The sequence below is a fragment of the Rhododendron vialii genome, chromosome 11a (assembly GCF_030253575.1).
Source record: "Rhododendron vialii isolate Sample 1 chromosome 11a, ASM3025357v1".
NCBI classification, from domain to species: Eukaryota; Viridiplantae; Streptophyta; class Magnoliopsida; order Ericales; family Ericaceae; genus Rhododendron; species Rhododendron vialii.
In genome coordinates, this window is record NC_080567.1 from 37,399,633 (window position 1) to 37,471,721 (window position 72,089).

At 39.5% G+C, this 72,089-nt stretch overlaps 2 protein-coding genes, 2 long non-coding RNA genes and 4 other non-coding genes across 8 annotated transcripts; 2 read left to right on the top strand and 6 right to left on the bottom strand.

Annotated features, from left to right (window-relative positions):
* Positions 1–12,326: 12,326 nt before the first annotated feature.
* On the bottom strand, positions 12,327–13,881 carry LOC131307973 (uncharacterized). The gene is made up of 2 exons (XR_009194260.1): positions 13,770–13,881; positions 12,327–13,094 (listed from the first exon to the last, which is right to left on the bottom strand). It is a non-coding gene; the product is annotated as an uncharacterized LOC131307973 (long non-coding RNA).
* Positions 13,882–14,513: 632 nt separating this feature from the next.
* On the top strand, positions 14,514–16,315 carry LOC131307974 (uncharacterized). The gene is made up of 2 exons (XR_009194261.1): positions 14,514–14,676; positions 15,829–16,315. It is a non-coding gene; the product is annotated as an uncharacterized LOC131307974 (long non-coding RNA).
* Positions 16,316–17,089: 774 nt separating this feature from the next.
* Positions 17,090–19,525, bottom strand: LOC131307180 (uncharacterized). The gene is made up of 3 exons (XM_058333590.1): positions 19,451–19,525; positions 17,830–17,884; positions 17,090–17,523 (listed from the first exon to the last, which is right to left on the bottom strand). Exons 1-3 carry the CDS (start codon positions 19,523–19,525, stop codon positions 17,090–17,092), a joined length of 564 nt encoding a protein of 187 aa, XP_058189573.1.
* A 397-nt stretch (positions 19,526–19,922) lies between these two features.
* On the top strand, positions 19,923–23,643 carry LOC131307181 (dolichol-phosphate mannosyltransferase subunit 1-like). The gene is made up of 6 exons (XM_058333591.1): positions 19,923–19,994; positions 20,083–20,116; positions 20,172–20,260; positions 21,940–22,011; positions 23,207–23,327; positions 23,525–23,643. Exons 1-6 carry the CDS (start codon positions 19,923–19,925, stop codon positions 23,641–23,643), a joined length of 507 nt encoding a protein of 168 aa, XP_058189574.1.
* Positions 23,644–27,696: 4,053 nt separating this feature from the next.
* LOC131308986 (U2 spliceosomal RNA) lies at positions 27,697–27,901 on the bottom strand. Its single transcript, XR_009194660.1, has one exon. It is a non-coding gene; the product is annotated as a U2 spliceosomal RNA (small nuclear RNA).
* Positions 27,902–36,700: 8,799 nt separating this feature from the next.
* LOC131308990 (U2 spliceosomal RNA) lies at positions 36,701–36,904 on the bottom strand. Its single transcript, XR_009194663.1, has one exon. It is a non-coding gene; the product is annotated as a U2 spliceosomal RNA (small nuclear RNA).
* A 25,558-nt stretch (positions 36,905–62,462) lies between these two features.
* Positions 62,463–62,662, bottom strand: LOC131308988 (U2 spliceosomal RNA). The gene has a single exon (XR_009194661.1). It is a non-coding gene; the product is annotated as a U2 spliceosomal RNA (small nuclear RNA).
* A 9,148-nt stretch (positions 62,663–71,810) lies between these two features.
* Positions 71,811–72,008, bottom strand: LOC131308989 (U2 spliceosomal RNA). Its single transcript, XR_009194662.1, has one exon. It is a non-coding gene; the product is annotated as a U2 spliceosomal RNA (small nuclear RNA).
* Positions 72,009–72,089: the final 81 nt, after the last annotated feature.

The window sequence follows — 72,089 nt, forward strand, 5'->3', positions numbered from 1 at the left end:
GTATGCCCAAGACATGGCTTTTATATTTACAAAGCCAAATTTTGGTTTCCATACCCCAACAATAGCCCTTGACCACTACAACCAATTATAAGACATGTTACTCATAAAGGTTTACGAAAGAAAATTCAGAAATGGTTCACTTCAAATTCTAGGTGTAATATTCTCGATCTCAAAATGGAGCTTCTTACTACCCGCGTTTCATAAACTCAACTTTACTACTATTTATAAGGTGTGATTACACACAATCTTTTAGTTCTTTGAAAATCGTTTTTACTCATATATAATAGGCCTTTATTGGATTTAAAATGAAAGAGATGCGAGCATTTTACAGAATTAATTTATTTTTTGGCACGTTGAGGGTAAATTCGTCATATCTTTTGATGCAAATATAATCATTGATCAAAACTACTTGGGTTAGAATCTAGACTCAACAAGCTTTTTTATGGTACAAACCTTGCGAAAAACGGAGTTCCGGGGCGCCCTATACACACCCACGAAGTTTGACTACAGTTCTAATGCGCCCTAGGCGCATCTGTAAGCGCCCCTGTGGCACTAAATTGCGCCCGAGCGCATCCTCAAAATTTCAAAAATTTACCAAACTTTGGGGTCTTGCCACAGACACTCTCGAACTCCGATTTGCACATGGTTGGAACCGTAGAAAAGCTTGCCTAGCATACTTTCTATCAATTTAATTTGGCTCCAAACTTATTTATACATTAAAAGATATGGCAATTTTACCCTCAACTTGTCACGCCCTCGATTTTCAACATAATAAAGTAATACATTTCAATAAAAGAGAAACCTCGCATATCATATACGTTACCCAAATGAGTTTCCCACCTGTTTAATTTACAAACAAGTCCTTAAGTTTAGATAATTACAACTTTAGTCAAAAGAAAATTCAGTAATAATTAGTTACAAAACCACCTTTAACAAAATGAGATCTTCACAAAGATGACGAAATAACCAGTGAAGTCAGCTTCCAAAAGTCTTTTACTGTCAAGCACACAATGCATGCAATAATTTGCCCGGCATCAGAACCTGAAAAGAAAGATTTGGTTGAGCTACACTAGCCCAGTAGAAAATTCTAAACTCAAGCTATATGTAATTTGAATGAACCATGCACCGAGAATGGATGAGTACTGACAGATACTCCTATACCACAAATGACTACCAACAAGCTGCGTATTATCGCCTAAGAGTCCTAGACTTCAGATCAATGTCACTATCCGTTTACTTCTTTAACTAGTTACGTTATTAAACTCACGTCATCCCACATTTGTCTATAATCAAATCAAAATATCTTATTATTCTTCGTATGGTAGTACAATCTTTCTCGTGTCCACATTGATCTTCATTAAATCCCTTAATTGCAACACCTTTCTTTTCCTTTAATCCGGTATTTCCCATCAAATAATCACTAGGGTCACCTCGGGTCTAGTTCCCTCGAGCGCAGGGTCACCCCGAGTCTTTTCCCTCAATAACAATAATCAGGTGGGGTCACCTTGGGTCTAGTTCCCTCGAGCGCAGGGTCACCCCAAGTCTTTTCCTCCAATAATATGAATCAGTTGGGTCACCTCGGGTCTAGTTCCCTCGAGCGCAGGGTCACCCCGAGTCTTTTCCCTCAATAACGACCACTTGGGTCACCTTTCACACTTTTCACAATCGACATCATTTCATAATCAATTTCATCATCCCTTTAACGGTTATACCACTGAATTTTAATTAGTCATTATGTGACTCCACAAATATACATGTTCATGCCTCCTCTTTTGTTTACATACCCGCATCTTACATGACGTACTAAGCCCATACATAAATTCCTACAATACTCTGTCCATTAGTTATTCACTTTCATTCCGCTTCCCATTTCACAAACATCCATTCATTCAATTAAATCCAAAGACCATTTAATCAATCGCATGGTATTATAAGACCAACAATCTACCATATCGCATATACTCAAATACACACGTCCTCACCGTACCCCTAAGTACACCCCCGTACCTTCGCATACCACATATCAACCCACGACTAGACTCTACGATGCCCGATTATCTAGTTTCTATACTCGGAGTCTGTAAAAGCATGCACTGTGGGAATCTAAGAATCTTACGAGTTAAGAGAGAAAACGCATTGCAAAACTACTCATCAAATCCCTAGACATGTTCACTCTAGTCCATTGAATGCCACTCTAAGTGAGGAACGAGTAATACTCACCAAAACACTTGGAATGATGCGTAAACAAACTCATAAGAGTCAAAGAAAAGCTTCGACATACGAGTTGAAGGATATAGGGAAGCAGCTGAAAGATACTGCAGCAGCTCAAATAAGCAGGTGAAAGCAGGTGAAACTTCTAGTCTCCTACCGGTAGGCAAGCAAGTCCTACCGGTAGAACTTGAAAACAGAAAGGCTAACATTCCGGTAAAACCTAGACCTACCGGTAGGTGAACAAGTCCTACCGGTAGAAACTCCAATTCACGTAACCTACCGGTAGGCAAGCAAGTCCTACCGGTAGAACTTGGGAACAGAAAGGCCAACGTTCAAATTTGTGCTTGACCTACCGGTAGGTAAGGAATCCCTACCGGTAGAAGTTCGATACGTTGAGCAGCTTTTGAGCTGCTGCTGTACGTTTGAGCTGGTTACGAAGGAATTTCTCAATCGTTCTACCGGTAGGTGAAGAGTTCCTACCGGTAGGGAATCGATTTTCTGGTAAAGTAACAACGTTCTACCGGTAGAAGGGACGGGCCTACCGGTAGGAAACCAGGAAAAACAGACAATTCTGACAGCAACTACGAATTTTCAATCCAAACTCAAACACAACATTACAAGCACGATTTATGCACTAAATCACTCATAAAACATATAAAGAGAGGTAGAATTCCCTACCTCAAGTGATTCGATCGAAACCCAAGCGATTGATCAAGCCCTAGACTCCGAAAACTTCAAAATCAACCGAATCTCCTCCTCCGAGCGAAACCCACGAAATTTCAAGCTCAACAACGTGAATGGATGAAGGTTTGGAGGTTATTTACCATGGGTTTTGAGTCCGGGTTGGAGAGGGAAAAAGAGAGTGTGTGTGTCGAGAGAGAGGGAGAGCCGAGAGAGAGACAGCCGAGAGAAAGAAGAAGAAAAAAAAAAAATGAAAAGGGGAAAGATGTTCCCTGGGAATAATAGAGGTGAGGGAAATAATCCCATGCCCTCACACCACACACTCACACATGCAACTCTCATCTATTTACCTTTATATCCTTCCACAAATACGCCATTCCATATATCCACACCGTTTATCTCGACAAGCCGTACAATTATATAAAAAAAAAAAATATAGGCCTAAAATACGGGTCTTTACACCCTACCCTCCTTAAAGAAATTTCGTCCTCGAAATTAGATAAGGCAAGCCTAATCATGCCAAGCATCACATCAACATACTCCAACTGTAACACTATCCATTATACAACAATTCAATAACCATCGAAGTCTACGTCTAGATTCATATCAAGCAGACCACAACAAACACACGTATATCTTTCGAACTTCGTACCCCCATTTCCACGTAACCATGCACTAACAACATCAGCTTACCTTTCAACAATGGACTACGCGAGTCTAAGGTACGCATCGGTTTCTCATCATAGGACACTTGAACTTCTAATTCAATTTCGGACCTTTCTAACACATGCAATGGATTTATTTCATACCTCCTCAATCTCCGTATACAGAATGCGTCATATATTTTGAAAAAGTTAGGCGGCAACGTCAAACGGTTCACAGTTTCTAAACTTTTCTTTATTATACAAATCCTATACACAATTATCTATCTCACTATAGAGATCTTACCTCCTAAGTATAACCGGATAATCCAATTGACTTCCCGAGACTTCCATCTAGAATGGGCGGTGATCAAGCGCCTCTTCCAAGTGGATTTCACCGGTTGTCGCCTGGGTATCCCAAAACATGCACATAGTGTCCGACACTTAAACTATCTTTCTTACGGTGAACGCTTCCTTTCTGCCCAAAACGAGACAAACCCCAACGCAACTATGCTTTACGAAGTTCATGATTTCCCTTCTTCAAATAACATTGGGTGACGTTGACAGTCAACACAATCCTTTGGTCGGCCCTCCGCAGTTAGCAATCTTTGACGATCTTTACCTTTCTCTTTTCGGTCATTCTCCCTCGAGCTTCCAAATATCGTTGGCGAATCGAATTAATTGTTTTAGCGGGTCCATAACACAAGCCAGTTCTTCTAAAAGTCGCACAAAATTTTCATTCTAGGTTGGGTGATTCTATATCATGAGAAGGATTCGATTTGTCATCTCAAACGAAACGAATAAGCTACAAAACTCAAGTAGTGTCAATCAAGAATTGGAAGAATGGTAACGAGGCATCCGAAATTCAAAGAACACGTGGAATCTTCAGGACGGTTTGGCAACAATTCAAAATACCTTTTTATGACAACCCAAGAAATTTGAAATGACTGATCATAACTTTCTTATTGCTTTTCGAGTCAACAGAGTCAGTGAATAACCTTTAGCAACTGAACGATGTCGATATTAAGGATAAATACAAGAAGTGAAACAAATCTCTAGTAAGTTAACTGATACAAGATCAAAAATTTGTCCAATACCGGGAAGGGTAAGACCTTCCAACAAGTTAAGGCTGAGTGTTACAGAATGAGTCATGTGCCTCCAAAGTCAAGGAACCACGACAGAGTAAAATAACACTTAAAGTAATTTCCACAATTGAATTTGTATTGAACGGTGTCAATGAATAGACATCAATAGGTATGTCACCACAAGATTGACTCCAACCATGGAAATTCGAACCAACCGAATAGGCAAGGGCAAACAAATAGATACAAAGCGGATGTGAGTTCAAATCATATGACTTCTTAGTCATGGGACCAAAATGGATGATGGCCTAAGCAGGCAATAATGGGAACAAGGTCTAAATTTTGATAATGCTAACAAATTTGTATTTCATACGGTACATAGCCAAAGGTTGGGTTCAATAGATTGATGTTGCAAATTAAATACTTATATGGAATAACGGTTACAAGCAAACGACGAAAATGGTAATTGCATCAAGGAAATCCAAACTGACCAATGAAAATTTATCTCAAGCAGGGTAATGTCAAAATAAGACCTTGAATAGGGAACGAGGAACATTTGTCAAATTTGATAGCAACAGTGTCATAAGATACTTCGCTACAAGAATTTAAATATGCCCAAGAAAAGCTAGGAAGGGATCGCATGATAATTGACTCAAATACTAAGAATTATAACAGGTCATCTACACGCTGGACTACACGGAAGAATAAATTACGATACAATTCTAACAATATTCAGCTTGGCCAATGAAAGATGGTAATAAAAGAAACAACTCTTCTAAAATCACATTTGAGATGTCACCACTCATTATGGATACGAACAATCCCTGTCCAAATCAAACCAAATCTCGATATAAGCAATTTAAAGAGGTCAAGGACAACACTTCAATATGGAATGATTAACCTCTAATCTCGGCAAATATGATCTATCGAGATTTCTCAACACGCGTGGACCAAGATTTCTTATTTCTATCCCAAACATGGATAAGAATAGGATTCTCAATGAGTGAAATGCTTCCAAATCAAAAGTATTGTAGAGAACGAGTAGAACAACTAGGAATAAATGATACCTCAAACAAGTGACGCTTCTAAGAGTTAGAGAATAGGGGGGGGGGGGTGGTAGTTTAGCGGCGGAACTGCATCTGTTGTTGTTTCGACGTATGTGTTTCCTGCTGCATTGAGCTCGACTCACCATGTACTCCCAATCCCCGAGGACAATTCCTTGCCATGTGGCCACGTTCATCGCAAGTATAACAAGATCCCCCACGCCGTGGACATTGAGAACGAATATGGCCAAACTGACGACATCGATAACACATAGTCTGACACTTGAGAAGAGCTCTTGGAGTCCCGATATAAAGAGGTGGCTTAAAGCCCTGCTGGTCCTGAGTAAAGTGATTTGATACTCTAGGTTTCTTCCTTTTTGAACCCTCAACACTCTCTGAAGATGATCTGGTGCTAACGACTCGATGCCTAGTTTCTCCCACATTCACACCACCTTGCGCACCTTCCAGAATGTCAACACTCTTCGCACACTCAACGATCTCAGGAAACATCGCTTCATCCCTGGTACATTGGCTCGCTTCATTCTCCCCGTTGCACTACAGCCCTGGTGCTCACGATCCCCGGTCTCACCACACCTATCTCCACGTCTCGAAGACATCCTACTATGGAAGCATAACAAATGAAATCATCAACATTAGCCACCTAATTATGTGCTACAACTCTCCAACCTTTCCAACCGAAGTCAACAACTTTGCGCCACTCTATTGTGATATATATATATATGCAATGTCACATCGACATACCGACTCTTCATGCAAGCACACATGTGATTTTGTAAAAAGATGCAGCAATGTTTGAACCCATGAGACTAAAAGTCTCCCCACGGTCTCGAGGTATTCTAAACTTATGCTCTGATACCAAGTTGTCACGCCCTCGATTTTCAACATAATAAAGTAATACATTTCAATAAAAGAGAAACCTCGCATATCATATACGTTACCCAAATGAGTTTCCCACCTGTTTAATTTACAAACAAGTCCTTAAGTTTAGATAATTACAACTTTAGTCAAAAGAAAATTCAGTAATAATTAGTTACAAAACCACCTTTAACAAAATGAGATCTTCACAAAGATGACGAAATAACCAGTGAAGTCAGCTTCCAAAAGTCTTTTACTGTCAAGCACACAATGCATGCAATAATTTGCCCGGCATCAGAACCTGAAAAGAAAGATTTGGTTGAGCTACACTAGCCCAGTAGAAAATTCTAAACTCAAGCTATATGTAATTTGAATGAACCATGCACCGAGAATGGATGAGTACTGACAGATACTCCTATACCACAAATGACTACCAACAAGCTGCGTATTATCGCCTAAGAGTCCTAGACTTCAGATCAATGTCACTATCCGTTTACTTCTTTAACTAGTTACGTTATTAAACTCACGTCATCCCACATTTGTCTATAATCAAATCAAAATATCTTATTATTCTTCGTATGGTAGTACAATCTTTCTCGTGTCCACATTGATCTTCATTAAATCCCTTAATTGCAACACCTTTCTTTTCCTTTAATCCGGTATTTCCCATCAAATAATCACTAGGGTCACCTCGGGTCTAGTTCCCTCGAGCGCAGGGTCACCCCGAGTCTTTTCCCTCAATAACAATAATCAGGTGGGGTCACCTTGGGTCTAGTTCCCTCGAGCGCAGGGTCACCCCAAGTCTTTTCCTCCAATAATATGAATCAGTTGGGTCACCTCGGGTCTAGTTCCCTCGAGCGCAGGGTCACCCCGAGTCTTTTCCCTCAATAACGACCACTTGGGTCACCTTTCACACTTTTCACAATCGACATCATTTCATAATCAATTTCATCATCCCTTTAACGGTTATACCACTGAATTTTAATTAGTCATTATGTGACTCCACAAATATACATGTTCATGCCTCCTCTTTTGTTTACATACCCGCATCTTACATGACGTACTAAGCCCATACATAAATTCCTACAATACTCTGTCCATTAGTTATTCACTTTCATTCCGCTTCCCATTTCACAAACATCCATTCATTCAATTAAATCCAAAGACCATTTAATCAATCGCATGGTATTATAAGACCAACAATCTACCATATCGCATATACTCAAATACACACGTCCTCACCGTACCCCTAAGTACACCCCCGTACCTTCGCATACCACATATCAACCCACGACTAGACTCTACGATGCCCGATTATCTAGTTTCTATACTCGGAGTCTGTAAAAGCATGCACTGTGGGAATCTAAGAATCTTACGAGTTAAGAGAGAAAACGGATTGCAAAACTACTCATCAAATCCCTAGACATGTTCACTCTAGTCCATTGAATGCCACTCTAAGTGAGGAACGAGTAATACTCACCAAAACACTTGGAATGATGCGTAAACAAACTCATAAGAGTCAAAGAAAAGCTTCGACATACGAGTTGAAGGATATAGGGAAGCAGCTGAAAGATACTGCAGCAGCTCAAATAAGCAGGTGAAAGCAGGTGAAACTTCTAGTCTCCTACCGGTAGGCAAGCAAGTCCTACCGGTAGAACTTGAAAACAGAAAGGCTAACATTCCGGTAAAACCTAGACCTACCGGTAGGTGAACAAGTCCTACCGGTAGAAACTCCAATTCACGTAACCTACCGGTAGGCAAGCAAGTCCTACCGGTAGAACTTGGGAACAGAAAGGCCAACGTTCAAATTTGTGCTTGACCTACCGGTAGGTAAGGAATCCCTACCGGTAGAAGTTCGATACGTTGAGCAGCTTTTGAGCTGCTGCTGTACGTTTGAGCTGGTTACGAAGGAATTTCTCAATCGTTCTACCGGTAGGTGAAGAGTTCCTACCGGTAGGGAATCGATTTTCTGGTAAAGTAACAACGTTCTACCGGTAGAAGGGACGGGCCTACCGGTAGGAAACCAGGAAAAACAGACAATTCTGACAGCAACTACGAATTTTCAATCCAAACTCAAACACAACATTACAAGCACGATTTATGCACTAAATCACTCATAAAACATATAAAGAGAGGTAGAATTCCCTACCTCAAGTGATTCGATCGAAACCCAAGCGATTGATCAAGCCCTAGACTCCGAAAACTTCAAAATCAACCGAATCTCCTCCTCCGAGCGAAACCCACGAAATTTCAAGCTCAACAACGTGAATGGATGAAGGTTTGGAGGTTATTTACCATGGGTTTTGAGTCCGGGTTGGAGAGGGAAAAAGAGAGTGTGTGTGTCGAGAGAGAGGGAGAGCCGAGAGAGAGACAGCCGAGAGAAAGAAGAAGAAAAAAAAAAAATGAAAAGGGGAAAGATGTTCCCTGGGAATAATAGAGGTGAGGGAAATAATCCCATGCCCTCACACCACACACTCACACATGCAACTCTCATCTATTTACCTTTATATCCTTCCACAAATACGCCATTCCATATATCCACACCGTTTATCTCGACAAGCCGTACAATTATATAAAAAAAAAAAATATAGGCCTAAAATACGGGTCTTTACACAACTGGTCGAAAAACAAATTCTTTTGGGAAAATCTGTAAATTACACCTTATTTAAACCGGATCGAAATCTATTGTATGTCGAGAAGAGAGGCTTTTCAAAGTCCCGAAAGTTGGTTTGATCGAAACTTAAAAATAATATATTTTGGTTTATGAAAAGTTGGTCGAAATTAGACCAATTCAAAGATCGTCAGAACCACTAAGGCTAAAACAAGTTTTCGCACCCTCCCACTCATTCTAATTTCTATTCAGTACTCCCATTCCTAGTTCTAAGGTATTCGCTTATTTTTCTTAAGAGTTCTAGTGAGTTCATTGGGTTTTTCGCACTTCATCAAAGCACACAAATATTGCTTAATGATCGGGACTCACTTAAAACGTATGCCCAAGACACGGCTTTTATATTTACAAAGCCAAATTTTGGTTTCCATACCCCAACAATAGCCCTTGACCACTACAACCAATTATAAGACATGTTACTCATAAAGGTTTATGAAAGAAAATTCAGAAATGGTTCACTTCAAATTCTAGGTGTAATATTCTCGATCTCAAAATGGAGCTTTTTACTACCCGCTTTTCATAAACTCAACTTTACTACTATTTATAAGGTGTGATTACACACAATCTTTTAGTTCTTTGAAAATCGTTTTTACTCATATATAATAGGTCTTTGTTAGATTTAAAATGAAAGAGATGCGAGCATTTTACCGAATTAATTTATTTTTTGGTACGTTGAGGGTAAATTCGTCATATCTTTTGATGCAAATTTAATCTTTGATCCAAACTATTTGGGTTAGAATCTAGACTCAACAAGCTTCTTAATGGTACAAACCTTGCGAAAAACGGAGTTCCAAAGCGCCCGATACAAACCCGCGATGTTTGACTACAATTTTAATGCGCCCTAGGCGCATGTGTATGCGCCCCAGGCGCACTAAATTGCGCCCGGGCGCAGCCTCGAAATTTAAAAAATTGACCGAACTTTGGGATCTTGCCACGGACACTCTCGAACTCTGATTTGGACATGTTTTGAACCATTGAAAAGCTTGTCTAGCATACTTTATATCAATTTAATTTGGCTCCAAACTTATTTGTACGTTAAAAGATATGACAATTTTACCCTCAACAGGTCGAAATTAAAAACAACTTATTATTGGAAAATCTGTAAATTACACAAAGTTTAAACCGGATCGAAAATTATTTGTATATCCAGAAAGAGGGTATTCAAAGTTCCAAAAGATGGTGAAATCGAAACATAAAAATAATATATTTTGGTTTCTGAAAAGTTGGTCGAAAGTAGACCAATTCAAGGATTGTTGGAACCACAAGGCTAAAACACGTTTTCGTGCCCTCCCTCCCACTCATTCCAATTTCCATTTGGTACTCGCACTCTTAGTTTAATGTATTCATTCATTTCTTATGAGTTGTAGTGAGTTTATTGGGCATTTCGCACTTCACATTCTACATCCCTGGTATCATTCCCTGTTTGAATTGGATCCACATCACAATCAATTTCTGGCACATGAAGTAGCTTTTTGGTATATGTGGTCTTTATCTCAGCAACTATTTATCATCACTTAAGAATAATCGAAGGTGTTGGAGTGATACAGAAATCATCACATCATGGATGCAAATGGCAAGTGAGTTATGTTGAAAATATAATAAGCCCCCATGCACGTAGTAAGGTACTGGTGCCAAGATCCTTCCTGAAACAACTGTTTAACTGAACCGCAATTCTTTTGGGGTAAATCCTGAACCAGAAATTTGACTGAAGTGAAGATGGTAGCATAAAGCAACAAGAAAATTATTGTTGTACCAGTCTTAGGCAAACTCACCGGCTTATGAACTTCAAAATCCAAGATGACGAGGAAGAAAGAAAGAGACTGAAAGGAATTGGAAAAAAAAAAATCACATTCTTTTGAATTTAATCAAACTAGTCCTTTTTTTGTAAAATAAAGGGAAGGGGAGGACAAGAAACTGACCCGAGTAAGCAAAAGTGTCCCAAATGCTCGGAGTCCTATCTAATGCCGTGCCCTCAGACTATTTTATACATACAGGCACATGGATATAATATAAGACACCATCATTCGTCAGATTGTACTAATGGGTTGTTCCGTATTGCAACTTTGAAAAGTCAAAGAACGAAACAATGTACGCTAGGGTTTACTAGTAGAGCAATGCTAGGAATACAACTTTAAAACACATCTGCATCCGGAGGCTCCGATGCACGTGGATCCACATACATCGAAGGAGTTGCGGACACAGTTGCATTCTTGGACTTATTGTTACTAGTAACCTGATAAGTAGGATAAAATAAATGGAAGAAAACAAAAAAATAAGCTTATTAGCAAAAGTTCCTGAACCGAAGACAAAGTCAGGTGCGAGTGGGAATTCACTTCTGCTCAATGTGTCGGCGCTCAACACTAACAGTGGCACCTAATTCAGCAGGAGAAACAAGATGGAGAACAGGGTTTGTTGGCCGTGTGTTTCTTGGTCTCTCATCTTCTCCTTGGCCTCCAGTCAGGGCTTAAGAGTCTACTCCATGGCTTGTTGAGATACTAGCTTTCATTTATATGAAGCCAAAAGGGGTGGATATAGCCTCATCATTTACATGAGAGCAGAATCAAGCACCAGCCAACACACTGTAATTTAGCGATCAAAAAGCACTGCCAATTGGATAGATCAGAAAAAAAAATTAAGTAACAACTTCGACCAATAGGAATTTGATTTACTAATCCACTGAAATCTTGGCTCTAGCAGAAAAGGAAATTCACTGAAAACAACTCTCACTTGACCATAGTAACTGTTCCAAACCAACATTGACGTTGTGAATACAGTTGGTTAATAGCTTTATAATCGGAAAAAGGTGGGAGTCGTGGTACTGTCAGTCAGTTCATAAGAATGAGTAGCAAAATAGCATTTTTGTCCTTCCCAGAGAGGCTGGTTCTACATCATCCCGCAAATATCACTCTCTTATAACGATAAGGTGAGAAGGTTCATGTGTCTTTTTTGGTGGTTTGGATGATTGCCATGCCCCTTTCACAACATTTCAACTTTAGCTATTCTGAAAGAAATACAATTTTGATCACAATGCAAGGTGCTACATTTGACTTTCAATCACAATACAGTTACACTGAAAGGAAAGCTAGTTAAAGTGAAAATAATGAAATGAAGCATCTGAGGAACATTTGTTTTCCATGGGTAACAAAAGAGAAATGAAGGTATTTTTTTCTTGATAAGTACACTACTTTTATAAAAGCTCAACCAATGACCAACCAATCCAGGGAGATTGCCCTGGCTATACAACTAACTTGCAACAACTCATCAAAGGAAAACAAAATAACAGGAGCAAACTCTATACACATGCAACTACACACCTAGCTACCGCAAAAAACAGATCCATAAAAGGAGAATAGATCTTCCAGAGAGGCCCCAGGTAACACATAACAGCTTGTTAGCTAACATTCGCGGAGCCCCTTTTGTTGAACTTAGGAAAGCTCTTATAGAATTATTTGTCATTTGAACCACACGGTCGGCTGGCAAAGACTTTTGTTGAAAAACTCTGTAGTTCCTTTCCCTCCAGATTGCATATACAGTAGCAGCTAAAGATCCTTTCATGGCTCTACCTCGAAAATCATTCTTCTGTACATAAGAGTAAACCATTCCACCACATCCGAGAGCTGCAAAACTAGACCCACTGCAGAGATAATTTGCCCACACTTTTAGCCAAACAGCTCTAGAAAAAGTGCAATCAAAGAACAAATGTTGGTGAGATTCATTGGCCCGAGAACATAAAGGACAAGTCTCATTTACAATCATCCCCCAACTAACAATCTGGTCTTTAGTACTTAATCTCTTCTTGAAAGGCAAACATAGGATAAACGCCCAGCTAGGAACATCCTTCTTGAACCACAAGCTTTAGGCCACTGTTGAACAGGAAATCGATTTCGGACAGCTTCCCAAGCAAACAAACAAACAAAAATTATTTCATTTCTCAACAAATTCGCACAGCAAAAGATCCTAAATTTGAGACTTTCTACACCAAAAACATTCTCTTAAACAAGGTTTAGAATTTTTGCTCTATAATCTGCATTTTCCAAAGAAACAGTGTCTGGCTGGATGACTGACATTTAACATACGTCATTATTGGGAGATACAATGAGGGGCTAAGCTAAGCGAATTAATATTCTTCTATGTCATGTTCAATGTGTTTTTCGACCTAATAGATTGAGGAGATTATCGAAATGTCAAACTGCTAGTAAAACGTAGGATGTTAGAACACAATGGTCTTCCAGTAAAGTTCAACTATGTATTGGAAGATGATGATTAATTTGTAAGCAAAGTAGCTACCTGAATGCAATTTGAATTAGGTTTTGGTGTAGCACTCCGCTAAATGGGTTTTTTTTAGCATATATTTCTATGGATTGTGGTATTATAATCTGTATAGAAAACCAAGGGAATTTGATTTGATGGTTACTTTCCTTCAATACATTTGATTTGCCTTTGCTTGATTCTGTAAACTTAGGGGGGAAAAGTGAAGAAAGTTAAACTATCAATTCGGATAAAAATTGAATGAATAAGAGACGGATTGAATGTATACAATTCGGATAAAAATTGAGCTTTCGCGTACCTGAACATGTGAGGCCAGAATTAGTTTGTAGAGGATTGACGCCTATTTAAGAATGAATATTCAGTAAAATACAATATGTATAGAGAGAGAGAGAGAGAGAGTAGATAAATCTTGGGAGAAATGGGGACGACAACGCCGACTGGAGTTTTTTACTGGAAACTCGTAGAAACTCCCATACTTGTTTACCTGAAGCTCGCATATTCAACACAGGAGGTTTCTCAAAACGGCGTCGCGCATAATCATTAGGACTTCGCATCTTGAAACTGGGAAGTCCTTTGAAAACCATGTTACCAATGATTTGAGTCAAATTGTGATCTCATTAGGATTTATAACTGTAATCTAGACTGTTCATATTGTAGATATTTTCAATAAGATATACCATGTTTGAGATCATTTTAATCTAACACTAATTGATCTATAATCGCGTACATTTAAAGTGAATTTGTTTTTGTAAAAATAGATGTGGCCACATTGAATAAATCACTCCGGCGAAGAAAACCACGCCGCTCTTGTTTATTGAGACCTCGCAACGCAAATTCGTCTAATTGTGATCTCATTCCGATTTATCTCCATGATCGAAAGAGTTCATGTTGTAGAGCTTGTCAAGATGATAAACATTATTGAAGATCATATTAATCGAACACTAATCGATACATAATCGGGGATTATTTGAGTGAAGTTCTTTCCAAGAAAATAGATTTGGCCTCACTGTTTGAAACCCATTTTAGCAAAGAATTCATTCACATCGAGGGAGGGACGTTTCCCGACGGGGAGAGAGAGAGAGAGAGAGAGAGAGAGAGAGAGAGAGAGAGAGAGAGAGAGAGAGAGAGAGAGAGAGAGAGAGAGAGAGAGAGAATGTGGTTTTTCAGCACAGGAGGCCTTCTGGATCCTCACTCCATTGTAACAGGTCCGCTAATTTCGATTTTTTATAGTAGCTTTCATGTTCTTGCCAATAATATTTGCTCCAACGAAAGCGCTGATGATCTCTTTACAGCTATTAACTGCAAAATTCCTTTATCTGGGGAGTATGGGGAGTAGTTGTGGAAGAGTTGAATCCGATTTCAGTCGTTCCAGTTGCTTTCCTTATCATATTACATCCCTCATGTTTGCAATGTGGATACTATCCAAGACAATTCATACCCTGATAACATGTTAACCCTTGTACAAAGCTAATTCATGGTGGGTTTTGCCCATTCTAGTTGCACCTATTCACTGAATGACTCTTAATTTCAGTCTTGCTTCTTTCAATGAGTTGGAATCTTCAGTTTTGGTTGTATAAGATGAAAGTAGACCCCTCTTATAAGTGGGAGTAGATTTTAGCCAAGGCGAAATTCACTCTCCTCACTAAATACAAGCCATCATTCATTAATGAGAGGCCTTTGAAGTGGTCAGGGCCGGCTTATAAGTTTTGGAGGCCGGAAGCGAACCTCTTGAATAAGGCCTCCCTATACTTTTCATACCAAAGTGGTTTAGAAAAAGTCTTACCATTACGAAATAGAAGCATATTATCCACACACAAAAAAAATGCAACTACTATTACAATACCTCAAAATTCATCATTTGAAAATTAGTCTTCTCGCACTTTTTACTGCAAACGTACTAATTAAGTCTCCATAGTCGTCAACTCCTCACGCGTTTCTTCTCTTCTTTTTTTTTTTTGATCGCCCCAGTATTTCTAAAGAGTAATTCCACCGTTTGGGCCTATTTTGTGGCTCCTAAATTTTAATTGAGCCTATTTTGTGTAAAGGAGGCTCAATGCAAAAGAAAATTTGGGCCATATATACATGTACATATATATATGTATATATATAGGGATCCTAGAATTTTTGGGGCTCTCATTTTTAACATTTTTTGGGGGCCCAAAGCACGTGCTTCCCTAGCCTACACCTTTAGCTGGCCCTGGAAGTAGTACTAGTTTTCATCCAATTCCACATTTCACATTGAGAAATGCAGAAAGGGTTTTTTTTTTTTTTTTTCCATATTTCAGGGAAAGAACCATCCTCTATCTATGCTCGATCCATTAAATAATGCATTATTCATTATTCAAAACATGATGCAGGCTGAACGTAATACGTTGAATTCTGGAGAATATGCAATTGGATGGAGCAGCAAAGACCAAGCAAGTGTGATACTTCTGTATTATGACCCTGAGTTAATGAAGGCAGGTTCAAGCCTTCAAGAAGACCAGGAGACTTGGCTAAGCTGAAGCTCTGCGCTTTCAAGTCTACAAGATGATGATATAGCATAAATCCTTAGAATCTGTATTTATTGGCACGTATGTGAGATGTGGTCAGAGTAGCAAAACCTACGTTATTTCGGTCTTTTTCCTAAAGCAGTGTGCAAATGTTATAAACAGTTCTCATTTATTGGCACGTATGTGAGATGTGGTCAGAGTAGCAAAACCTACGTTATTTCGGTCTTTTTCCTAAAGCAGTGTGCAAATGTTATAAACAGTTCTGATTTCTGATCCTTTTTGTCAAAAGGCTAAAGCCAACGACATGGCCTTCCTTATTTGGGGGATGCAAGTTCCATAAGTTTTGACGCAATCTACGCGTCCTATGTTCTGTCATTTCTTTCTCTTGAAATTGCAGAGGTTTTGGTGTAACTTTGGGTATAACAAAGTACTTTGCTGTCTCTGACCACAATAACTATCCATTTGTGGAAAAGTTGGTAGGTGTATGAAATTGTAACAAAACTCTGCTGCACTCTGAGATTAAAAACTTTTGGGAGCGAAATTGCAAATGTAAAGCAGGTTAATTGTTGCCATGTCGAGAATTGAGAAGTCTGAAGTCTTGGGACGAAATTGTCGATTCTTCTGGCATATGCATATAACTATCAGAAGACATCTATGTACTCTTTGCATCGACATTTGTATTACTACAGATGTGTATTACTATCTGGAAATGAAAAAAAAAAAAACAGAAACGCTCAAAAGCCATGCCCCTCATGTCCGCCTCAAGCAGCGGAATAATGTCGTCAGGCGGGATAATATGCGACATCATCTTGTCCTCTTGGTTTACACACATATTGGCGAGTCTATCTGCCACTTGGTAGAAACCTCACGGAATGTATGCTTGAGAAGACATCCTGTTGCCACTAGAAGCACCTTTCACTCTTGGATCAGCACTTTGTGTGGGGAGTGGTCAGGGTACTCAGTTGTCATAGCAATGGCGGTTGCTGAGTTGGTGTCGACTTCCATAGCCTCCATACCATGATTTTGGATCATCTCTAGGCCTCTAAAAATCCCCAAAAGTTTGGCCTCAAGGCTCGTACTGTCTTCCACACGTCCTAGAAATCCCAGCACCCAATGCCCTCTCTCCTTATCCCGGATTTCCATCAGTGTTTAACTTCAGCTTTCCCATACCTGGAAAATTCCATGCAATCAGTCTAATTTGTCTAGGTTTAGCACAAGCAACAGATGTAAAACTCTTCACAATTTCATGGGCAAATTTAGCACTAGTAAAGCAAATATCAAATGAACTAACAATGACATCATCAAAGACTTTTCCATTTTTAGCAAGCCAAATTTTTCGAAGTGTAACTAAAACTAGGACACTTAAGAAATAACCCCGTGAGTTTGTTCTGGAGTGGTTGACGTTGGTATGAAGCCACTCTTTCCATTCCTCCATGCTAGCCGTGAGGGCTCCTTGGATTGCGGGTAACTGCAACCAAATGTTAGCACTAAGAGGGCAGTCAAAAAATAGGTGCTTGAGATCTTTTCTCTCCAAATTGCAACGAGGGCAAAGATCACTATCTGGCAAATTACGGATACAACGCTAATGGTTAGTAAGGATCTTTCCATGCATCAACAGCCATAGAAAACTTTTGAGTTCGGCAGGAATTCTTAACGCCCAAATCCATTTCTCCAATTGAAATGTGGGGGAGAATGGTTTGCCAAGAACTGATATGTAGCTTTCACAGAAAAGGTCCCATTGCTGGAAGAGGTCCAGCAAGGGGTATCCTTTGTATCAAACCACTTTGGGATAAGAATGCTTAAGAGTCTACTCCATGGCTTGTTGACAAATACTAGCATTTATTTAAAAGAAGCCAAAATCATTACATGAGAGCAAAATCAAGCACCAGCCAATACGCTGTAATTTAGCGATAAAACACCACTATCAATTCAATAGATCAGAAAAAGAAAAAAAAAAGTAACAACATCGACCAATAGGAATTTGATTTACTAATCCACTGAAATCTTGGCTCTGGCAGAAAAGGAAATTCACTGAAAACAACTCTCACTTGATCATAGGAACTGTTCCAAACCAACATTGACATTGTAAAAACAGTGGGTTAATATCTTTATAATCGAAAAAAGGTGGGAGTCGTGGGACTATCAGTCAGTTCATAAGAATGAGCAGCAAAATTGCATTTTTGTCCTTCACTAGAGAGGTTGGTTCTACATCATCCCACAAATATCACACTCTTATAACGATAAGGTGAGAAGGTTCATGTGCCATTTTTGGTGGTTTGGATGATTGCCATGCCCCTTTCATAACATTTCAACTTCAGCTATTCTGAAAGAATTCCATAACAGGACAATAAAATTTTGATCACTAGACAAGGTGCTACTTTTGACTTTCAATCACAATACAGCTACATTGAAAGGAAAGCTAGTTAACGTGAAATGAAGCCTACTGAGAAACGTTTGTTTTCCGTTGGACAAAAGAGAAATGAAGGTATTTTGATAAGTAACCACTTATATTTTTGCTCATCGTTCCCTAACCAAACCAAACAAACAAAATTATAAGACTTTCTACTCCAAAAACGTTCACTTAAATGAGGTTTAGAATTTCGCTCTATAATCTGCATTTTCCAAAGAAACAATGTCTGGTTGGATGGCTGACATTGAACATACGTCCTTATTGGGTGATACAAAGAGGGGCTTAGTTGAGCTTGAATTAAGATTCTTCTATATCGTGTTCAATCCATTCTTCGACCTAATAGAGAAGATTATCGAAATGTCAAACTGCTAGTAAAACGTAGGATGTAAGAACTCAATGGTCTTCCAGTAAAGTTCAACTATGTTTTGGAAGAAGATGATTAATTTGTAAGCGAGTGATTTGCTTATATATTCGTTCGACTTTGCACAAAAGTTCAACTTAATCCTTCAAGTTTCAATTTCAACTAACTTAACCTTCAATTTGCAAATTGATTTCAATGCCATCTCTCAGTTGGCTTCTGTTAATTATTTGGACGGAAATTGGGACCTGGCGACGCGAATTCGTCAAATTGTGATCTCATTCCTATTTATCTCCATGATCGAAAGGGTTCATCTCGTAGAGCTAGTCAAGATGATAAACATTGTTGAAGATCATATTAATCGAACACTGATCAGCACATAATCGGGGAACATTTGTGTGAAGTTGCTTCTGTGAAAATAGACTTGGCCACACTGTACGAAACCCATTTTAGCAAATAATGATTTCAATCCGACGAAGGGACGTTTCCCGACGGGGAGAGGGAGAGAGAGAGAGAGAGAGAGAGAGAGAGAGTGATAGGGGGAGAGAGAGAAAATGTGGTTTTCCAGCATAGAAGGCCCTGTGGATTCTCACTCCATTATAACGGGACCGCTAATTTCGATTTTTGTATAGCTTTCATTGTTCTTTACAGCAAGGAATTTCTTACTCCATTAGTTGCATGTTTAAATTGAGGCAATTTTCAAGCACTTTGTGTATTACAGTGAGCGGCCAAATGTCAAGAGAAGCGTGCTTTAGCTTCACGCTTTTCGAATGAACAGAAAAAGCCTGCTGCATAGGGGCGCTTCTACAATATTTATCGGCCAGGAGCAATATTAAGCGTCCAGGTGCAATAAAAAGCGTCCAGGTGCAATAAATAGCGTCCTACAGCAAAAAGTTTGCGACCTCGTTTAAATAACTGGAAAAGCTTGATGCATAGGTGCACTTCTAAAATAGTTAGCGGCCAAGAGTAATATTTAGCGTCTAGGTGTAATAAACAGCGGCCAGGTGTAAAATTTAGCGTCTAACAGCAAAAAGTGAGTGACCTCTTTTAAATAACTGGAAAAGCGTGATGCGTAGGTGCGCTTCTACAATAGTTAGCGTCCAGGTGTAATAGTTAGCGGCCATGTGTAAAAGTTAGCGTACGCGTCCCGGTGCAATAATTAGGATGTTGATTTTGAATTGATAATAGTCGATGACTGAAGTCCTGGTGGAACTAAAAACCTTGTCAAAAGGTTGCAGGAGGTGGTATGGACAAGATCTTATTGTAAGTAGCACTGGAAATATATTTGATGATCAATTTTTTTACTCGTTATTGTTTTGTAACACCCGTAATTGATCCTTTATAACTGCAGCTGTTGAGGGCTAGACCCAAGAAACTCGGATTATGTAATGCATATAAGTTCTTTTTGCAATGAAAATGATGAGCTGGTACTTGATGCAGTTTTAATTTCAGGGATTGCTTATGTTCACGGTTTGAAGCATGCCTCGGGCAATTTTGTCCTAATCATGGACGCGGACTTATTGCACCATGTAAGTATGTGTTTTAGTTGCTAATGGCAACTATCTTCTGGTGGGTAGTGTCTGTTTGAGAGAGACTAGGGAAAATAAGTTCATTTTGATGGATAGGTCGCAGACTCACCCGATGTCAGGATCTTAAAAATGGCATATTGAGCATTTCTTTTGTGCTAGTTTGTTGATATGTCTAAATTCTCTGCGAAACCAACCAATCTACCACTGGACTCCTTTTTGAAGGATTTCATTTATCAATAGCTGAGTTGAGTTGGACCATGCAATGTTCTTCTATCTTGACGAGTATGCTTTAAGTACCGACGATGCAACCAATGGATAGTATTTGAGTCCGGATTAAGGGACATGTCAAGGATCTAATGAACTATTTGGTACTTTCAATAAAGTGTCCTTAGTGAGGTATGAGGATATTGCCTGACACAACCATATAATTATATCGCAATGAGCTTTTCAAGGGTTCAAGAGTGTCGGTAGCAAGCCGGAAGTTTGGCCTAATTTGCAGATTGGAAGCTACGCCCAGGGCGCAACATAATGCGCCTGAGGCGCATAAGAGAATAATTAGATAGACATTACAATGATCACTTCACTATCTACGAGATTTAGAGCAGTGCACAAAAAGTGAATGTAAAGAATCACATATTTGTAACTAAACTAAATAAGTGTTCACACAATGGAAAACGAAAAGAAAAAGGATGATCAAACAGTTAAAAGGTACGTACAGAGATATTTCCCCCTTTTGTTCCTTTCTTATCTTCTTTTTTTTATCTCTTTGTCCTTCGATGATTAGAATTTCAAAAAATGATATTTTTTTTTTTTACTTCAAAGATAAGATCATTGTATTCTTTAATGTGTAAATAATTCTGAATCATAATAACTTGAGTGAGAAAGTAGACTCTAACCACGTTGAAATCGGATCAGTTTGACAGTTTCAATGGCAAGCCGCGAAGCTGCAATTGGCCTACTTCGCTATTTGAAAGTTGCACCTGGGCCACGACACAATGCGCCTGAGCCGCATAACTAAACAATTTCTGGCGCCTGGGGCACATTGTCTTGTGCCTGAGGCGCAAAAGAGAATAATTAGATGCACATTATGCGTAATTTTCGTGTGTGTCCGTGTTGAGCCCGCAAAGTTTAGCTTGTTTTTAAGTGTCAAGGATGTGCCCAAGGCGCAATGGAGTGCGCCTGAGGCGCATAACAATGCGCCTTGCGAGCTTGTCCCACACACTCCGAAATTCAAATTTGTGTGGTTTGAACCGTTAGAAAGTTTGTTCAATTGAATTTCTATTCCAAGTAGTTTGGATCCAAAATCATTTGAACATAACAATATGTGACCATTTTACCCTCAATGAGTCAAAGGACAATCATTTTGATAAAACGCTCGCAACTTTCTCATTTTAAATTAGACCAAGACCATCTATATATCGATAAATAGGGTTTTTAAAGTTATAAAAGATGGTGGGATGAAACCATCAAAATATTTAGATCTAGTTCATGAAAAGTGAGTAAAAAGGAGACTATAAGAAAAATCTTCGAAGCCTTTAAGGTTAAAACACGTTTTGTCCTTCATTCGGTGCTCAAATCCCTAGTTCTTAGGTAATTATTCGTTGTTTAAGTGGTTCTATGAAAAATTTCATTAGTAACTTAAGATCTAAAAACAGAGTTTTTCTTTTTGTGTGTTATAGCTATTAAGTTACGAAATGTTCCAAAGGCGCAAACGTTCAAGTGAGGGTAGTCAAATGGCGGTCGTACTAATGGTAGTCAAAGTGGTCGATTAATTGTGTTGGTGGTGTAGACAATCGATCGAATTTTACTCCGTAAACTTACAAGAGAAAACAACGCTTCCGCCGCACTCCATTCCTTTGCACTCGACTTGCTAATGCAAGAGGTCGTCAAAGATATGCGTCATAAAGCGCCCAACAGCAAATGGAGTTGTGAGCTTCTTCTCTTCTTTTCCCATATCTCCAAAAGATATGTCACAGGAACGAGAGCTGCTTTGTACTCAAAGCAGATGGAAAATGGGTGAACTTCAAAGGTGAAATTGAAAAAGTCTGAATTCAGGCACGGTCTGCCCGTCTGCTGCTAGGTCTGGGAATGGCGCCAGGCGAGGATTGAAGGAATATCCTAGAATTCGTAGTGTGTGTTCAGAATGGAACTTAGAATGTGTGGACGCCCAAACGTGTTTACCTTTAGTGGTCCGATCGGTCTTCTTTTAACCAATTTTTCATAAAATTATACATCTTTAATTCTGTTTTTCCTTTTCATCATATTTTACAAGTTTGGAAACCCTATCTATCCATTTAAAATGATTGTGATTCAAGCTTTTTACCGAACTAATTTATTTTTCGACCCACTTAGGGTAAAATAGTAATTTCCTTTGTTGTAGAAATGATTTTCGATCAAAACAACTTCGGTAAGAAAGAAGATTTAACAAGTTTTCCAACGGTTCAAACCATGATCGAATTGGATTTCGAGTGTGTCCATGTCGAGCCCGCAAAGTTTAACATGTTTTGAAGTGTTACGGATGCGCTCGGGGCGCAAGGGAATGCACTCGAATTGCGGCTGAGGCGCATGTGATGCAGCAAATATGTTTAATTTGTTTCTTACTGAGTTTTTCTAGTCCGAATCGGAAGGAGACTAAAAAAAGGCAATCCTTTAGACATTATGAGGATTGTTAAAGTATAAGAGTCGCACAAGAAGCTCATACGAAGTGATCGATTCCATGAGTTCCATCCATGACGATTTCATTGACATATATATGTTTTGATTCTCAGGTTACATGCTTCATAATTTGTTCTTCAATGCTCTACAAGTTGAGTAGGAGATCGTGGACCCCATAGTTTCTGAACCTTGGATTTGAGCTCACCCCAAAAATCAGTTTTAGTTCTACTGATAAATGCCAAATAATCCCAGTTTATCTTACGCATGAAGCAGAAGCATTTCTTATGTTAGACTAAGTATGATAGTGTGATAAATAGAGAACTCATGACATGGAAATCGATGATTGAGGGCTGTGGAGCCCATGGGCTAGGTTTTGAAGCCCTAAATTTTTTCCGTCAAATGGTGGAAGAAGGTATGGAGCCGAATAGTATGACCTTCTTGAGCTTATTATCTGTTTGTAGCCACTCTAGCCTTCTTAAGTGAAGGCTATAGAGTCTTTTGTGCCATGAAATGGAGATCGAAATGGGAAGCTCAACGAGGATTTGTTGGGCCAATCTGGGAATGAGCATTCAGTATGATTCTGAAACTTGTGAGTTTTCCATGTGGTAGGATTTTTGGGAGCGTTATTGGCAGCGTGTAGAGTTCATGGGAACAAAAATGAGGAGATCAAATGTGTAGCAAAATGGCTCTTAGATTTGGAACCTAAAAATGCTGGCCACAATACTTAGTGAAGTTCAAAGCTATTGTTGAATGGTGGGATGGAGTTGAAGAAGTACGGAGAGTATGTATGACAACGATTTGATGAAGAAGCCGAGGTGGAGCTGCGTTGATGCCCAATGATCGATCCATGGGTTTGTTTTAGGAAATCAATCGCACCTTCAAATTCTTGAAATCTATGAGCCACTGGATGTTATATGTAAGAATGAAATCACATCCACAGAGAAAAACTGAATGCTTCCAACGAGCAATTCAGACGCCCTACAAAATGAGAGAAAATAAAAGGTGCCCGGGGCAACCGTCTACAACATATGGTGTGAGAGGATCAAAATAATTTTCCAGCGAAAGTCTCTGCACATACATAGAGAGCCTAGCTTGCCGAATCCTTGTTGACATCAAATCCTTTATGTTCTCTTGGAGAAGCAGCAGCTCTGTATAGAATGTGATTGAGTTGGTTCTAGCTTTCCGGTTTGTTTTTTTTCTTAATGAAAGCAACTTACCAAAACAAACTTGTACTAAAGCTCTTTGAGTAGACTCGTGCTGTGCGTCAAGGATCAAAACCAAATACTCACACACGAATTAAGAGAAACTTAACTATTATTGGATCATACGCAATAACATTACAAAAAAACTCACCCCTCTGAGCTCGACTCCCTCTGCTATCTTTCACCCTCATCCCAAGTACTCTTGCCTTAGGGTGAATCCTAATTATTTAATAAAGTGTGGAGAGCCCAATGAACCTTTTGGACACTCTTACATAATGAATGAGTATCCTAGAACTAGGGATGTGTGCATCGAATGGACCTTAGAATGTGTAAATGGGCGCGAAAACGTACTTTAGCATTTGTCGCTCCAATGATCTTTTGAATCAGTCTCCCTTCGACCAACTTTTTAAAAACAAAACTTCAATATTTTAATTGGTCATTTCCATCATCTTTTAATACTGTGAAAAACCCTTATTTATCATTATATAATTGGTCTTAATCCGATTTAAAATGAAAACCATACGAGCATTTTATTGAAATAATTTGTTTTTCAAGCAATTGAGGGTAAAATAGTCATGGATTTTGATGTACAAAGTTTTTTTAATCAAAAAAAAATTTGGTAGGAAAGTAGATTGCATAAGCTTTTTAACGGTTCAAACCACGAGCAAATTGGAGTTCGGGAGTGCCTGGGGCAAGTCCGCAAAATTGGACTTGTTGTGGAATGTTCAAGATGAGCCCGGGCGCATTGAAATGCGCCTGGGCACAAAGGATTTGCGCCTGAGGCGCATAAATGCTGAATAACATGTCAAACTTTGCGGACTTGCTTCGAACACCCCCGAACTCCAATTTTTGCATGGTTTGAACCGTTAGAAAGCTTGTCCAATTTAATTTCTAACCGAAGTAGTTTGGATAAAAAATCTTTTGTGCATCAATTGAAGTGACCATTTTACCCTCGATGGGTCAAAATATGATTCATTCCAGTAAAACGTATGTACGTTTCTCATTTTAAATTGGATCAAGACCCATTATATATCAATAAATAGTGTTTTTAAATTACTAAAAGATGGCTGAATCCAACCATAAAAATATTTGCGTTTGGTTCTTGAAAACTGGATAGAAACTAGACAACTATAAAAATCGTGGAAGCCACTAAGGTTAAAACACGTTCGACATTCGATTTGGTAATCAAATTACTAATTCTAAGGTATTTCTTCTTTGCTTAAGTGTTTCATAGTGTATCCACACTTCATCAAAGTGTAGGAAAAACCATTTCATCATTGACATTCGCCCAAAGTGGGGCTTAAATATCTTTTCAAATTCAAAATTGGGTGTCTTGCTAAAACTATCAACACAACAAAAATTGAGAATATTTCCAAACGAGAACACCGAAAAGGATTGATAGTATATTCTATATTTCATTTTACTGCCACCACATTACAACTTCAACCTTTAGTGCTGCCACAACGGATTCCTAACATTGTCTATTCATGAAAATTTTATGCAAACCAATTAAGTTCATTCTATATATGGTGCTTATTGACTAGCTAGCGCAGATTAATGATTTTTGTATCAAAGTAATAGGTAGGGGTTGGGGCTTTCGTTTTCTCAAGTAAGTTCTATTTTTTGCATAAGTTTGCTTGAATGCAAGTGATACTGTAAATCTGTTTCGTTGAACATTGTTGTCTTTGTGAAGGATAAATGATTCGTTCACAAACTATGCGATGTTACAAATTGTTGTTATCCTTTCAGTCTTTCAAACTATGCAATGGATTCGTTCACAAACTATGAAATGTTAAAACTCAAATTTAAAAATGTATAGTAATACGGGTAGTATCGATGAGGAAGGAATCGTTTTCAGTGAAATTGATAGAAGGGATGTTGTTTCTTCGTACATTTCAAGACAGTATACTAGCGTCGTTCCGGTTCGATGCATGGGACGAAAAATAAATTTTGTGCGAGCTTGATATTTTTTAGCGGAAGCACAGAACTATTTTGTCCCGTGCATCAAATGGGAACCTGGGGTGTGTGCTAATCCTCTATAACAACATGCGAGTTGGGCCAATCCGGACTATCCATGCTCGGCAATAGACGGCTCGTATTGCATCTTAGCAGAACAACAATGGATGGTCGAGAGCTGTTCGATCGAGATGCAATTTGAGCCATCCATTGCCAAGTATGAACGGCCTAGATTGGCCCAACACACATGTTGTCCCCTTAGCAGGCACCCAGAAAAGATAGTTTCTGCTGGGCATAGAATAATTTTTCCTAAGTCTCTCTCTCCCTCCCCCCCTCCACGTTCCTCTCTCTCTCTCTCTCTCTCTCTCTCTCTCTCTCTCTCTCTCTCTCTCCACGTTTCTCTCTCTTTCTTTTTTTGTTAAAAAAAAAAATTCAAACTTCTACTCCCTCCGTCCCTTATTTAGAGTCCAGTATTCCATTTTGGGCTGTCCCTTAATAAGTGTCCATTTTGTAAAGTTAGTAGGTAAAAGTTGATGCATTGTCTATTTTGTCCCTAAAAGTAGATTCTATTTTAAAAAGTTAGTGAGTAAAAGTGTAATGATGATGGGTAAGTAGAAAAAATGGAGGAAAAATTTAATGTGAAAGGTACAATGATGATGTTTTTTTAATAAGTTGGAGTTACAAAGCAAGACACTTAAAAAGGGACGGAGGGAGTAGGAATTTAGGATCGAGGATTGAGAGAATTTTGGTTTCAACTACATTTCTATAGTATATTGATAGATAGATAGATTGTAGAAGTTGACAATTGCTTTAACAAAATGCAAGGTGAAGTAAGGTCTAGCAGTGAAACACAAGAACCAATGACCTCTGGAGTTTTTGTTTTTGTTTTTGTTTTTTTGGTCAAGAATTATGGAGTTCATAGCTAAAACATTTTGAACTTTTGAGCATGCTAGCATGGAATTTTGTGGTACATTACATCAAAAGATAAAAAAGTTAATGCTCCCGAGGAGCAATTCAAATGCGCCTGAGGCGCAATCACGAAATGAGAGGAAATGTGGATGAGCCCGCGGGGCGCAGCTTACATGCGCTTGGGGCGCACGCGAATTGCGCCTAAGGCACATGTGATGCAGCAAATATTTTTATTTTGTGTTCTACTGAGTTTTTCTAGTCCGAATTGGCAGGGGACTAAAAAATGCAATCCTTTAAGCATTATAAGGATTGTTAAAGCGTAAGAGAGGCACAAGAAGTCCGTACGAAGTGATTCCATGAATTCCATCCATGAAGATTTCATTGACAGATATTTTTATTTGCAAGTATATACATGATTCAAAAGTTTAGAAATGGTTGAAATATGCAAGTAAAAATATGTGGTTCTTCGACCTGGGGGCATTGTGCTCGTGATTTTCATGGAGCTCGTACTGAGAGTTTTCCGTATTTTTGGGGTTGGTTTGTATTTTTTTCCTAGGTAAGTCAAAATTTATGAAAACCAAAACCAATTTACAAAAACTACAGAGTTCAAAACAAACCCACCAAAACAAATTGATAGGGAAAAAGACTAAGCCCAGCAATTAAACGGATTTGGTTCTAGACACGAAGTAGCAAAAACCTTTGAACTTGGTTTGGGTGGGGTGCGCCAGGCCAAGGCAATAGTGCAACACCAAAGCAACGCTTGAGATGCCCCGGCTAGTAGCAAGCTACTGTAGGGGACCCTCTCCCTTAAAAAATTAATTAATTTAATAAAGAGTGAGCCAATGGCCCACATATCAGATATTAAACTAATAAGAATAGATACTACATTTGATCTTAGCCAGAAGGCCGAGAAAGGTATGTCTTCTCTTCTCTTGGCTTGCTCATTTTATAATTGCTTTTTCTCCCCTCATTTTTTTGCTTAGGCAATGTGGGAAACAAACTCCAAAGTAACAAACTGGATTTTGCTGCTTTTGCACATTCGGCTTGGTTTGTGTCTTCTGTTCCACTCGGTTGTTTGAAGCCTCTGAGCACCTCGTGAATCCGTGTGTCCCAATTACATCATTGTAGTAACTGTTGAATTTATTGAGTATCAGATTGCTTAGGATAAACCCCCCTCTAAAATAGCCCCATATATAGCTACAGATTTCCCATCCTTTATTAGGGGTCAAGGTTGAATGTCTTGCTACTCTTTTTTTCCTTCCTTCTCTAAAAACATGACGATCAAGATATTTTGATAATGAGCGCTACATCTTTCCTTGGATGAGAAGACTGGCTAGGTGTTCAACCATGGCTAAATACTTTCTCAAGTTCTTTCTTTTAGCAACTGTCTAGGAAAGTCTCTGGACATACATAGGGAGCCTAACCTGCAGAATCCTTATTGACATCAAATCTATGTCTCATGGTCGTGTACTGCGTCAATGATCAAAACCAAACACTCTCACTTGAATGGAGAGAAACTTATAATAGAATCATACGCAATAACATTACAAAAAACTCACTTGAGGAGCACCCCTCTGAGCTCGACTCTGTCAGCTTATCTCTCACCCTTAGCACAAGTCTTGCCTTGGGTGAATATTGATGATGAAATGGTTTCTGATTATTTAATGAAGTGTGGAGAGCTCAATTAATCTTGTGGGCACTCTTATAGAATTAATGAACGAGTACCCTAGAACTGGGGATGTGTGCCTCAAATTGAACTTAGAATGTACGAAAATGTACTTTAGCCTTTATCGCTCTGATGATCTTTGAATCGCTCTCCCTTCGACCAACTTTACATAAATAAAACTTCATTGTTTTAATTGTTCATTTCCATCATCTTTTAACATAGTGAAGTCCTTATTTATTGTTATATAATTGGTCTTAATCCGATTTAAAATGAAAACAGTACGAGCATTTTATTGAAATAATTTTTTCCTCGACCAATTGAGGGTAAAATGGTCATGTATTTTGTTATACAAATTATTTTCATCAAAATCAATTCGGTAGGAAAGTAGATTGAAAAAGATTTCTAACGGTTCAAACCACAAGCAAATTGGAGTTCGGGAGTCTCTAGGGCAAGTTCGCAAAGTTGGGACATGTTGTGCAATGTTCAAGATGCGCCCGGGGCGCAAAGGATTGCTCCTGGGACGCATTACTGTTGCTCAAACTTTGCGAATTTGCCCCAGACACCCCCGAACTCCATTTTGCGCGTGGTTTGAACCATTAGAAAGCTTGTCCAATTTACTTTCTATCCCACATAATTTGGATAAAAAATCATTTGTACATCAAAAGAAGTGACCATTTTACCCTCAAAACTGAATGTCTATTTTAGTAGTTCATTACATCAAAAAAAGAAAAAAGAAAAACTGAATGCTCCCAAGGCGCATTACAAAAAGAGGAAAAATAGGATGTGCCCTAGGAGCAATTCAATTGCGCCTGAGACACATTACAAAATAGAAGAAATTCTGGGTGCGCCCGGCCGGGGTGCAACTTGAATGCGCCTTACGAAAAGAGTGCAAAGGAGGATGCACACCTGGGCCCAATTCAAATGCACCTGAGGCTCATGTGATGCATCTTTTTTCAGTGGTCTTTTTTTTTAGTCCTAGTTGGCTGGAGACTATAAAAGGCCAGCCTATAAACATTAGTACAAGGATTTTTCAAGCAAAAGAGATGCACAAGAAGCCAGCACGAAGAGTTTTCAAGAGTTCCATCCATGAAGATTTCATTGAACAATTTGGATCGATCTCCAATCAAATAACTTCACCTGAGGATTTCATATACAATGTAAAATTACTCATCATCAAATTATTTCTCATCAATGACGGCATTCTTTTCAAGAATAATTCGTTGAATAAATCGTTGTCAGTTTTTGGTTTTGATCCAAACTCAAACGTTCTTTTCACTTGGTAGGTTTTCTTCAATTAGCTTGTGGTACTAATGCTCACACAGTCACATGGTTGATGGGCTGAAAAGAGAGGGACTCTAACAAGTCGCAACCGTATCTAGTATAGCTTTCAACTTCTAACCTCGTAATTGTTGAAATAAACAGTAAGCTTGATTGGGTTTGTGGATTTAATCTTAATTATTGGCAGCCTTTGTGGACTTTGTGGAATGGATGAGGCTCAGCCGAATTCGTGGAATTGGCAGCCCACGCTTGAAGACTTGGCTCAGCCGAATTCGTGGAATTGGCAGCCCACGCTTGAAGACTTGGCTCAGCCGAATTCGTGGAATTGGCAGCCCACGCTTGAAGACTTGGAAGCCTCGCATGGCTATGAACAATTGTATGAGTTCCTCTATAAAATACAGGTTGTATTGAGAGAGAAAGTGTGAGTGGAGTAAGAGAATAAGAGAGTTACAGAGAGAGAAATTCCTCCTCTTTGTATGTTATTTTCAGATTGAATGAGTTCAATATATGTGAGTGTGTTTGTGCAATTCTCTTGTGAGTTTCATACATTATAAGTGTGTGATCAATACTCCTCCACCCAACAAAGTGGTATCAGAGCCCCAGGCTCATCCGTAAAAAAAAAAAAATCTCTCACAAAAGAAAATACCTTCGGTATTCTACTGCTTGTGTAGCCCGCCCAGAAAGCAATTCACTCAAAATCATATTTTTGAGTTCAAGATCGTCTCAGCCACACCAGTCGGTCGCCATAAAATCCAGCAACAAAAACGAGCCGCCTCTTGTCCAGTCGAAACAACCACTGGGTTGAAGGCCAAAATTTCGAATTAATCGAAAACTTGTTTTGACACATAAACGAGTTCTTTGGACTCAGAAGTTCACCAGGGATTTTTCCGTCGCCGAAAAAATTCCGGTGTGGCCCTCACGCGCTGCTCGAAGAGCTGTTATCCAAAATTGCAGAAACAAAAATCTTATCCAAGACTCAAATTGATACCTGAGTCTCGTGCATCTCGACGATACGAAGAGATTTGTGCAAGACCCATCTTGAACGGAGGTGTACAGAGGTTGCAATTGCCGTTCGACGGAATTGCGGCAAACACGCGTCTCTGTTTTTTTCTTGAGAAGAAGACGGAAGAAACAGAAAAGTGATAAAGGGAAAAAGAGGTGGTTGATTGGGATCTCAATTATTACAAACCAAAGAGGTAGTTGGTTGTCTGATCCCATTACTCCTACCGAGCTACTTTCCATAAAAGCTGGTCCACCGAAGGTTCAATTGCAGTCTAACTCCTGTACTTTTGAAGTTATCTAGTCAAAGTTCAAAAGTTGCAAAGATTTCACTTTGACCCCAGTAAACTAGATTCCATCATTTCTAGTTTCGATGGCTAATGGAACATCCCAAGCTGTTATTCCAAAGCTCACCAAGGACAATTATGATAATTGGTCCATCCAAATGAGAGCACTGCTGGGTGCTCAAGATGTTATGGAGATGGTAGAAGAAGGTTACGATGAACCCGCCTCAAAAGAAGCTGAAACAGCTTTAAAGGAGGAACAGAAGACCACACTTCGTGCCGAGCGAAAGAAGGATTGCAAAGCCAAGTCCATCATCTATCAAGGACTTGACGAAGCCACATTCGAGATCATCGCTTCCGCCAAAACTTCCAAAGAAATTTGGGAGAAGCTGCAGAAGACCTACAGAGGTGCTGACAAAGTAAAGAGGATTCGCCTTCAAACACTACGAGGTGAATTCGAGTCTTTACGAATGAAATCCTCAGAATCTATTTCTGAGTATTATGCTCGAATTATGGTGGTTTCAAATCAAATGAGGAGAAATGGCGAAACTCTCACCGACACGAGAGTTATAGAAAAGATCTTGCGATCTTTGGATCGCAGATTCGACTTCATCGTTGTTACGTTAGAAGAACTTAAAGACGTTTCAACCATGTCTATTGAAGAGCTCGTGGGTTCGCTGCAAGCCCACGAACAGAAGTTGCACAGAGACGATGATAGAGCCCCGGAACAAGCTCTACAAATGAAGTTATCCCTCAACGAAGGAAGGTACGAGCAAGGGGGGACATCTCAGAGGGGACGAGGCTATGGTTCCCATGGAAGAGGCTCTAGAAATTCAAATTCCAGAGGCAGAGGTGGCAGAGGATTCTCCAGAGGAGGGAATCAAAATCATGCTCCAAGAGGAGGTGGTCGAGGACAACAAAATTATGCTCCAAGAGGAGGTGGACGAGGACAACAAGGTCATAATCCACGAGGAGGAGGACAAGGCAGAAGAGGCAGTTACAACAATCGTTCGAACGTTGACAAAAGTAACGTTCAGTGTTACAATTGCGAAAAGTATGGCCACTATAGCAACGAGTGCCGGGGAAGATCAGCATCAGATCAAGTTGGCGAAATAGCCAACTATGCAGACAAGGAGCCATCAGGAGGAGATTCAATGAGTCTCATGGCACACAACCCAATCGAGCAGGATCAAGGTACATGGTTTCTTGATTCTGGAGCCAGTAATCATATGACTGGCTCAAGGCAGCTTTTTACTGAACTTGATGAAAAGGTTCAGGGAGATATTTCTTTTGGTGACCTCTCTAAAGTACCAGTTCGAGGGAGAGGTGATATTATAATCAAAAGGAAAAATGGAGATCATGCATTCATCTCTAACGTCTACTATGTTCCAGACATGAAGACTAATATTCTTAGTCTTGGACAATTCCTTGAGAAAGGCTATCAAATTAGCCTGAAGGATATGCAGCTGACGGTTGCGGATGCTCGAGGGAAGCTGATAACTCGAGTAATGATGGCAAAGAACAGGATGTTTCCGCTAACTGTTCTTCATGACACGCCAAAGTGCCTCAATGCCATTATCAATGACAAAGATTGGATATGGCATCTCAGATATGGGCACCTCAACTTTGAAAGCTTGAAGCTGTTGGCGAATAGGAAGATGGTTAAGGGCTTACCTCATATTCAACGTCCAAATGAGGTATGCGAAAGCTGCATTCTTGGCAAACAACACCGCAATAACTTTGGAAAGCAAGTTGATTGGAAAGCATCTATGCCTCTCGAACTAGTACACACAGATGTTTGTGGTCCATTAAAGCAAATCTCAAACGGTCAGAACAGATACTTCCTCACGTTTATCGACGACTATAGCAGAAAGACGTGGGTATACTTTCTGAAATTGAAGTCAGAAGTATTTGAAAAGTTTAAAGAGTTCAAAGCTCTTGTTGAGAAAGGAAGCGGCTACCACATTAAGACATTGCGGTCAGACCAAGGAGGAGAGTACACTGGAGATCAATTTGAGGGATTCCTTAGGCAACAAGGAATCAGACACCAGTGCACACCTGCCTATACTCCTCAACTAAACGGTGTAGCTGAGAGGAAGAATCGCACCATTCTCAACATGGCTAGAAGCATGTTGAAAGATAAAGACATGCCCAAGAGATTTTGGGCCGAAGCAGTTCAGTGTGCAGTTTATCTACTGAACAGGTGTCCTACGAAGAATGTGCAGTCGAAGACACCACAAGAAGCATGGTCCACTCACAAGCCAGGTGTGGGTCATCTCAGAGTGTTTGGTTGTATTGCCTATGCTAAAGTTCCGGAGGCTAACAGAACCAAACTCGAAGACAAAGGAGTTAAGTGTATCCTTGTTGGATATGGTGACAGAACGATGGGATACAGGTTGTATAATCCCATCACTCAGAAAGTGATTTTCAGCAGAGATGTCATTTTCGAGGAAAATGAATCCTGGAGCTGGGGTCAAATAGAAGCTACCAAGAATATGGAGCTAACACTTGAAGATGAAGAACAGGTACAAACCAGAGATGTACCTGGTAGACCAGAAGATCAACCAGCATCTTCCCGTGGTTTCTCTTCACCACAACAAGGTGAACCATCCTCACCAGTTGAACGAGAAATTTCAGACATGAGGCCCAGAGGAATTCGGAACTTGAATGATCTGTATCAGAATACAGATCAGATGGATGCAGATTTTACCATGTTCTGTCTGCAAATCAGTTGTGATCCAGTTAGTTTCGAGGAAGCTACCCAAGAAGGAAAATGGAGGAAGGCTATGGATGAAGAGATTCAGTCCATAGAGAAGAACAAGACTTGGGAGCTGACTAACCTCCCAAATGGTCACAAGGCAATTGGAGTAAAGTGGATCTACAAAGCTAAGAAGAACGCTCAAGGAGAGGTTCAGAGATACAAGGCAAGGCTTGTAGCAAAAGGATACAAGCAAAGAGAAGGCATCGACTATGGCGAAGTATTCGCCCCTGTTGCCAGGATGGAGACAATCAGGCTAATAATCTCATTAGCTGCTCAGAAAAGATGGAAGATCTACCAGTTGGATGTCAAGACAGCATTCCTGAATGGATTTCTAGAAGAAGAAATCTATATTGAGCAGCCATTTGGATATGTGAAGAAAGGTCATGAAGACAAAGTGTACAAATTGACGAAGGCGCTATACGGGCTGAAGCAAGCGCCTCGTGCATGGAATACCAGAATTGATAAGTACTTCCAGGAGAATGGATTCGAGAAGTGCCCCTATGAACATGCACTCTATATGAAGAAGGAGACTGATGGAAGCCAGCTGTATGTATGCCTCTACGTTGATGACTTGATTTTTACAGGCAACAATCCAGCCATGTTTGAAGCATTCAAGAAGACAATGTTTCAAGAGTTCGAAATGACGGACATCGGACTTATGGCTCACTTCCTAGGCATTGAAGTGACGCAAAGTGACGAAGGAATTTTTATCTCCCAAAGCAGGTATGCCATGGAGATACTGAAGAAGTACGGGATGGAGACATGCAATCCTGTGACGACTCCAGTCAACAGTGGACTGGAACTGAAGAAAAGTGATACTGGGAATGTTGATCCAACCTATTTCAAAAGCTTGGTTGGAAGTCTGCGATATCTAACCTGTACTAGGCCAGACATACTATATGGTGTTGGGCTAGTCAGTCGATACATGGAGACGCCAGATCAGTTACACTTGTTCGCAGCAAAGCGGATTCTCCGCTACATCAAAGGAACTCATAATGACGGACTATTCTATCAGTCAGGCGGTGACCTGAATCTTTCCGGCTATTCAGATAGCGATTGGGGAAGAGACTTGGATGAAAGGAAGAGCACAACAGGGTTCGTTTTCTTCATTGGAGATACTGCCTTCACTTGGACATCCAAGAAGCAAGCGATTGTGACATTGTCATCTTGTGAAGCTGAGTATGTTGCCGCTAACTCAGCTGTCTGTCATGCTATATGGTTAAGGAATGTGCTGAAGCACTTGGGCTTTCTGCAAAAATTGCCCACAGAGATCTATGTCGACAACCGCTCTGCAGTTGCGCTTGCAAAGAACCCGACTCATCATGAAAGAAGCAAGCACATCGATACCCGCTACCACTTCATCAGAGAGCATGTAAAAGCAAAGGAAGTGGAGTTAGTTTCTTGCAGGACATATGATCAAACAGCAGATATCTTTACGAAGCCCCTCAAACATGAAGCTTTCGTCAAAATGAAGACAATGCTTGGAATGAAGAATCTCTGAGAATCAAGCTTAAGGGGGGATGTTGAAATAAACAGTAAGCTTGATTGGGTTTGTGGATTTAATCTTAATTATTGGCAGCCTTTGTGGACTTTGTGGAATGGATGAGGCTCAGCCGAATTCGTGGAATTGGCAGCCCACGCTTGAAGACTTGGCTCAGCCGAATTCGTGGAATTGGCAGCCCACGCTTGAAGACTTGGCTCAGCCGAATTCGTGGAATTGGCAGCCCACGCTTGAAGACTTGGAAGCCTCGCATGGCTATGAACAATTGTATGAGTTCCTCTATAAAATACAGGTTGTATTGAGAGAGAAAGTGTGAGTGGAGTAAGAGAATAAGAGAGTTACAGAGAGAGAAATTCCTCCTCTTTGTATGTTATTTTCAGATTGAATGAGTTCAATATATGTGAGTGTGTTTGTGCAATTCTCTTGTGAGTTTCATACATTATAAGTGTGTGATCAATACTCCTCCACCCAACAGTAATTGTGTGTTGTACCTTTTGTTGTATCAATTAACCTTCTCCTATTTTGCTAGTGAACGCGGAGGAAGAACCAATACCCATGAAATCGGCTAATTAGCAACATGCTTTAATCTGTGGAGTGGCCTGCAGAAGGAAGGTCTGCACTATTTTTATCCTTTCATGCTCAACTTGTTGAACTCTATCAGGCTTTGTTTGGATCATAGATCTTTGATGGGATATATCAAGGGGAATGGAACGGTTTTTTTTTTTTGGTCAATTTATAGGAGGGGATAGGGGAAAGGGTGCTGCAATTCGCAACGATAAGAAGCAATAGGGAAATGGAACGATTGAGAAATTAAAGTTTAACATCAGGCTTTTCCCTTTGCCTGTTACTCCTTAAATCCATCCGAGAATCCTCGACCCAAATACGTACAGCTTTTATGTGATTTTAACTTGGTTTGGATGAGGTGCACTCCTTAAATCCATCCGAGAATCCTCGACCCAAATACGTACAGCCTTGATGTGATTTTAACTTGGTTTGGATGGGGTGCACTAGGCCAAAGCGACACTCTTGAGACCCCAATAGCAAGCTACTTTAGTGGGCCCTCCCCCTCAAAAAATTAATTTAATATCATATCAGCTGATTAATGATCTGCTTACAAACTAAGAGGGAAAGAGACCTTAGCCCCGCAATTAAACAGTTGACAAAATACTTACAAACATCTATAGATGTCAAGCCAACTAATTTGTTTCTTGACACGAAGTACTAAAAGTAGCAAAAACCTTTGAACTTGGCAATAGTGCAACACCAAAGAAATGCATGAGAGACTCTAGTAGCTTGCTACTGTAGTGGGCCCTCCCCCTCAAAAAATAATTTATTTATTGAATAAAAAGTGAGCCTATGGTCCACATATCATATATTAAACTAATAAGAACAAATACTACACTTGATCTTAGCCGGGAGTCCGAGAAAGATATGCTTTCTCTTATGCTGGGCCTCTTGTTTTGTAGTCACGTTCCGTCTCCTCTTTTTTTCTGCTTAGTCAATGTGGGAAATAAACTGCAAACTGGGTTTTGCACATTTTGCTTGGTTTGTGCCGTTAGTTTGAAACCTTTGATCACCTTGTGAGTCCTTGTGCCCCAATTACAGTTGTAACTGCTGAATTTAGTGACCATCAGATTGGTTAGGATCAGAAAAAAACTCTAATTAGGCCTGTGGATAGCTGGTTTTCCATCCTTTTAGGGGTCTAGGTTGAACTTCTTCTTTTTTCTCGGCAAAATTTATTAGTGTTAAATAGCTAGATCAACACCTTGGAGGGGGAGTAGAACTCCCAACTTCATTTTTCCTACTTAAAGCACATCCCCTTGATGCCGTTTGGCCAAAGGCCTCGTGGCTGATTGAACGTCTTGCCAATCTCTTTTTTCTTCTTTCCCCTAAAACATGGTGATCAAGATATGTTGATATTGAGTGCTATAGTTTGAATTGACACTACATATTTGTGGAGGGATTTATGAATGGGGAGAGAAAAGGGCAAGAAGATATATCTAGTGAGGCAGTAAATTGATTTATTTCAGGGGTTAGCAGCGAGCACAAACTTTGATTAAATAGGTGAGCCACACTTTAGTTATTCAACACTCCGGAGTATCATGTAAAATTTCTATCTTGCACTTCTAATAAATTATGTAGCAACATATTTTGTGGGCCATCAACACATTTTTTTTATTCAAGAAATTATTAAGTGACAGCACTATAAGTCCGTCTGCCTCATACATGGACATGAGGTCCAATATTACATGTATGAACTTTACGGCAATGTGTGATAATAGAGGAGGGTGGTGGGGGTGCCCAGGGCACCAAATAAACACTCTTTTCGTTGATTTCTTTACATGGATCGAGTACACCACACAAGTTAGGGCTGCCCAGCAAATTAACCGAATCGCCGAAACCGACCAATCCGCCAAAACCGGCCTTTGATGTGCAAATTACCAGTGCGAAGCCTACTCACTTCCGTTCGAAGAAACAATTAAACACTAGTTTACCAGTCGGCCTTTGCAACTACAAACCAGTCGGTGGAGAATCCATCTAGAACCTCAACCATCCATTGAGGAAGCATAATTTGTATTTGGAACCAGAAGTTCACAGTTAAAATATTTTGCACTTTTGAGCATGTTGGCATGGAATTCAGTGGTTCATTACATCAAAAGAGAAAAAAGTGAATGCTCCCACAAGGAGCATTTCGTATTATGAAATGAGAGAAAATAGGATGTGCCCGAGGCACATAACAAAAAGAGAGAAAATGTGGATGCGCCTAGGTGCAACTTAAACGAACATGGGGCGCACTCAACTTGCGCCTGAGGCGCTGTGATGCAGCAAATATTTTAATTTGTTTCTTAATGAGTTTTACTAGTCCGAATTGGCAGGCGACTAAAAAAGGCAATTCTTTGATCATTATAAGGATTGCTAAAGCATAAGAGAGGCACAATAAGCCTGAACGAAGTGATTCCATGAGTTCCATCCATGAAAATTTCATTGACATATGCTTTGATTCTCAAGTTACATGATTCATAATTTGTTCTTCAATGCTTTTTAACTTGTGTAAGAGATATTGGACCCCATAGTTTCTGAACCTTGGATTTGAGCTCACCCCAAATATTAGTTTTAGTTTTACTGATAATGCCAAATCATCCCAGGTTATCCGTGCTTATCCTAAACATGTACGCATGAAGCGGAAGCATTTCTTATGCTAGACTATTTGTGATAGCGTGATAAATAGAGACTCGTGACATGGAAATCGATGATTGAGGGCTGTGGAGTCCATGGGCTAGGTTTCGAAGCCCTGCATTTTTTTCATCAAATGGTGGAAGAAGGAATGGAGTCGAATAGTATGACTTTCTTGAGCTTATAATCTGATTGTAGCCACTCTTGAGTCTGGCCTTCTAAGTGAAGGCTGTAGAATCTTTTATCCCTTGAAATGGAGATTCGTAATGGGCATTTGGTATGATTCTGGGAGAGCTATTGGCAGGCTGTAGAGTTCATGGGAACCAAAAATGAGGGGAATATGTAGCAAAATGGCTCTTGAATTTGGAACCTAAAAATGTTGGCTACTACACTTGGTAAAGTTCAAGCTGTTGTTTAAAGAAGTACGGAGATGTATGAACAACAACGATTTGATCAAGAAGCCGAGGTGGAGTTGCATTGAAGCCTAATGATTGATCCATGGGTTTGTTTATGGAAATCAATCACACCTTCAAATTCTTGAAATCTATGAGCCATTGGATGTTGGCATGAAGTTCAATAGTTCATTACATCAAAAGAGAAAAAAAGTGAATGCTCCTGAGGAGCAGTTCAAATGCGCCGTATGAAATGAGAGAAAAAAGGATGCGCCCGGGGCGCATTCAATTGCGCTTGAGTCACATTACAAAAAGAGAGAAAACGAGGATGTGCCCTGGCGCAACTTAAGTGCGCCTGGGGCTCCTTAGGCGCATGTGATGCAACAAATATTTTTAATTAGTTTTTTGCTGAGTTTTTCTAGTCCGAATTGACAGGAGACTAACGAAGGGAATGCCTTAAACATTATAAGGATCATTAAAGCATAACAAAGGCACAAGAAACCCGTAGGAAGTGATTCCATGAGTTCCATCCATTAAGATTTCATTGACACATGTTTTAATTTTCGGGTATACATGATTCAAGAGTTTCGAAATGGTTGAAATATGCAAGTAACCTGTGGTTCTTGGTTTGGGCCGGTTGGTTGGTGTTCTTATTCTCGTAAACTGGGTTAGAAACAACAGAGTTCACTTTGATGAAACATACGTAATTCCTTGATGTGCTTTCACTGTTATTGGCTTTTGTTGCAATTCCAACGGTAAATGCTTAGAAATCTTATTCTTGCTTACTCCGGATCCTCTCCGGCTTGCATTTGTGTGTTCATTTATTCTTCACTCTTTTGATCATTTCAGCTTGCCTCTTCGATCGTTTCATTTTTTATTATACAATAATTCAACTGAGCATTTTACCAAACTCCAAAAGTAAAGCAAACAAGTTCTTCCTTTTGAGAATTGGGATCTTCCTTTTGAAGAATTGTTTGAATTTGCAAATGCATCCTTGTACTCCGTAAAATGAACTTGAATTTCAGAATAAAATGGAGATAAAACAAGTTAGATATATAACAGTGGGTCAATAGGGGAGGCCATAGTAACATGCTTCATTACGAAGACGGTGTAATGTACCTACATTCATTACATATGACATTTGCTTCGATTTTGAGTAGGTTGGGAAGGTACTGCGCATACAAAAGGCTCCTAGGAATGAATCTCCCAGAAACGGATATGATAGCTAGGATGGTCATCCGGCTCTGACGAATGATGAGTGCCTTCCATGGAAAGAAACTTAAGAATACACTACTATCCTCGGGATTTGGAGATGCATGTGCTTGGCAACGGTGCCAAGTGGCCGATCCGACCGTTCATCTCAGCGATCGATGGCTCGGATATTGATCAAGCAATGAACAGTTTAGATTTATATGCGCTCAGATTCAATACGAGCGATCCGTGCTGAAATGAACGCTTGGCACCCGCTTGGCACCGGGGTGGTAGGCAGCATCTTTGACCCTGTTTGTGATCCATTGACCCCATTCAAGCAAGAAATTGGAAGGGCTAAAAAATTATGGTGTATGCTTGGAACGGTTGGCACCCGCTTGGCACCGGGGTGCTAGGCAGCATCTTTGACCCCGTTTGTGATCCATTGACTCCATTCAAGCAAGAAATTGGAAGGGCTAAAAAATTATGGTGTATGCTTGGACAGTCACTTGGACAGGTCTCTCTGTTAAAATGTTACATGAATGAATTGCACAGACATTTTTATTTTCCTGCCAAAAGGAATATCTTTTTTTGTCTTTATTCATTTTTTTTTTTGCATTTGTTAGTTTGCATCAAATTTTTGTAAACTATAGATTTGTCTCGACGAGATGAGTCGGAGAACTGAAAAATTATGACCCTTTTGGGAAAAATCCAAAAAAAGGCCAAACAATATTCAAACTTTTCAGACTTTTTCTTGCCTTTTTTTAAAATAAAATTTGAGTTTGGGTCATAATTTTATAGTTCTTCGATTTCTCTCGTCGAAACGAATCAATAATCCATAAAAAAAACTTTGAATCAAAACTAACTAACGCGAAAGAAAATTGAATAAAGACAAAAAAAATTAGGGAAACACTAATATTGTAAAAGTATAAATTCCCAAAAGAGAGCCAGGAAAATATTTTGGGCCGACGTAAAGATTTTTGAAAGTATTTTTTTTTTGATATATTTCAAAGGGTTTCGGCTTAAAATGAGGTGGGCCAACTGGTTAGCTCAATTCAGTCCACTAAGTCCTAAAGGCCCACTTCAAAACCCAATCCTTACTGGAAGCCCAACGTTCCGGCCACGATGATGGGTATCTAGTCACGCTTTTAGAAAATCGCGGCCAAGTATCAAAACAAGCGGCAGGAATAATAAGATGCGGCCAAGATGTTGGACGGGTGGTGCTTGGGCGTTGAATCTCGCCGGTCGGTTTCCTTGGGCCGATCCAGTTCTGTGCCTAACGGCTAGGGATTCAACACAGCCGGCAGCTGGTTTTGCTTCTCCTGTTTTCATATCTGGTGGCTCTTCTCTGTCTTCGGTTTGTTTTGGTGGTTGGAGCGCGCGTGCGGAACTAGTTTTGGGTATTTCCCAGACAGTGATGACGGTGGCGGCAGATGGCGGTGGGTGGTGGTTGGTGGCAGTTTGGACGGTGCTGTGTTTAATCTATAAATGGTTGCTTGTGACTCGGCTGGGTTGGCAGGTCCGACGGTGGCTGTGGCGGTAGCTGGCGTATGGAGGTGGTGGCTGGAGGGTTGATTCTTGAGTTTGGTTTAGGTGTGTAGGGTTGTATTAGGTGTGGGCCTAGCCCGTTTGGGTTTTTGGGCTGGTTATTTTTGGTTGGTGTCTCTCCAACCTGGACTTTCTAGGTGTTTTTCCTTGGTTTGGGCCCAGCCTATTGGGCTCAAATCAATTTTTCCTCCATATGGTTAGGAGATGAGGGTCATGGGTGGTCAGACCGGGTGTATTTATGATCCTATTAGCTCTGTACTTTGTGTTTGGAGTTAATAAATCTTTATTTTTTGCCGATCAAAAAGAAAAGATGTTAGTCACGATTTTACTAAAGAGCACGACCAGGTGTGAAAACAGGCGGCCAACAGTAATAAGAAGCGGCTATATGTCCAAAAACAGACCATACACTAATTACGCTTTTACTAGAGTAAGCAAGAAGAAAATGCGTGTTCCGTAACCGCTCCTATTCACTGGTGTTGGGGAAACACATAATTTTAGCGCACCCTCGCTAACTTAATAACATTAAGGAAAGAATAAACTGTAGTAGTGGTCTGCCTTGGATACTTCTTCCTCTTCTAGTTTCTCGTCGGTTGAGCCGCTCTCATCTCTTGGAACGCCAACCCACATCGGAAAGAGAGAGGATTAACACCAGTGGGTGAGTGCAGTAGCAAAAAAGTGACGACGACGGCAACAACTCTTTTATATGCTATCACGCTGAGTATACTCGTGTAATTTAGACACATTTATCTTGAAGTTTATACTGAAAATCATATTAGTCTATAAATTTTAAGCCAAAAGTGTGTTGTTCATGCTAACACTGAATCACTACGATCATTACAAACTTTTTGAGCCGAACAAGTATGAACAATTTGAATCACTCATATGAGTCCGGAAAAGCACAGCAGGCCTACTACACCCAATCTCGTGGTTATTCTATAAGCCGATGTATATTCACACTGAATAGAAATTTAAATCGCTCGGTGCTCGCCCACGTACTCAAATTAGTCTAAGAAACTAGTAATGCCGGAAGCAATTGCATTCTTCTGTGATGAAAATTTTGATTTCGAAAATGTATAGTAATGCATGTAGTGTCGATGTGATAGAAACCTTTTTCAGTGAAATTGATAGAAGGGATGTTGTTTCTTAGAATATCTTGATTTCTTGTTGCATACTTACATTTCAAGACAGGATATCATGGAAGTTGACAAGTGCTTCAACAAAATGCAAGATGAAGTAAGGTCTACTAGTGAGACGTTAAACTTGAGTATTTTCAGCTTCTGGGGAGAATTGTAATAGTTTTCTAGGAAAAAAAATGCATGGTTTTGCAATTGAAAATGGACTTCATCATAGTGTTCTCCAGACTTCGTTGTTGCAACAAAATGATTCTTGGATTTGGAACCCAGTAATATTGGCTAGCTATTACGACACTTAGTACTGTTCAAGCTATTGTTGAGAGGTGGGATGGAGTTGAACTACGGAGATATATGAACGACAACAATTTGGTGAAGAAGCCGGGGGTGGAGCTGCGTTGAAGCCAAAGGATTGATCCATGGTTTTGCTTCTGGAGATCTATCACACCCTTAAATGCTATAAATCTATGAGCCCGGCAATGAATGTCATATGTAGGAATGAAATTATTTTGTTTTCTTTTGAAATTGCCTCAAGGCTCCTATTTTTTGTTCAAGATTTGTCTCATAGACAAATAAATATGGTCTAACACAAGAACCAATGTCCTCTGGAGTTTTTTTTTTGTATTATTTTTTTTAGCATGTTTGGAATGGAATTCAGTGGTTCATTATATCAAAAATTCAAAAGAGAAAGTGAATTGCTCCCGAGGAGCAATTCAAAGGTGCCTGAGGCGCATTAAGAAATGAGAGAAAATAGGATGCGCCCAGGGCGCGTTCAATTGTGCTTAAGGCACACTAAAAAAAGAGAGAAAATGTGGAAGCGCCTGGGCGCAACTTAAATCCACCTGGGGCGCACTCGAATTGCGCCTGAGGCACATGGGATGCAGCAAATATTTCAGATTCTTATTTTGCTGTGTTTTTCTAGTCCTAATTGGTAGGACACTAAAAAAGGCAATCCTTTAAACATTATATGTTGTGCCCCGAGTGGATCAAATAGAGCCAAAACACACGCACACAAACACGAACACGAACATAGGAGATATGCTTGATTCCCCAAAATTGGGTACGTCCACAGAGGTAAACAGAGCTATTATCAAAACGGGAGGAAAGCTTTACAGTGATCATTCCTCACCACTCTCCTACATAGCTATACAAACAGACCTCACCTTCTCTGGTCTCTCACTCAAGAGAGATACAGAATACAGAGCTCAGAGGCCCTTTTATAGGCAAAAAACTTCCGCTGTTCCAACCCCATGCTTAGACAAAGCATTTACTCCAAATCCACGCCTGGGATCTTCAAAGCACATGGCAGAGTGCTAGTGAACAGGAGAATGAATAGCTGTCCTTCTGGTGTGCTTGGCAACAGGAGGATGGAGCCAAAAAAGGCCCCTCAAGTCAACATTATAAGGATTGTTAAAGCATAAGAGAGGCACAAGAAGCCCGCAAGAAGTATTTTCAGCTTTTGGGGTGAATGGTAATCGTTTTCAAGGCAAAAATTGCATGGTTTTGCTACTGAAAATGGACTTTATCACAGTGTTCTCCAAATTTCATTCCTTGGGTTTTTATGCAAAGTGCGGGTACATGGGTAGAGTAGCTCAGATTGTTTAGACAAATTCCCTTTAAGAATAGCACCACTAGTTTCAGAATCATACTCAAAATACCCTCCATTTTTAGAATGCCATAGAACTATTCCGGCAAATGGGCAATGGAAGTCTAGAACCTGTGGCTGAATTTTTTTTTTTTGAAGAGTTCTGCGACTGAAATCTTTATAAGCCTCATTGTTGTGTATACTAATATTGGCAGCTTGAAACTGTGGCTGATAGGATGATAAATAGTGAACTCCTGACATGGACATCAGTTATTGAGGGCCGGGGAGCCCGTGGACTAGGTTTCGAAGCCCTGCAAATTGTTCGTCAAATGGTGGAAGAAGGACTGGAGTAGAATAGTATTGACCTTCTTGAGCTTATTATCTACTTGTAGCCACTCTTGGCTTTCTAAGTGAAGGTTGTAGAGTCTTTTATGCCATGAAATGGAGATTCCGAATAGAACCTGATCTCAATCATTACACTTGTATTGTGGATTTGTTGAGTTGGTCTGGGAAGCTCAATGAGGCTTTCGGTATGGTTCTGAAACTAGAGTCTTTTCCATGTGGTAGTATTTGGGGAGCGCTATTGGCAGCTTGTAGAGTTCAATAGGAACAAAAAATAGGAGAATATGCAGCTAAAGGCTCTTGGATTTGGAACCCAATAATGCTTGCTATTACACTTAGTAATGTTCAAGCTGTTGTGTAAAGGTGGGATAGAGTTGAAAAAGTATGGAGAGGTATGAACGACATCGATTTGATGAAGAAACCGGGGTGGAGCGGCATTAAAGTTGAAGCTAAAGGATGATCCATGGTTTCATTTCTGGAAATTGATGACCCGTTCAAATGCTTGAAATCTATGAGCCACTGGATGTTATATGTAGGAATGAAATTACATCAAAAGAGAAAAACAATGCTCCCTAGGTGAAATTCAAATGCGCCTGAGACGCCCTACAAAATGAGAGAAAATAGGATACACCCAGGGCACGATTCAATTGCATCCGAGGCGCATTACAAAAGTGTGTAATTTAGGATGTCTTATTACAGTGTTGATGTCAACTGTCTGTAGCCTTACATTTGATGCTTTTTAAGCCTTTTGTTTCTTTTCACTGAATATCTGAAACTTAGTAATACATACATGTATGGTAACTATAGAAGTTTTCTAGATCATGTTAACTACACTTAAGATATTGTTCGCCAATTGTCATGTTGGATTGTGACTTTTGATTTCCCATAAAAACAATAAATATAGCATCAAATAAGGGCCTTTTCTCATTTTAAAGACAATTGTCTTGACTCTACAACTATTTTGCCACAATCATTGCCTGCATGACCTCTCTCCAATTTCAAATGCATTTATTTGACAGTTTGGCAGAGTTTTTTTTTTTGCTTGACAAAAGATGATTTTATAAAAGCTCTATAAGAATACGTCGAGGGGAAGAAGAAGTGGATAAGCAACATGTTGCTAATCCAACAGAAAAAAATGCAAACATAAGAAACAAGATTCAAATTACAAATGCGAAGCAAAACTAACTAATGCGAAAGACATTTGAATAAAGATAAAAAAAAAATTAGAGAGACATTAGTATTGTAAAAGTATAAATCCCCAAAAGTGAGACAAGAAAATATTTTGGGTAGACAGAAAGATTTCTAAAAGGGGAAAATGACGGCCCAGAATGTGTTTTGATAATTAATACCTGCCAAGGACATGCTGAGAACATTTGGCAATCCTTTGAACATTATATGGATTGTTAAAGCATAAGAGAGGCACAAGAAGCCCGTATGAAGTATTTTCAGCTTCTGGGGAGAATGAAAATCGTTTTCAAGGCAAAAATTGCATGGTTTTGCTACTAAAAATGGACTTTATCATAGTGTTCTACAAACTTCATTCCTTAGACTTTTATGCAAAGTGCGGGTACATTGATGGAGCAGCTCAAATTGTTTAGACAAATTCCCTTTAAGAATAGCACCACTAGTTTTAGAATCATTTCAAAATGGCCTGCATTTTGAGAATGCCATAGAACTGTTCTGGCAAATGGGGAAGTCTAGAACCTGTGGTTGATATCTTTTTTTTTTTTTGAGTTGTATGGCTGAAATCTCATCTTTAAATGCCTCATCATTTTGTATACTAATATTGGCGTCTTGAAACTGTGGTTGATAGGATGAAAAATAGTGAACTTGTGACATGGACATCGGTTATTGAGGGCTGTGGAGCCCATGGGCTAGGCTTCGAAGCCCTGCAAATTGTTCGTCAAATGGTGGAAGAAGGACTGGAGCAGAATAGTATTGACCTTCTTGAGCTTATTATCTACTTGTAGCCACTATTGGCCTTCTAAGCGATGGCTGTAGAGTCTTTTATGCCATGAAATAGAGATTCGGAATGGAACCCGATCTGAATCATTACATTTGTATCGTGGATTTGTTGAGCCAGTCTGGGAAGCTCAACGAGGCTTTCGGTATGGTTCTGAAACTAGTGGCTTTCCATGTGGTAGTATTTGGGGAGCGCTATTGGCAGCCTGTAGAGTTCAATAGGAACTAAAAAATAGGGGAATATGCAAAAGGCTCTTGGATTTGGAACCCAATAATGCTTGCTATTACAATTAGTAATGTTCAAGCTGTTGTTCAAAGGTGGGATAGAGTTGAAGAAGTACAGAGAGGTATGAACGACACCGATTTGATGAAGAAGCCGGGGTGGAGCGGCGTTGAAGCCAAAGGATCGATCCATGGCTTCATTTCTGGAAATTGATGTAAAATACTTGAAATCTATGAGCCATAGGATGTTATATGTAGGAATGAAATTACATCAAAAGAGAAAAAAATGCTCCTGAGGTGTAATTCAAATGCACCTGAGGCACCCTACAAAATGAGAGAAAATAGGATACGCCCGGGGTGCGATTCAATTGCGCCTTACAAAAGTGTGTAATTTAGGAAGTCTTATTACAGTGTTGATGTCAACTGTCTGTAGCCTTACATTTGATGCTTTTTAAGCCTTTTGTTTCTTTTCACTGAAAAATCTGAAACTTGGTAATACACACATGTATGGTAACTATAGAAGTTTCCAAGATCATGTTAACTACACAGACGATAATGTTTGCCAATTGTCATGTTGGATTGTGACTTTTGATTTCCCATGAAAACAATAAATATTGCATCAAATAAGGGCCTTTTTCTCATTTTAAAGACAATTGTCGGACTCTGCAACTATTTTGCCACAACCATTGCCTGCATGACCTCTCTCCGATTTCAAATGCATTTATTTGACAGTTTGGCATAGTTTTTTTTTTTTGCTTGGCAAAAGATGATTTTATAAAAGCTCGATAAGGGTATATCGAGGGGAAGAAGAAGTGGATAAGCAACATGTTGCTAATCCAAAAAAAAATATTTGCAAGAAGGGTACTATATGTAAAGGATTAGTTTACAAACGCCACTGTGTTATAACTTATTGTCATGCGTTCATATGTCTTTTCCTTCAACAATGGAGTTGAATCCTTACAATATCTCCACTTACGACCTTCCCCAGTGACGTGAAAAAAATATTATCTCATGTCGTTGGATTCTTGTTTCTTCGACCTTTTATGTTTGGAGGAACGGTCTATTTTAGTCTGTATGATGTCAACAAAACTACCAGTATCTAGGCCATCTTTCATACCAAGGTTCTCTGTTTTTTGAGCCATTGAATCAAACATGGCCTTATGGTTTGTCATGGATGGCCTAGTGGTTGCAGAAGGATTGAACTTCTCTTAACATGGGGTCTTGATTCATTGTGTATTCTGATCCACTGTTCTTGTCGTTGAAATGCTTCTATCTACGCTTCTTGGTTCGGTTATCTAGTTTTGGATTATAGGGAGAGGCACCTCCATGATTTGGGTTTCGTAGATCAAAGCTATAGAAAAGCGAGGGAAAGAAATCATATGGCTCTTCTCTGTCTTCCCAATTGTCTAGCACGCAGTATGTTTGATCCGCCTCATGAAAAATACAATCCAGGATGCAATAAAACTGAGTTGAAGGATCTTTACTTTTAGTTTTGGTAGTTGCACTACTGGATAACTCAGAGGAGAAGTTGTGAAGCAAATTACCAGTGCGAAGCCTACTAACTTCCGTTCGAAGAAACAGTTGAACACCATGTTGGGGTCCACCCATAGTGGTGGGGTTATTTTGTGTAACACCCTTAGTGTTGGGTGTTGAGCGTATTTACCCTTGGAGTCCCTTATATATAGTTGTAAACCCTATTAGGGTTAAGGTGTGACATAATGTGAGGGAGGGTGAGGCAAGCGTGGGGGGGCCTATCTGCGGCCTCCCGGAGAGGAACCTGCGTGTGGTTCCCGGAGAGTTTTTTCATCTTTATTGTATATTGTGTGAATATATAATCAAAGGGAGTTTTTCTCTGAAATCACTGCGTGGTTTGTGTGCATGGTGTCCCTCACGGTCCTAACACACCAGTTTCCAGTCGGCCTTTGCAGCTACAAATCAGTCGGTGGAGAATCCATCCAGAGCCTCAACCATCCATTGAGGAAGCTTAATTTGTATTTGGAACCAGAATAATGGAGTTTCCATTTTGAATTAATGCACTGTGGGTTGATATCTTTCAAAAGTATTGAGTAATAGAGTCCAAGAGGAGAAAACATATAAGAGGGTCTCCAACACATCTCTATTTCTCAAAAAACGAAGAATGATTTCTTCAAATTAGCGAATTTGTTGCACTCCAAACCATCTCCATTTTTGCAGTTTCCAGCATGTTGGCATGGAATTCAGTGGTTCATTACATCAAAAGAGAAAAAACTAAATGCTCCTGAGGAGCAATTCAAAAGCGCTTGAGGCGCATTACCAAATGAGTGGAAATAGGACCAAGAATAATAAGACGCGGCCAAGATGTTCGAAAACAGACCATACACTAATCATGCTTTTACTAGAGTAAGCAAGAAGAAAATGCGTGTTCCGTAACCACTCCTATTCACTGGTGTAGGGGAAACACATAGTTTTTGTGCACCCTCTCTAACTTAAGAACATTAAGGAAAGAATCAATTGTATCAGTGGTCTGCCTTGGACCTCTTTTGTTTACTTCTTCCTCTTCTAGTTTCTCATCGGTTGAGCCACTCTCATCTCTGGGAACACCAACCAACATCGGAAAGGGAGAGAGGATTAACACCAGTGGGTGAGTGTAGTAGCAAAAAGTGACGACGACAACAACTTTCATTTATATGCTATCACGCTGAGTACACTCGTGTAATTCAAACACATTTATCCTGAAGTTTATACTTAAAATCATATTAGTCAATAAATTTTAAGCCAAAAGTGTGTTGTTCATGCTAACACCGAATCACTACGATCATTACAAACTTTTTGAGCTTCGAAACCTAGCTCATGGGCTCCACAGCCCTACATAACCGATATCCAGGTCATTGTCATGAGTTCACTATTTATCATCCTATCAGCCACAGTTTCAAGCCGCCAATATTAGTATAGACAACGATGAGACTTTTAAAGTTTTCAGCCGCAGAGCTCCTCAAAAAAAGAAAAGAAAAAGAAGATATCAGCCACAGGTTCTGGACTTACATTGCCCATTTTCTGGAACAGTTCTATGGCAATCTCAAAATGGAGGGCATTTTGAGTATGATCGATTCTGAAACTAGTGCTATTCTTAAAGGGAATTTGTCTAAACAATTTCAGCTGCTCTATCCATGTCCCCTCACTTTGCATAAAAATCCAAGGAATGAAGTTTGGAGAACACCGTGATAAAGTCCATTTTCAGTAGCAAAACCATGCAACTTTTGCCTTGAAAACAATTACCATTCTCCCCAGAAGCTGAAATATTTGGTTTAACAATCCTTAAACTATTTAAAGGATTGTCTTTTTTTTTTTTAGTCTCGTGCCAATTCAGATTAGAAAAACCCAGTAAAATAAGAATCTAAAATATTTGCTGCATCACATGCGCCTTAGGCCAATTCGAGTGCGCCCCAAGTGCATTTAAGTTGCGCCCGAGCGCTTCCACATTTTGTCTCTTTTTGTAATGTGCCTCAGGCGCAATTAAACGCGCCCCGGCGCAATTAAACGCGCCCCGGCGCATCCTATTTTCTCTCATTTCTTAATGCGCCTTAGGCGCCATTGAATTGCTCCTCAGGAGCATTCACTTTTTTGTCTTTTGAATTTTTGATGTAATAAACCACTGAATCCATTCCAAACATGCTAAAAAAAAAAACACTCCAGAGGTTATTGGTTCTTGTGTTAGCCCATATATATTTGTCTACGAACAAAAAATAGGGGCCTCGAGGCAATTTCAAAAGGAAACAAAATAATTTCATTCCTACATATGACATTCATGGCCGGGCTCATGGATTTCAAGCATTTGAGGGTGTGATCCATCTCAAACAGGCCCAACAAATCCTAGTTGAGCTTCTCCTTCCGAATCTCCTTTTCATGGCATAAAAGACTCTATAGCCTTCACTGAGAACAAACAATTCTTACAGTTTTTGTGATGTACGTGGGAGAAAATGGCTGGATTCCTTGTGTCCAAAATGCATCCTTTGGCTTCAATGCAGCTCCACCCCGGCTTCTTCATCAAATCGTTGTTGTGCATACATCTCCGTAGTTCTTCAACTCCATCCCACCTCTCAACAACAGATTAATTGAACAGTGCTAAGTGTAATAGTCAGCATTACTGGGTTCCAAATCCAAGAGACATTTTGCATATTCCCTCCCCCCCCCCTTTTTAACAATACTAGTCATGCTTTCCAAAACTAGCGGCCAAGTGTCAAAACTAGCGTCCAGAAGTAGTAAAATGCGGCCAAGTGTAATAAGAAGCGGCCAAGATGTCCGAAATAGACCATACAATGTAACGCGTGTTCCAAAACCACGCTTTCAAAATATTACGGCCAGGTGTCAAAACATGCGGCTATTAGTAATAAGATGTGGCCAACATGTCCGAAAATGGACCATACACTAATCCCACTTTTACTTGTAGTAAGCAAGAAGAAAACATGATTTACCATGAAGAAGTCTTTGGTCTTCTCTCACAGGTAGATTTATACGTGATTGTTTTTTTGTTTAAGAACTTTGAAAAGTTCATTTTTCTTTTTTTACAAAAGGTAAGAAGATAAGCCCTAATTGCACTCATCCCAAAAAATCTTTACGTTTCATCTTTATCTTCACGTCCTAAAAGATATAGAGAGAGAAGGCAAATTCCACAACTGGGTTCCACCAGTGCCCAGTTGTTTCTTCGATGACGGGCGAACTGTTCCACTAGTGCCCGATTTTTATGTGGGCGAGCTGTGATCTTTATGATTTATTGTAGTAGTGAAATTTAGTTATTTCGGATGTCTTCCAAGTATACGTTTGACACATTAGGTAAAAAAGCAATTATATTATTATGGCTTAGCTTTATTTGAAAAGGATTAAAATCCAATTGAGAAGCCACCATTGAAATTGAAATTCAATATAAACACAAAATTTATGTGAAATGGTTAGTTTATAATAAAAAAAAATATCTAAAGTTTGTCTATAATGTTACAATCTGCAGGTTGTGATAATTTTCATAAAAATACAAAGCTTACACTATAACAAAAAACAATATTGTCTACTAAATTTATTAGCTAAAACTAAAATTTTCGCCCCAAGAAAATCTTTTGGTGACCAATAACTAATTTTGATTAGCAAAAGATTTGTTGTCATATTTTAAAAAAAATTTAAATAATGTTTATATATGTATTTTTATATATTTTAATATCATGTTAATTGCATTTCAAAAAATTCAGCAAATTTTAAGGGGAAAAAAAAGTTTTCTCACTTTAGGAAGTAAGTATAAATATTTTTATTTTCCTAATGTAACAGAAGTTCTTGGCTAGCTTAATGGTAAGGGCTTAGGAAATCAACTAAGGGTGCGTGGGTTCGAAACTTGGCAATGACAAGAAAAGATGGTCTAGTAGATACAAAGAACAGATCACACGCAATGGTTTTCCATCTCAGTTTATGGTGGTGTGATCATTTTGAACTTTCAATCACGGTTATAGACCGTGATCTAAAGTGACATATAATCACACCCAGAAAGAGAAATGATCTCGCCTAAAAGAAACAATCACGGCTTATAACCGTGATAAAAGAGAAACGATCACGCCTTTTGGCCGTAATTGTTTCTCTCTTTCAATCACGGTTTATAACTGTGATAAAAGAGAGTGACTTACAATCACACCCAGATCCATCACGGTAACAAGAGTGTGATAGAAAACTTACAATCACGGCCAATAGCTGTGATCTTTATGGTTTATTGTAGTAGTGTGATTTTCTTGCAACAAATTTCATCCCTAATCTACCGTCGAAATGCCCGGAATCCGAAATGCTGCTCGATTACTTGAGTTCTTATCAGCAATGAGAGCCCTCTTCCAGATGGAGAATGAATGCTTCTAATGAGGTTCATCATTTCAACATGGCCTTAAATCTCAGGAAAATGATTTATTGGTCAATATGAGTTTGATTCTTTTCTGCACATAATTCAGAAACTACACATACATCCCCGACTCAAGAGTAGTTTTACAACTGAAATTCTCAGTGAACTTGATCAATCCACTGATTCATTGGATGGAGACCCAATTCCCTTCATACATGTATGGCAACTATAGAAGTTTTCAAGGTCATGTTAACTACACTTAAGATATTGTTTGCCAATTGTCATGTTGGATTGTGACTTTTGATTTCCCATGATGACAATAAATATTGCATCAACTATGTCTGACTCTGCAACTATTTTGCCACAACCATTGCCTGCACGACCTCTCTCCGATTTCAAACGCATTTATTTCATAGTTTGGCATAGTTTTTTTTTTTTTTTGCTTGGCAAAAGATGTTTTTATAAAAGCTCGATAAGGGTACATCGAGGGGAAGAAGAAGTGGATAAGCAACATGTTGCTAATCCAAAAAAAATATGCAAGAACGGTACTATATTTGAAGGATTAGTTTACAAACGCTGCTGTGTTACAACTTACTATCATTCCTTCCAGATGTCTTTTCTTTCAACAATGGAGTTGAATCCTTACAATATCATCTAATTAATGATCCACTTACAACCTTCACCAGTGAGACACACGAAGTAAATATTATCTCATATCGTTGGAATCTTCTTTCTTTGACCTCTTATGTTTGGAGGAACGGTCTATTTTGGTCTGTATGAAGTCCACAAAACTGCCAGTAACCAGGCCATGAATCTTTCCTACCAAGGTTCTCTGTTTTTTGGGCCTACAAATCAAACATGGCATTATGGTTTGTCATGGATGGCCTAGTGGTGATTGCAGAAGGATTGAACTTCTCTTAACATGGGGTTCTTCGTTGTGTATTCTAATCCACTGTTCTTGTTGTTGAAATGCTTCCATCTAAGCTTGGTTCGGTTATCTGGTTTTGGATTGTAGGGAGAGGCATCTCTGTGATTTGGGTTTCGAAGATCAAAGCTACAGAGAAGTGAGGGAAAGAAATCATATGGCTCTTCTCTTTCTTCCCAATTGTCTAGCATGCAGTATGTTTGATCTGCCTCATGAAAAATACAATGCAGAATGCAATAAGACTGAGCTGAAGGATCTTTACTTTTAGTCTTGGTAGTGGCACTACTGGATAACTCACATGAGATTTTGTGAAGCAAATTACCAGTGCGAAGCCTACTCACTTCCGTTTGAAGAAACAGTTGAACACCTGTTTCCAGTCGGCCTTTGCAGCTACAAATCAGTCGGTGGAGAATCCATCTAGAGCCTCAACCATCCATTGAGGAAGCTTAATTTGTATTTGGAACCAGAATAATGGAGTTTCCATTTTGAATTAATGCACTGTGGGTTGATATCTTTCAAAAGTATTGAGTAATAGAGTCCTAGAGGAGAGAACATATAAGAGGGTCTCCAACACATCTCTATTTCTCCAAAAATGAGGAATGATTTCTTCAAAATACTGAATTGTTGCACTCCAAACCATTTCCATTTTGCAATTTCCAGGGCATGGAATTCAGTGGTTCATTACATCAAAAGAGAAAAAACTGAATGCTCCCGAGGAGCAATTCAAAAGCGCCTGGGGCGCATTACCAAATGAGAGGAAATAGGATGAGCCCGAGGCACATTAAAAAGGAGAGAAAATGTGGATGCGCCCGGGCGCAATTGAAATGTGCCGGGGGCGCTCTCAAATTGCGTCTCTGGCGCATTTGATGCGGCAAATGTGTTTAATTTGTTTCTTATTGAGTTTTTCTAGTCTGAATTGGCAGGTGACTAAAAAAAGGCAATCATTTGAACATTATAAGGATTGTTAAAGTATAAGAGGGGCACAAGAAGCCCGTACGAAGTGATTCCAAGAATTCCATCCATGAAGATTTCATCGACATATGTTTTGATTTTCAGGTATACATGATTCAAAAGTTTAGGAATGGCTAAAATATGCAAGTAACCTGTGGTTCTTGGTTTGGACTGGTTGGTTGGTGTCAGGGACGGAACCAAGATCTTGTAGACACGGGGGCCAACCTATGAACACGATTTTGAAATTTGAAGGTTCGGGAATCTAATAGTTTGCTTGGTTTAAATTTTGAGGGAGGTTTTTTTGGGTAGTAAGTAGAGAGATAGAAAAAGAAATGAGATCAATAATTGAAGGAAAAAAACTTATGGGAGACCGTGCACAGAGAGAGAAATTGGGTTTTGGGACAAAAAACGAATGCATTCTTATGTCTAAATAATATCCAATACAAAATACAATACCTAGATGATCTCACCAAACAAAAAAAACAAAAATAAAAAAACCCGAAACCGCGCTGGGGCCTTGGCCCCCATATGCCCACACCTCCCTCCGTCTCTGGTTGGTGTTCTTATTCTTGTAAACTGGGTTAGAAACACTAGAGTTCACTTTGATAAAACATAATTCCTTGATGTGCTTTCGCTGTAGTTGGCTTTTGTTGCAATTCTAATGGTAAATTCTTAGAAATCTTCAAGCAAACAGGATTTGGTATATGTGTATGTTTGCGTCTAGGAGTATAATATATTTAGATGTGTTTGTTTACTTTGTAGTGTATTGATTGCAAATCCTTGCAGTGGATGGAGGTGGCGGCCGTAGAGCGAAAAGATGCGGATGATTGGATTATTTATAAAGGGAAAGGAGCTGCCAATCTTGTTCTTGCTTACTTGAGATCCTCTCCGGCCTGCATTTGTGTGTTCATTTATGCTTCACTCTTTTGATGATTTCGTTGTGTATCTTCTTTTCGTTGATCTATTTCAATGGGTTTCAGCCTACTAAGTTTGAATTTAGCCAAAATTGAACAGCACAAGTTATCAAAGATTGAATAACCGGAAAGGGGGTAAAGTCTGAATTTAGCCAAAATTTTGGCAAATGGAAAGTAATATAAGTTGCGGTCAAAGTTCAAACGAAAAAGTGATTTCAACATTGGCAATTTAAAACCATGTTAAGGATTTTTGAACCCACTAATAGTTTAAACCTTTTCATGAGTCCCAATCCTGCGAAATATCTTTCTTGTTTTAGCATTTCTGCACTCCGAAGGTCACGAGTGTCTCCCGGAATATGAAAATCTTTGCTTAGCATTTCACTATTATCTTATTACCTGTCATTTCAGTATATTTCACATAAAGTACATTTGCTACCCTCTAGTAGTTGAAAATAGGACCATTTAAAGGTTCTTGTTAGAAAATGACTCGTGTACCAATAATTTGTTGAGCAGAAGAACTTCTACAGTTAATAATGTCTTGTGTGCCTTTATGATATGGTTCTCATTATCATTGTCATTCAGTACAGGAGACTTTATTTCTGATCCGGTGAGGTCTCTTCCCTCTGAGCAAGCTACAGAGATCAGTTTATGGGAGAGATTTGGTAAAGCTGCGACGTAGGACATTGAGTCGAACTCCTTCTCATGGGACATGCTTTCTTCACTGCACCACACTGGACATGGCAGTAGCACTGAACAGTCTGAAGATGAAATAAACAAAGCCTTAGAGGTATGAATGTCTTCAGTCTTCCTTCAAATCTGTGTCGTTGCTTAAAAGTTTGAGCAAGAAAATGGAAGTTGGAAGGGAAATTCAATACTGATTTTGCAGTTTTAGAAGGAAGCATGTTTGGCACTGTCCCTTACAGGATATGATTGCCTCATCTAAATTGTTAAACTTTAGAAACACTAAAACCTGGTTAAATCTCTAAGCCTCCTGCAGTTCTCTTAATGCTCCTTTTGAGGTTAATTTGGCTAGGTGGTGTGAAATCAGGCTCTGGTCCATGAATTGATCGGAATGAGGACTTTGGACTTTGGAGGTTCTTGTCAAACTACTAGAGTTTATCCATGTGCAAAAATTTTACTGTCTTGTTATGTTCTTTCCAAGGAAAATAACTGGGTCTTACTTGCATAAAGGTACAGTGAGTATTCAGCTTTGTGTGTGTGTTTTCAGTTGCATTGTGTTTTCCTTAGTCATGCACAAATTATGCCATCACCTCTTATCTGGTCACAAGGACAGTTACTACGCAGGACATTTTTTGTGTTTTTCAGTCCACTGTACTAAGTCATAGAGGCCCTCTTCAAAACCCAATTCCTAATCAGAAGCCCAACGCTCCGGCCACGATGATGGGTATACTTAGTCATGCTTTCAGAAACTTGCGGCCAAGTGTCAAAACAAGTGGCCAGTAGTAATACGATGTGGCCAAATCTAATAAGAGGCGTCCAAGATATCCGAAAACGGACCATACACTAATCAACCTTTTGGTTTTAGGTACTGTGAGACCAACATGACATTGAAAATCGGTATCCCATTTTAATTCTTTGTTGTCTTCTTTTGTTTTAATCTTCTGAATTTTGCGAAAAACCTCAAATGATTCTCTCATTCACACCATTTTCAGATCACATGCCACATTAGTAATAACTCACTTCAAACACTCAAAAAGAATCAATCCACAATACCTATAATGTGAATGAATATGGATATCATGATGAAAACTCAAATGCCATCTAGCTATACAGCCCAAAACCTACAACAGATTTTTTTTTTGTTAAATGATAGGATACTTCTTTGATAATAACGAAGAAAATACAGAGAACGGGTAGCCAACAGTTGAAGCTGCTAATATATTGTGTCAATTTATCTTCATATTTTTCTTGTCCAAATAATGATTGAAGCCAAAACAGAAAGTGAAACACATCAGAAATCAAAATGGAAACCGTAAATGGCCAAACTCACGTTATTTAGCTTTCGGTGCTTTCTTGATTATGGAAATCAAGCACTGCTGGGCAACCTTTTGGTTTCCTCTGATCTTTTCAACTCCATTAGACCCAGGAAATTTCACCATCTGGTGGTAGGTGAAGGAAACTGCCCTCATTTTGTGTAACCACGTTCTTCCTATAATCGCGTTATAGGAAGACGGAATATCTACCACTAGGAAGTTGGTACGTAGCACTGCTGTTCCTGCCTAACAGGCAACGTTACTTTGCCTAATGGCCAAATTGCTCCTGCATCAAATCCAACCGGAGGGGTTATTGACTGTACCAGATCCGCCTGTGTCAGTCTTAACTTTTTAAATGCATCGTAATATAGCACCTCTGTGCAACTTCCTGGATCCACCAGAATCCTTTCAATGTCATATTCCCCAATTCGTAGGGTTATGACCAAGGTGTCATTATGTGGCACCTGGACTCCTCACATTCCCCATTTCCAATCTGGGAATGGGCATTCGGTATGATTCTGAAACTTGTGAGTTTTCCATGTGGTAGGATTTTGGGAGCGTTATTGGCAGCGTGTAAAGTTCATGGGAACAAAAATGAGGAGATCAAATATGTAGCAAAATGGCTCTTAGATTTGGAACCTAAAAATGCTGGCCATGATACTTAGTGAAGTTCAAAGCTATTGTTGAATGGTGGGATGGAGTTGAAGAAGTACGGAGAGTATGTACGACAACGATTTGATGAAGAAGCCGAGGTGGAGCTGCGTTGATGCCCAATGATCGATCCATGGGTTTGTTTCAGGAAATCAATCGCACCTTCAAATTCTTGAAATCTATGAGGCACTGGATGTTATATGTAGGAATGAAATCACATCCATAGAGAAAATCTGAATGCTCCCAACGCGCAATTCAAACACCCTACAAAATGAGAGAAAATAAAAGGCGCCCGGGGCAACCGTCTACCACATATGGTGTGAGAGGAACAAAATAATTTTCCAGGGAAAGTCTCTGCACATACATAGAGAGCCTAGCCTGCCGAATCCTTGTTGACATCAAATCCTCTATGTTCTCTTAGTGAAAGTCTCTGTATATATAGAATGTGATTGAGTTGGTTCTAGCTTTCCGGTTTGTTTTTTTCTTAATGAAAGCAACTTACCAAAACAAACTTGTACTAAAGCTCTTTGAGTAGACTCGTGTTGTGCGTCAAGGATCAAAACCAAATACTCACACACGAATTAAGAGAAACTTAACTATTATTGGATCATACACAATAACATTACAAAAAAACTCACCCCTCTGAGCTCGACTCCCTCTGCTATCTGTCACCCTCATCCTAAGTACTCTTGCCTTAGGGTGAATCCTGATTATTTAATAAAGTGTGAAGAGCCCAATGAACCTTTTGGACACTCTTATAGAATGAATGAGTATCCTAAAACTAGGGATGTGTGCATCGAATGGACCTTAGAATGCGTAAATGGGCGCGAAAACGTACCTTAGCCTTTGTCTCTCCAATGATCTTTTGAATCAGTCTCCCTTCGACCAACTTTTTAAAAATAAAACTTCAATATTTTAATTTGTCATTTCCATCTTCTTTTAATACTGTGAAAAACCCTTATTTATCATTATGTAATTGGTCTTAATCCGATTTAAAATGAAAGCATACGAGCATTTTATTGAAATAATTTGTTTTTCAACCAATTGAGGGTAAAATAGTCATGGATTTTGATGTACAAACTTTTTTTAATAAAAAAAAATTCGGTAGGAAAGTAGATTGGACAAGCTTTTTAACGGTTCAAACAACGAGCAAATTGGAGTTCGGGAGTGCCTAGGGCAAGTCCGCAAAATTGGACTTGTTGTGGAATGTTCAAGATGCGCCCGGGGCGCATTGAAATGCGCCTCGGCACAAAGGACTTGCGCCTGAGGCGCATAAATGCTGAATAACATGTCAAACTTTGCGGACTTGCTTCGAACACCTCCGAACTCCAATTTTTGCGTGGTTTGAACCATTAGAAAGCTTGTCCAATTTAATTTCTAACCGAAGTAGTTTGGATAAAAAATCGTTTATACATCAATTGAAGTGACCATTTTACCCTCAATGGGTCAAAATATGATTCATTCCAATAAAACGCATGTACATTTCTCACTTTAAATTGGATCATGACCCATTATATATCAATAAATAGTGTTTTTAAAGTACTAAAAGATGGCTGAATCCAACCATAAAAATATTTGCATTTAGTTCTTGAAAACTGGATAGAAACTAGACAACTGCAAAAATCGTCGAAGCCGGCCACTAAGGTTAAAACACATTTGACGTTTGATTTGGTAATGAAATTACTAATTCTAAGGTATTTCTTCTTTGCTCAAGTGTTTCACAGTGTTCATAGTGTATCCACACTTCATCAAAGTGTAGGAAAAACCATTTCATCATTGACATTCGCCCAAAGTGGGGCTTAAATATTTTTTTCAAATTCGAAATTGGGTGTTTTGCTAAAACTATCAACACAACAAAAATTGAGAATATTTCCAAACGAGAACACCAAAAAGGATTGATAGTATATTCTATATTTCATTTTACTGCCACCACATTACAACTTCAATCTTTAGTGCCACCACAACGGATTCCTAACATTGTCTATTCATGAAAATTTTCTGTAAACCAATTAAGTTCATTCTATGGTGCTTATTGACTAGCTAGCGTAGATTAATGATTTTTGTATCAAAGTAATAGGTAGGGGTTGGGGCTTTCGTTTTCTCAAATAAGTTCTATTTTTCGGATAAGTTTGCTTGAATGCAAGTGAGACGGTAAATCTGTTTCGTTGAACACTGTTGTCTTTGTGAAGGATAAATGATTCGTTCACAAACTATGCGATGTTACAACTTATTGTCATGCTTTCAGTCTTTCAAACTATGCAATGGATTCGTTCACAAACTATGCAATGTTAAAACTCAAATTTAAAAATGTATATTAGTACGGGTAGTATCGATCGATGAGGTAGAAATCGTTTTCAGTGAAATTGATAGAAGGGATGTTGTTTCTTCGTACATTTCAAGACAGTATACTAGCATCGTTCCGGTTCAATGCATGGGACAAAAAATAAATTTTGTGCGAGCTCAATATTTTGTAACGGAACCACAGAACTATTTTGTCCCGTGCATCAAACAGGAACCTGGGGTGCATGCTATCCCTATAGAACAACATGCGTGTTAGGCCAATTTGGGCTGTCCATGCTCGGTAATAAACGGCTCATATTGCATAACAGCAGAACAACAATGGATGGTCGAGAGCTGTTCGATCGAGATGCAATCTGAGCCATCCATTGCCGAGCATGAATCACCTAGATTGGCCCAACACACGTGCTGTCCCCTTAGCAGGCACCCTAGAAAAGATAGTTTAAGAAAAAAATATCGATGTGAATTTTTTTGATTCCGTGCATTGAACAAATATTAAATCAAATTAAATTTTTTCAAAAAATATTAAATCTAACTAATTTGTAACAAAAAAAAATCAAACTAATTTGTAACAAAAAAAAAATCAAACATTGTACCTGTTTAATGCGTGGGATAAAAAATAATATTGATTTTGTTCGATCCCATGTATCTAACGGGTACAACGCTAGTGATAAAAAATATAGTTTATATTTTTTTGGTCTCATGTTTAATGAATTTGGAGTACCACGTGACGAGACTCCTGCTGGGCATAGAATAATTTTTCCTAACTCCCCCCTTCCACGTTCCTCTCTCTCTCTCTCTCTCTCTCTCTCTCTCTCTCTCTCTCTCTCTCTCTCTCCACGTTTTTTTCTCTCTTTCATTTTTTTGTTAAAAAAAAATTTCAAACTTCTAGGAATTTAGGATTGAGAGGCTTTTGGCTTCAACTACATTTCTGTAGTATAAATAGATTGATAGATAGATTGTGGAAGTTGACAATGGCTTTAACAAAATGCAAGGTGAAGTAAGGTCTAGCAGTGAAACACAAGAACCAATGACCTCTGGAGTTTTTGTTTTTGTTTTTTTTTTTGGTCAAGAATTATGGAGTTCATAGCTAAAACATTTTGCTCTTTTGAGCACGCTGGCATGGAATTCTGTGGTACATTACATCAAAAGACAAAAAAGTGAATGCTCCCAAGGAGCAATACAAATGCGCCTGAGGCGCAATCACGAAATGAGAGAAAATGTGGATGAGCCGGGGCGTAGTTTACATGCGCCTGGGGCGCACCCGAATTGCGCCTCATGTGATGCAACAAATATTTTTATTTTGTGTTCTACTGAGTTTTTCTAGTCCAAATTGGCAGGGGACTAAAAAAGGCAATACTTTAAGCATTATAAGGTTTGTTAAAGCATAAGAAAGGCACAAGAAGTCCGTACAAAGTGATTCCATGAATTCCATCCATGAAGATTTCATTGACAGATATTTTTATTTGCAGGTATATACATGATTCAAAAGTTTAGAAATGGTTGAAATATGCAAGTAAAAATATGTGGTTCTTCGACCTCGGGGCAATGTGCTCGTGATTTTCATAGAGCTCTATCTTGGACCTAAAAAAGTGATCAAAATTTTGTATTTTTGAGGTTCTGAAAATCATAACTACAAGAAAACTACTCACAAAATGAACTGACTGAGAGTTTTCTGTTTTTTTGTGGTCGGTTTGTATTTTTTTCCTGGGTAAGTCAAAATTCATGAAAACCAAAACCAAGTTATAAAAACTACAGAGTTTAGAACAAACCCACCAAAACAAACTGATAGGGAAAGAGACCTTAGCCTAGCAACTAAACGGATTTGGTTCTAGACACGAAATAGCAGAAACCTTTGAACTTGGTTTGGGTGTGGTGCGCCAGGCCAAGGCAGTAGTGCAACACCAAGGCAACGTATGAGAGGCCCTAGCCAGTAGCGATCTACTGCAGGTGACCCTCCCGGTCAAAAAATTAATTTAATAAAGAGTGAGCCGACGGCCCACATATTAGATATTAAACTAATAAGAATAGATACTACACTTGATCTTAGCCAGAAGACCAAGAAAGGCTCTTCTCTTGGCTTGCTTATTTTATAGTTGCGTTTTCTCCCCTCGTTTTTTTGCTTAGGCGATGTTGGAAACAAACTCCATTATAACAAACTGGGTTTTGCTGCCTTTGCACATTCTTCTTGGTTTGTGTCGTCTGTTCCACTCGGTTGTTTGAAGCCTTTGAGCACTTCGTGAATCCGTGTGTCCCAATTACATCAATGTAGTAACTGCTGAGTTTATTGAGTATCAAATTGCTTAGGATAAAAACCCACCCTCTAAATTAGCCCCGTAGATAGCTACAGGTTTTCCATTGTTTATGAGGGGTCAAGGTTGAACGACTTGCTACTCTCTTTTTTCTTCCTTCTCTAAAAACATGACGATCAAGATATTTCGATAATGAGCGCCAGGTGATCAAGATATTTCGATAATGAGAGCTAGGTGTTCAACCATGGCTAAATTAGCCTCGAATGAGAAGCCTGGCTAGGTGTTCGACCATGGCTAAATACTTTCTCAAGTTCTTTCTTTCAGCAACCGTCTAGGGAAAGTCTCTAGACATACATAGGGAGCCGAACTTGCAGAATCCTTGTTGACATCAAATCATCTATGTCTCATGGTCGTGTACTGCGTTGATGATCAAAACCAAACACTCTCACTTGAATGGAGAGAAACTTATAATAGGATCATACGCAATAACATTACAAAAAACTCACTTGAGGAGCACCCCTCTGAACTCGACTCCCTCAGGTTATCTCTCACCCTCACCACAAGTCTTGCCTTGGGTGAATCCTGATGATGAATCGGCTTCTGATTATTTAATGAAGTGTGGAGAGCTCAATGAATCTCGTGGGCACCCTTACAGAATTAATGAACGAGTACCCTAGAACTGGGGATGGGTGCCTTAAATGGAACTTAGGATGTACAAAAATGTACTTTAGCCTTTGTCGCTTTGATGATCTTTGAATCGCTCTACCTTCGACCAACTTTACATAAATCAAACTTTATTATTTTAACTGTTCATTTCCAACATCTTTTAATATAGTGAAATCCTTATTTATTGTTATATAATTGGTCTTAATCCGATTTAAAATGAAAACAGTACGAGCGTTTTATTGAAATAATTTTTTTCCCGACCAATTGAGGGGAAAATGGTCATGTATTTTGATGTACAAATTATTTTCATCGAAATAAATTCTGTAGGAAACTAGATTGGACAAGCTTTCTAACGGTTCAAACCACGACCAAATTGGAGTTCGGGAGTGTCTGGGGCAAGTCGGCAAAGTTGGGACATGTTGCGCAATGTTCAAGATGCGCCCGGGGCGCATTTCAATGCGCCTGGGCGCGAAGGATTGCGCCTGGGACGCATTAATGTTGCTCAAACTTTGCGGATTTGTCCCGGACACCCCCGAGCTCCAATTTGCGCGTAGTTTGAACCGTTAGAAAGCTTGTCCAATTTACTTTCTATCTCAAGTAGTTTGGATAAAAAATCATTTATACATCAAGGGAAGTGACCATTTTACCCTCGATGGGTCAAAATATGATTCATTCTGGTATAACGCGTGTTTGTTTCTCATTTTAAATTGGATCACAATCCATTTTATATCAATAAATAGAGTTTTTAAAGTACTAAAAGATGGCAGAATCCAGCCATACAAATATTTGCGTTTCATTCATGAAAACTGGATAGAAACAATATAACTATAAAAATCGTTGAAGCCACTAAGGCTAAAACACGTTCTCCGTTCGATTTGGTAATCAAATTACTATTCCAAGGTATTTCTTATTTTATTAAGTGTTTCACAGTGTTCATAGAGTATCCAAACTTCATCAAAGCGTAGGAAAAATCATTTCATCATTGAAATTCGCCTAAAGTAGGGCTTAAATATTTTCAAATTCAAATTTGTGTGTCTTGCTAAAACAACAGACGCAACAAAAATTGAGAATATTTCCAAAAGAGAACACCGAAAAGGATTGGCTGTATTTTCTATATTCAGTCTACTGCCACCAATTACAACTATGATGTTTATAGAGTGCCGCCACAACGGATTCCTAACATTCTCTATTCAGGAAAATATTCTGCGTACATGTTCTACTTCTAGACACTCTCTGCATTGGGAATGATTCTCTAACAATGAGTACTACTTATTTCAACCCATTCCTCATTGAATCTCTAAAAATCACATATGGGTATGCAAATAGCTGGGAATATGGGATGGAGAAAAAGGAACAGAAAACACTTTGAGATTAAATAGCTCCTTCATCTCCTCTTTGAGAACAACACAAAAGGAAAAACAAAACACTTGCTCGAACTTCTTCAAGGTTTGGTTCTGCAATTATCTGCACATCGTGATCATATATTTCTCAGAGTATTTGAGTGTTGGGCAATAATCGGTTCGTAAAGTTTTGCTTCACTGTAAAAATTTGGACTTAGAGATCATTGTATTTCGAGGAAATAACATCATCCAACCCGGTTTAGAAGGAGGTGTATCATTCATAAGGGAGAGCGCAGTTACACGTGGCTCAGCCAACCCCACAGGCTTTTCTAATATGTTTTGGTTAACTATTTGATTACTTTTACTGGTGTTATTATGCAATTCTTCTAGCATAAAATCCTACATAATCTGGCATAGAATATAAAAAATTTCAACTGTAACAAATTGACATGACATGTTGATGTGCCCTGGCACAAATGCGCCTGGGGCACACTCAAATGGCACCTGAGGCGGATGTGATGCAGCAAATATTTTTAATCTATTTTTTTATTGAATTTTTCTAGTCCGAATTGGGAGGAGTAAAAAAAGGCAATCTTTATAAGGATTGTTAAAGCATAAGAGAGGCACACAAGAAGCCCGTACAAAGTGATTCCATGAGTTCCATTCATGAAGATTTCATTGACATATTTTTTGGTTTTCAGGTGTGCGTGTGTGTATATATATTCACACACGCAATTCAAAAGTTTAGAAATGGTTGAAATATGCAAGTAATCTGTGGTTCTTGGACATGGGGGCACTGTGCTCGTGATTCTCATGATGCCTCTATCTTGGGCCTAAAAAAAGCTATCAAAGAACTGTAAGAAAACTACTCACAAAATGAACTGACCGAGAGTTCTTCGTATTTGGAGTCGGTTTGTATTTTTTTTTTTTTTGCGTAAGTTAAATTCACTGATTTCGGTAAGACTTGATCTGAATCGTAGTTCACATTCAAGTCGGTTCAGTGAGGGCGACCGCGAAAGTCACCGAATTAAGCTCCTTCCGTTTTTCCCATATTCAAAAAAGGCGTGGGAGGACGTTGCAGATGTCCAGGGCGGACACGACTTCTTCTAAGGCTAGAAGACCACTGGAAGACACCCGGGACCAGAGCATGTCGTGAAAGAAGCACACTGGGCGGGCGTGCTTCGACCGTGTCTCCGGGGCATAGTTGAATGTAGATATCATGAACGCGAGGTGCAGTATACCAGGCCGAGAAACCCGGGCAACCACTCCCCTATGTGCCAATCGCTAGCGCATCCAGGGCCCCGGCGCCCAGCTCAGCTGGAGAGGCCTAGCCTGATCTGAGAAGTGCGTCTTCGGTTTGGATAGACTTCATTCAAGAACGCCGTCGCCCCTGGAATCAATAAGAAAACAAGTGCTATACGATACGCCTTGCCATTAGTTAGCTTCTTGTCTAAATTCCTTTGGGGTCCAGCTCCCCGGACAGGGAGAATGACGTCATTTAGCCGAGACGTTGATTTAAGTTCCTTGGGTCTGTTGCGTGAAGCTGATCTGGAGGATCTTTGGTAAGCATTGAATCCCCCGCTTCTGAGGCGGCTAATGCCGATGTGTCAGACTGGTGACGTGGCAGAAAAGTAGAAGATTTTTCTGTGTTAAACCGGTGTGTCATGGTAGTCCTAACTATTCTATATCGAGAGTTGAGAAAGAGGGTGTAACGCCCCGAATTTTGGGTACGTTAAAAAGACAATTTCATTTAAAACCTCAAAATAGAGTCATAATTTATTGATAACCTCAAAATAGAGTCTGGCTCTTCTTACAACAAATACTCTCACAAGAGTTCAATATTTACACAAATGAAGGGGTTCTAAGATTCCTATCTACAGCTCCTCCTTCTTCTCCATCCTAGCCAGCTCCTCAGCTCCAAAAGTCTCCACGGTGATCTGCTTACCCTGATCATCTACGAAATCTGACACATTATACCGGCGTCGCCACCCATATAATATGTCAGGGTCACCAAAAAGGCAACACCGTGAGCTACAAAGCTCAGCAGAGTAATCCTTACCCACTAACCCATAACTTAAAACAACAGGAAATAATAACACATCGATTTCCACATGATACATATATACGCAGTTAATCATTTACACATCCACATTCATTAATCATCTATCGTTGGTGTCCAAGATTTCCAGGCTTCTCCTACGTGACTCATCGTAGACCATGTCAACATTTTCACATACCAATTCATCTTTCAAAAATCATTTGTTTAACTCACACAATATTGCATTGGCTCCGTACCGCGGATAACCAAGCTACACACCCAACCTCACAATGGTTCCGTTTTTCCCGGATCCCATTGGAACACACACAAAACACACTCCACACAATGGGCTACCACGTCCGGCCACATTGCGGTTTCCAAAATTTGTTTTTAACACACCCAACCTCGGTTCCGCCGCGCCGGTCTCCCGAGTATCCTCACAATGGTTCCGCCGCGCCGGGTTCCCATTGGCACACAATTGCATTGGCTCCTCTCCGCGGATAACCAAGCCATACCTCACCATGGTTCCGCCGGTCCGGGTTCCCATGGGAACGCACACAACCTCACAATGGTTCCGCTATTTCCGGATTCCCATTGGAACACACACAACCTCACAATGGTTCCGCTATTCCGGATCTCCATTGGAACACAACACACACAACCTCACAATGGTTCCGCTATTCCGGATCTCCATTGGAACACACACAACCTCACAATGGTTCCGCTTTTCCCGGATTCCCATTGGAACACACACAACCTCACAATGGTTCCGCTTTTCCCGGATTCCCATTGGAACACACACAACCTCACAATGGTTCCGCTTTTCCCGGATTCCCATTGGAACACACACAAAACACACACCACACAATGGGCTACCACGTCCGGCCACATTGTGGTTTCCAAAATTTGTTTTTAACACACCCAACCTCGGTTCCGCCGCGCCGGTCTCCCGAGTATCCTCACAATGGTTCCGCCGCGCCGGGTTCCCATTGGCACACAATTGCATTGGCTCCTCTCCGCGGATAACCAAGCCATACCTCACCATGGTTCCGCCGGTCCGGGTTCCCATGGAAACGCACACAACCTCACAATGGTTCCGCTATTTCGGATCTCCATTGGAACACACACAACCTCACAATGGTTCCGCTTTTCCCGGATTCCCATTGGAACACACACAACCTCACAATGGTTCCGCTATTCCGGATCTCCATTGGAACACACACAACCTCACAATGGTTCCGCTTTTCCCGGATTCCCATTGGAACACACACAACCTCACAATGGTTCCGCTATTCCGGATCTCCATTGGAACACACACAACCTCACAATGGTTCCGCTATTCCGGATCTCCATTGGAACACACACAACCTCACAATGGTTCCGCTATTTCGGATCTCCATTGGAACACACACAACCTCACAATGGTTCCGCTTTTCCCAGATTCCCATTGGAACGCACACAAAACACACACCACACAATGGGCTACCACGTCCGGCCACATTGTGGTTTTCACAATCCACGCAATGGGCTACCAAGTCCGGCCACATTACGAGTTTTCATACACACAACGGGCTACCAAGTCCGGCCACGTTGCGGTTTTCAAAATCCACACGATGGGCTACCACGTCCGGCCACATCGCGGTTTCCAAAACATTTCAACCTTTTCAAATGTTTCTTTTACGCACGCACACAACTCACATAATGCCACCCAAAACCGGTCATTATGTTGTTTCAAAATATTTCCTTCCTCGGAAAACATTTCCTTTCATTAATCACACCCTATGTGTCATGTTTCTACATTCTTGGTTCTCGTGTCTCATTTACATTCAAAGACTCCGCGGTAGGACACGTATCTTTCTAACAAGATCATCCAATTCTATATTACTTTAACACGCTCAATCACTACTTATAGCATAACGCCACATATACGGACGCCTTTGGAGTGTATCACTTATGCTTTATTCAAAGCACAACGCCACATGTACGGACGTCTTTGGAGTGAAATCACTTATGCTTTATCACATACCACAAGTAATACAAGCAACTCATATACGCATGTTCATAACTATCTTAAAGATCAAAATACGATTACTTCTAATCAAACGATAAGTACGTAAGGATGAACTACATATAATTAGGAGTAGTAGATAGGGATAATCTACCGTTCTTCTTGGCGGTAGTCGGCTACGGAAAGTACGTCGGTGGTCGGGCGGAGTAACTTCCTACGGTAGGCCTCCGGTAGCTTCGAAAGAGAAAGGTTTCTCTCGAAACTTCTACTTGACTATTACTACTACTACTTTTGGATCGAGAGGGTGGTCGAGTGGCGGCTTAGTGGCGGCCTAAGTTGAGTTTCTTGAAGAACTCAAGAAGGACTCAAGAACAAGAAGAACAAAAGGAAGAACAAAGAAAGAACAAGGAAATTCTAGAGAGAGAAGTTGCTAGGTGAAGGTGTGTGTTCAATGCTTGGAATGGGGTCCTATTTATAGGAAAAATCTTGGCTCCCTCTCCTCTCTCAAGGCCGGCCCCCCTCTCTCTCACCATACCTCACACTTTGACACTTGTCAAGCACTCATGGAAGGTCAAAGTCTAAACCCTAGGTTTGCATGGCTAGGTTAGGTTAAAAGGTAGGCTTGCATGGCTAGATTGTACCAAGGATGGGATTTATGGAAGATTTGTTTGGAGATTTGGAGACAAGAGTACAAGATTTTGTGCTAAACAAATATAGAAGTACAATGGAGGTTAATGGAGGGCTAGTTCCTTAGCTAGGAAGGAAGATTCACCAAGGATTTGAAAGATGTAGGAAAGTCAAGTCAAGGTACAACCCATCTTCTTCTCTCCTTCCTCTCTCTCTCTCTCTCTCTCTCTCTCTCTCTCTCTCTCTCTCTCTCTCTCTCTCTCTCTCTCTCTCTCGGGTCTCTCTCCCTCTCTCTCTCGGCAATCTCTCTCTCTCTCTCTCTCTCTCTCTCTCTCTCTCTCTCTCTCTCCCTAGTACATACACACACACACATATATATAGATATATAACAAGAAAGAATAAGGAAGTACAAAGTACAAAGATTCTCAAAATCAAATACCCAATAAAGAAATCCAATTAGGCACATGCCACAAAAAATAAATAAACTAGGGTACTTTGTAATCTAGGAAGATCAACTCCCCAATAAATAAATCCAATTGGGTACAAAACCCCAATACAAAATAATAACAAAGTACTTAGGAGAATATTAGGCTTTAAAGGCTACAAGGCTACTAAGTACTTTTGTACTAAAATAAAAATACTTCATCACATGGGTTTTTAAGAAAAAGACTAGTTTAATAGATTCATGTACTTGGTTGAAAGTATAAGGCTATTACCCAATGGATAATAAAATCCCTAACGGTTAATAACCAAAGGATAATAAGGTAAGAGTACTTTAAATATTAAACTAAGTCTTTGAAAAAGACTACATGTCCTTTTTATTATTACACATGCTTATATATAAATGTACTTACCAAATAAAATAAAGGAAAGGCTTTTGTCTAATGGGTAAAGATTACCCTAACAATCATTGTCCAATGGACAATAGTTACTAGGGTACTTTTATTGGAAAAATAATCAAAAGTACTTTTCAAAATAATTATAAAAGTCTATTCAAGTACTTTGCTCAAAACCCCTTTAATATAAAGAATTGGGTTTCTATTATCCAATGGATAATAGTTCCCCTAACTTTTATTGTCCAATGGACAAAGAATAAAACCAAATTAATAAAAAGAAATAAATAAGTAATTTCTAGGGTTTGAAAAGTTTGACTAGTCACATCAACTTTATTGGAAGGTTCCCTAGTCACATCGGTACTTTATTTGGTCAAAAGTCTCTATTATCCAATGGTCACTAACTTCCCTAACGGTTATTACCTAATGGATAATAGTTTCCCTTGCGGTTAATAACCATTGGACAAAAGAGTACAAGTACCTTTTATAAAAATAAAATTTTGAAAAGACTACATGTACTTTTATAATAAAAAGTTTTATTATCCAATGGACAAAATTTACCCTTGCGGTTATTAACCAATGGATAATGGAGGGGTGGAAGAATCTCCAATAAACAAAGAATAAATGTACTTTGCACATGTTTTTATAAACCATTAAAATACTATATCTTGTACTTTACCAAAATATTTAAATGGAAGCCTATTGTCTAATGGATAAAGATTACCCTAACCATTATGGACCAATGGGTAATGGCAAAGGTTCAAAAGGTCCAAAGGGTTCAAAAGGTCCCACTAGTAACTAGGTAAGTTGGTTGCTCGGTTCCTCCAAGTAGTCGGTTGGAAATTAACTAAATTGGTCACGTTGGATTTCTAGTCGAGAGCAAAATTTTAACTACGACGAAAATTAACAAGCAATCATATAGCAACTCAAGAGAAAATAAGTAATTCAAATAAAATTCAAATATTTAACAAAATTTTTTTACAGACCAAAATTCAGGGTCGTTACAGAGGGCTAAGCTCCCGTAAGGGCTTTCAGGGACTGGGGAAGACGGGTGGATTATAGAGCTAGGGACAAATCGAAGCTTTGTCCATTGGGATTGGGCATGGACGAGCCTCGACTGGGCCAGCATTGATGAAAAAATGACAAAAGAAAAACTTCTCCCATCGCATCATTAACCGGTGTAGGATTAAAGATCAGGTCCAGGATTCGAGTCAAATCGACCTTCCCTCTCATCTCAAAAACCAAAACCAAGTTACGAAAACAACAAAGTTCACAACTAGAAAACTAAGAGTCAAGCCAAAATACTGTGAGACAAAATACTACTTCTCAATTACACGCATCTGCAGATGTCAAGCTAACTAATTTGGTTCTAGACACGAAGTAGCAGAAACCTTTGAACTTGGTTTGGTTGGAGTGCGCTAGGCCAAGGCAATAGTGCAACACCAAGGCAACACATGAGAGGTTCCAGCTAGTAATAGTGCAACACCAAGGCAACGCGTGAGAGGTCCCAGCTAGTAACAAGCTACTATAGTGGGCCCTCCCCCTCAAAAAATTAATTTTAAAAAGAGTGAGCTGATGGCCCACATATCAGATACTAAACTAATAAGAACAAATACTACACTTGATCTTAGCCAGAAGGTCGAGAAAGGTATGTCTTCTCTTCTCTTTGGCTACTTATTTTATAGTCGCATTTTCTCTCCTCATTTTTTTTTGCGTAGTTGATGTGGGAAACA

What these genes read in the sequence shown, in the direction of transcription:
- LOC131307180 (XM_058333590.1), bottom strand. Translation starts at nt 19,525, where the DNA reads ATGCAGCAGGCTTTTTCTGTTCATTCGAAAAGCGTGAAGCTAAAGCAC. An exon ending in TTGACATTTGGCCGCTCACT is followed by an intron (nt 17,885 to 19,450) that starts GTAATACACAAA and finishes TTGAATTGATAG; the next exon opens with TGGTGTTTTATCGCTAAATT. An exon ending in GTGCTTGATTTTGCTCTCAT is followed by an intron (nt 17,524 to 17,829) that starts GTAATGATTTTG and finishes GTAATTTGCCAG; the next exon opens with ATAGTGATCTTTGCCCTCGT.
- LOC131307181 (XM_058333591.1), top strand. Translation starts at nt 19,923, where the DNA reads ATGACTGAAGTCCTGGTGGAACTAAAAACCTTGTCAAAAGGTTGCAGG. An exon ending in GGTATGGACAAGATCTTATT is followed by an intron (nt 19,995 to 20,082) that starts GTAAGTAGCACT and finishes TTATAACTGCAG; the next exon opens with CTGTTGAGGGCTAGACCCAA. An exon ending in CCGTCAAATGGTGGAAGAAG is followed by an intron (nt 23,328 to 23,524) that starts GTATGGAGCCGA and finishes TCCATGTGGTAG; the next exon opens with GATTTTTGGGAGCGTTATTG.